General features: G+C 30.3%; 5 protein-coding genes across 7 annotated transcripts; 1 reads left to right on the top strand and 4 right to left on the bottom strand.

Annotated features, from left to right (window-relative positions):
• Positions 1-4,257: 4,257 nt before the first annotated feature.
• LOC124848849 (putative alpha,alpha-trehalose-phosphate synthase [UDP-forming] 11) lies at positions 4,258-7,669 on the bottom strand. The gene is made up of 3 exons (XM_047326662.2): positions 5,271-7,669; positions 4,902-5,175; positions 4,258-4,733 (listed from the first exon to the last, which is right to left on the bottom strand). The coding sequence occupies exons 1-3, from the start codon at positions 7,256-7,258 to the stop codon at positions 4,428-4,430; spliced, it is 2,568 nt and encodes an 855-aa protein (XP_047182618.1). The 5' UTR covers positions 7,259-7,669; the 3' UTR covers positions 4,258-4,427.
• A 12,245-nt stretch (positions 7,670-19,914) lies between these two features.
• On the bottom strand, positions 19,915-22,932 carry LOC124848857 (uncharacterized). Of its 2 annotated transcripts, none has more exons than XM_047326673.2 (5): positions 22,806-22,932; positions 22,072-22,144; positions 20,951-21,052; positions 20,656-20,757; positions 19,915-20,195 (listed from the first exon to the last, which is right to left on the bottom strand). In XM_047326673.2, the coding sequence occupies exons 1-5, from the start codon at positions 22,880-22,882 to the stop codon at positions 20,151-20,153; spliced, it is 399 nt and encodes a 132-aa protein (XP_047182629.1). In that variant the 5' UTR covers positions 22,883-22,932; the 3' UTR covers positions 19,915-20,150. The 2 variants fall into 2 exon arrangements, with proteins under 2 accessions (XP_047182629.1, XP_087961398.1); XM_088105272.1 differs by having other exon boundaries at positions 22,084-22,144.
• Positions 22,933-31,251: 8,319 nt separating this feature from the next.
• Positions 31,252-32,217, bottom strand: LOC124848852 (RING-H2 finger protein ATL56-like). Its single transcript, XM_047326667.2, has one exon. The coding sequence runs from the start codon at positions 32,044-32,046 to the stop codon at positions 31,507-31,509; it is 540 nt and encodes a 179-aa protein (XP_047182623.1). The 5' UTR covers positions 32,047-32,217; the 3' UTR covers positions 31,252-31,506.
• Positions 32,218-46,809: 14,592 nt separating this feature from the next.
• On the bottom strand, positions 46,810-49,070 carry LOC124848855 (RING/U-box superfamily protein). The gene has a single exon (XM_047326670.2). It carries the CDS (start codon positions 48,749-48,751, stop codon positions 47,231-47,233), a length of 1,521 nt encoding a protein of 506 aa, XP_047182626.1. The 5' UTR covers positions 48,752-49,070; the 3' UTR covers positions 46,810-47,230.
• An 11,282-nt stretch (positions 49,071-60,352) lies between these two features.
• Positions 60,353-66,408, top strand: LOC124848851 (E3 ubiquitin-protein ligase XBAT32). 2 transcript variants are annotated; one of them, XM_047326666.2, is made up of 11 exons: positions 60,355-61,001; positions 61,160-61,677; positions 61,763-61,822; positions 61,961-62,032; positions 62,135-62,304; positions 62,390-62,550; positions 63,264-63,322; positions 63,452-63,498; positions 64,164-64,304; positions 65,042-65,133; positions 65,638-66,408. In XM_047326666.2, exons 2-11 carry the CDS (start codon positions 61,483-61,485, stop codon positions 66,159-66,161), a joined length of 1,521 nt encoding a protein of 506 aa, XP_047182622.1. In that variant the 5' UTR covers positions 60,355-61,001; positions 61,160-61,482; the 3' UTR covers positions 66,162-66,408. The 2 variants fall into 2 exon arrangements, with proteins under 2 accessions (XP_087961397.1, XP_047182622.1); XM_088105271.1 differs by lacking the exon at positions 64,164-64,304 and having other exon boundaries at positions 60,353-61,001.
• The last annotated feature ends 5,681 nt before the right edge of the window (positions 66,409-72,089 follow it).

The raw sequence follows: 72,089 nt of genomic DNA, 5'->3' as shown, positions 1-72,089 counted from the left end.
AGAGGATTGAAAAAGAACGTGATTTAGGGTTTGAAAGGGTTTATAGAATTGAGAATTTTTCTGGATTAGAGCTCCTCTGCGTTTGATATGCAAGTGATGAAATTGATTTGGGTTTTCTATGATTAGGTCTGGTAGTGTTTCATGGAGGTTGACGCGCTGCAATGGTGCTCGCGATTTAGGTTGCGTTAACAGAGGCTTGTATGGTGGCTATCTGTGCAAAGAAGATGGCGACGACGACATGAGGGTTTAGGAACATGAAGAAGATGATGGACGAATATGGTGACACGCGTGAACAATTTCTAAAATTAATTTCCAATTTGGATGAACCCTAAAATCAAACTTTCTTTTCCCAGTTCCTAATTCGAATAAAGGATCCAGTTTAATCTTTAATTCATCTTTACAAATTTCTTTTATTTAAAAAAAAAAATCAAAAGACACATCAGAATCTGATCCATCAAATAAGGAAAATTAATTAGCATGCCACGTCATTTAAAAATGAAAATTAGCATGCCACGTCAACTACACATTAACACCGTTTGACATAATTTAACGGTAGGGGTTTAATTGTAGTAATTTTTACAAAATAAGAACCTAATTGAGACACCGAATAAGAAGGGTACCTATTTGAGATTCTGAACAAAAATAAGGATCTTAGGAGACATTAAACCAAAAAAATACTACGGAGTTTTTTAATATTTTTTTTTACTTCTCCAAACAAACATTTGTTTTAAGATTGTGCCAATAATTAGGAAAATATTAAACTGACATAAAGTAGTTAAAAATTTTGTGTGTCATTAAATTCAAGTAACTTGTTAAGCTATTTATATTGCAAAGGTGATGACAGAGAATTTTAATGTACTTTTTGTGAGCCTAATGAGTTTGTTTTATTAGCCTATACAAAATTTTTCTTAATATATACAACTTATTAAGCTCATCTTTCTTCTCAAAGACTCTCGATTGCTCAACATGTAGAAATTTTGATATACTTTCCATCATTTGTAAGCTACTACTTCAGACTTAAACTTTTCTACTTCATCATGTTTTTATAGTTTTGTTTTATAAACCTATTTGACCTCAATTTGATTTAGAGTGGAGGTAAAGTCAATAGGAAATTACATATAATTGGTGTCTTATTACCTTAATTAATACAATACTTTATAATATAAAAATTTCCAATAAGAGAAAAATATTTCCTCTAATTTGTAAACATTATTTTTTTTTCCTCTATAGTATAATATATTTTTTCACCTAATCTATTTACAGATCATTACATTTGTAACCATAACAAAGACAAATGATAAGTTTAAAATCAAATGCAAAAAACAGAAACAAATTACAAGCTATTTAATAAATCAATTAACCTATCGATTTTTAGAAAACTAAAATTTATATTTGTTAGATTTGTAGGAGCAATATATCTCAGTCAAGAGGTAGTGAATTAGTTTAAAAATAATTTTATTCATTTTGAAAAATTTCTAATGTATTAAAACAATTTTGAATGAACTTTTCAACCTTTTAAAGAATTAGGATATTATTAAACAAAAACAATAAAAAAAATCACATAAAAGTTTATATTGGTTCAACTCAAGAGTTTACATTTTTTTTTTTTAACAATTAGAGCATAAAGGAAATCTATTATAAGAGAGTGTTAAGATTATAAACTTATAAGATTCTCCTATATAATTTAAATCTCTAACCAAAACCATAATTAACTCTTAAATGTGAGCTATACACACTCATTCTAGGAATAATGCAAGTGGGAGAATGATGAAACAATAAGACTGCTTGTGGTTTTTTTAGAGAAAGTAATATATAATATTTTTTATTGTATAGATCTCCTAGTTAATGAAGTATTAATTATTTTTCAAAAATTTAATTTTATTTCTTTATGAAAGATTTGTAAATACATTTTATATAATTATATGTTAGTTTATGTTTTTTTATCAATTATATAATATTTTTAATTAATAGGTAAATCCTAACAAATTAGGATGTTACACAAATCATAATAACATATATTCAATATATATAATTTATAACGAATGTTACAACTTACAAATATAATACTAAGTCAATAAACTTTAACAAATAAAAATTTCATATTATTCTACTTTTCAAAATTGAAAGACATGATTGAATTCTGAAAATTTCATATTATCACATTTTAAAATTGAATACTTTTTATCAATATTTTTTATTAATAGGAGGAGTAAAATTAACAAAAATAAAAAAATAATAGAGAAAAATGTAATTAAGCTTTAAAAAAATTGTACACACTGCATGATTGAATTCAGATGAATTCGAATTAAATCCATTCATACCGTTTGAGATATAAATTAAAATTTGAGTGAAACTCATCTAATCAGTCTAAACCACAAATTTCCACAGTTCTAAATGCCGTGGCAGATAATGCTAGATTAATCAATGATACGTGACACATGAAGGACAGGATGAGTCACCATTCTGATCTAGTATGTGTTGGAAAAATTGAAACCTTCCGGCTAACGGTTCCTTAACACATGTCATCGTTTGAAACAGTTCTATCTTTGACACGCAGCTCGCGTATCTCATTGACATATGTAACATCAACGTCGACTACTCCTAGATTGATTGATCATATTCCAAATTTATGAACGAAAAGAAGCATAAGAAGTTTCAGGACAAAAAGTTATCGCACATGTTTCACTGACTTTGACCTCCTTTTTGTATTGAATTGGGATATCCAAGGGAACCATCATTTGTGGTTGAATTTTGTTCAAATATAAGATAACTTCATCTACTACTTCAGGTACATTGTTTTCACAGCTCATCAGCTCCTTGTGAAGAAACAAGTGATGCCCAAGAATGGGTCACATGACATGAGTAAGATAATTCCATTTGGTTTCTTGCCAAGTGTCAACATAACATAGGATTCTTAGGATATAACTTTTATGTGATTGATCAATTTCATGATACTTAGGTACATGAATTGAATATGCTAGCTAAGTCTTTGTCTCCATGGCTCAGAATGTTAGTTGACTTGGACAAATCTTATTGGATCATTAGGCTTCAAGATAACTCATCATCTACTGAACTTTCAAGTCAATCAATAAAATTAGTTTTAGGTACGAAAATTGTTCATTTACATGGAAAAGTTTGAGCAAGTAGTTGGATATTGTATAAGAAACTTCTGTCGACACGTTGAAATTTCAAAACAAAAATTATCAGCATGTACTACCACTCAAGGTGTTCTAAAATAAGTGGTTCTTCCATCGGAGCAAGGACTTACAAAATAAAGTAATACATATAAAGTTTTAGGTATGAAGAATAAGAACATACTTCATTCACACTGCATCTTATCTTCCTCTTAACTAACAATTGTTACCGTTATTCATATAATTCTTATAGGAGTACTATTTTACTATAATTATCTGCTTAGGAGTTTGATAGTATATCTAGATATCAATTGAGAGACTTCAAAAATACTCTAACTTCCCAAACAATACACTTTTCTTTATTTATTTTGTGTTTTATAGTTCAATATGTGCATTAGAATTTTTAAAAGGACGTTCCTAACTTTTATCCAATTACGATCTTAACAGTACGTGAGTACCTAAAAAAGTTAGTAATTTCTGGCTCGACAAGATAAGGCAGAGAGGTTTGAAAATCTGGTGATTTTATTCTGATAATGGTTGGTGATAATTTCATTTATCAAAATTTACTGTTAACATTGATTCCTGGTTCTTATTATGCTGTACATTGGTAAAAAGATTCAAGTAGATGGTTCACAATTAACTCTTCCGCACACCACCGTAACATCTATGACAAGTTCTTTGCAAGGTAAAACAAGTTTGCCAGCCTGTTACGAATTAATAGTACTTCTAATCTGACAACAGCTGCAAGATCTGAGCCCTCATCATATGAAACTCGTGCCTAAATTTAATTAAACTCCAAAAGCTGTACCTTTTTCCTTACAATTTGCAACATCAAAGCAACTACCACCCAACCATTAAAAAAAAAGAAGGAAGTTCAGTATTGCAAGTTCCGGTTTTCGTTCAGAAACCAAGGAAACTTCCGCAGCCAGTCAACGAAAATAATAGGGTAATGGTAAAATTTTACTTCGTAAAATGGACATCCACTGCCCAAGACCTAATCAACCTACCCATTTTGGTCATTGTCAAGAAAATTAGTTGTCTCCTCAAAACTTTATCTTATTGTTGAACAAAACCTTATTTTATTGTTGAAAGAGTGCTGTTAGGCATGTTTTTTATTGAACCGTGAAGAAACTCAATCCTTGTTTCATACAAAAACGAAAAAAATTTACTGCGAGTTATAAGAACATGAATCAGCTAAACTGTGAATTTCTAAGTATTGACCTTTTAAAATCATCCTATGAAAGTATCATTCTGTACAAAGATTGTTTTCTGTATCACTTTCTATAATGTTCCTCACAATGCCTGAGAAGTTATTGTGGATGAGGATGTTGTTGATGGGCACGCAAGTCCTTCAAGCAAATTGATTACTTCGTTAGTATCATCCAAATAGTATTTTGCCATACTTGGTTTTTGTCCAACAGTGCATGCAAACACTTTGGCTATGGTTGGCAGAGCTGGATTAGACACTGAACGAGCAATACTTTCGAACATATCTTCATCTGAGCGATCATCTCCTATGCATAATAGAAAATCAGGTGACTTTCCCTTACTTCTCATGGTTGAAATAATGTCTTCCACCACTTTACCCTTGCTCACACCCTGCATTTCATACAACAAATAATTCAACGAATCACCATCACAAACATCACCTCGATAAACAACTTTCATCCCAAATAAAGAAGGAAAACCTTTTCTCCGTCTTTCCTAACAAAACAAACTATTGTGTAAGCAAACATATACGCATTTAGGCCCTAAGTTAAGTACTACCTGAGGTTTAACTTCAACTATATGTTGTCCCCTTGTAACCACCACTGACTCATTGGCCAGCACACTCTCCAAGTGATCAAGAAGCTCTTTTGCTTGGCATGATCCAAAATAAGGATCTGCTTCTTGATGATGCCACACCATTGCGCTTTCCTTGTGTTCAATGAAGGAACCATCCGTTGCTTCTGTATAAAGCGCCATCACAGGTTCTGCAATCATTTTCCATTCACAATCGATTGCCAATCCGCAAGTCTCCCAAGGAGAATTCATACTCCACCTGCAAACAAATGAAAAACGAAAAGATGATATCACATCAAGAAACATCAAAACCGAACATTTACCAATCTTCGACAACATGAAAATTCAATGTACCTAGTGAAGTAACCGTGCTCAGCAGAGAGACCCAATTTCTCACAGGGAGAAAACCATTTGCTCAAGCAATCCTTATCCCTGCCGCTCACAATGAACACCATATTTTCGGGGTCACTGCATAAGTAATTCAAGACAGAAATAACTTCCACGCTTGGAGTCTTGTTTATTGAGGCCTGTGGCATCATGGTGCCATCGTAGTCCAAAAGGATCAACCGACTGTGTGTACCTCTATACGCAGAGGCAATGTGATCTACAGAGAGCTTCCTAAAGGTAGGATCCAGAGCAACAATTCTAAACCCCAATCCGAACCCAACACCCCAGTACCTCTTGGAATAATGCTCCCTACATGCTCTATCTAAATCTTGATCAAAACTCCTTGCCCAGTAAGCCACGTCATGAGAGCTAATGTACTTGTAATGCTTCTCATGGCGCAAATGCTTCTCTGCCTCCGACATTGTTACAGCTGAATTCATTGCCTCAGCGACTTCATCAATGTTCCACGGATTAACCCTGATGGCTCCACTGAGAGAAGGGGAACACCCTATGAACTCAGACACAATTATAACGCTCTGTTTAAGGGATTTTTTATCCTCGCCTTCAACCCCAAGAGCTTTATCCAAAGCAACAGTCCCCTGCCTACACACAGTGTACTCGTAAGGCACCAAATTCATCCCATCCCTCACAGCATTCACGACGCAACACTCGGCAATGGAGTAATACGCTGCCTTCTCCTGCGTGGAAATTGGTCCATTCACAAAAACAATAGGCTTGTACCCCGGTTGCGAATACTTCTCATTGATATCCCTCGCAATAGCCTCGCTCTCGCTCTTCACGTCCTGAATATCCTTCCCTCTGCTCCTGGCAGCGTTCAGAATCTGAACCAACACAACACGACCCCGCAATCCTTCGTCCACTTCCAAAAGCTTCCCCAAAGCCAGGAACTTCAAACTAATCCCCTTGAACAAGTCCATGTCATCCACCCCCAATATCACAACCTTCCCCTCGTACTCCTTCTTCAATTCTTTCACCCTTTTTGCGGTCTGCGGCAACGACAACACCGACTCCAAGAGGCCCATGTGGATCCCCGCGGGGAGGATCTTAATCGTCACGGTCCTACCATAGTAATCCAAACCAATGTAACCCCTCTTGGACTCGTAATCCAGCCCCAACATTCTGCTGCAACACGACAAAAAATGCCGCGCGTAGTCGAAGGTGTGGAAGCCGACCAAATCGCAGTTGAGAAACGCCCGGAGAATGTCCTCGCGCACCGGCAAAGTCCTGTATATCTCCGAGGACGGAAACGTGTTGTGCAAGAAGAACCCCAGCTTCACGCGGTGGAACCGCTTCCGGAGAAAAGTGGGGAGGATCATGAGGTGGTAATCGTGGACCCAGACATAATCCTCGTCTGGGTTGATAACCTCGGTGACCTTGTCGGCGAAGATCTTGTTGGCCAGGACGTAGGCCTTCCACTGGTCGCGGTCGAAGTGCGCGCCCTGACTCGGCGACATGGGTAGCATGTAGTGGAAGAGAGGCCACAGGTAATGCTTGCAGAAACCATGGTAGAATTTGTTGTGAACCTCTGGGGGTATAAACGTTGGGACGCAGCGGAACCTTTCGAGGAGCAACTGAGCCACTTCTTCTTGTTCGCTCGCTTCGATCTCTGCTTTCAATGAACCAACGTACAACACTTCCACATCCGAAGGGAACCCATCTTTAAGCTGAAGGACCAGGCTGTCTCTGTCCCACTCGAACCTCCATTTCTTCCCCTCACGAAATGCGCGTATCGGTAACTGATTCGCCACCACGACCCGCCTCTCGCGCGGCACCGGCGAAACTACCTCGTCCAATCCAGAATTCTCCATGCCGTTCATGTCCAACTCCGCCACGTCTCCAGCAACCGTGGTCACCACCCGCGGAACCCGAGCCAGCGCTTGGTAATCATCCACCGATACCAAATTTAACAGCCCCAAGCAAGATCTTGACAGCATTGTCCGGAAAGAAACGAATATAGCAACAAAAAGAAAAGAGGATTTTTGTTGAGGGGGGGGTGACGCTTCTTCTGTTGTTGTGATTGAGATGATGGTGTTATTAGAGAAAGATGGATCTTTGAGTGATGGAAATCCCAGATACTGATGCACCTGCCATGGTGGAAGAGCGTGGGTGGCGTTTTTGTCTGCAAGAAGACTATGAAACCAGCGAGGATAAGAACCAAGTGAAGGAAAACTCAACCGGTTTTTTTTGTGTAAACACCTTCATCCAACGGTTCGCGTTTCTTGTTCTCTCATCTCAGTTTCCTAATTCACGATTCTTCTCTCTGCTCATTGCTGACTGTAACCGACTACTCTCTCTCTCTTCCCTATGATGGCGTTATCCTTCATTTATTACCTTACTGTGCTATAGTTTTGTTTACGGGGGTGGGAAGTTTACGGGTTATAGCCGGTAGAAGCGGATAAGGATGTAGCTGTATTAAAAGATGAAAAAAGGGAAATATGAATTGAATGCCAATTCATAGGATCACGTGGTCTTTACGGCAACGTAAGAGAAACAACGTCTCCATTCTTATTACCATATACAGATTTTATTCAATAATTATTTTTATTGATTTTGAATATAATTGTCGACAGCACGTTCCAAAAGTTAATTAATATAAGACCAATGTTAGAATTAGAGATGAAAGACTTTTTTAATGTGGCGGTTTCTCAGTCAGAACTAAGGATAGATCAATATGAAATACTACTAAAGATTATTTTTTTACTAATATAAACTTTCCTACACACATGAATATGAAATCATGCATATCTGCACATTAGTAAAGAGATTACTACACATGAGAGGATAACGTTATTTATGGCATTGACTATTTTACCTACTACCACTACTATTTAAATTGCAATAACGTACAGGTCAGTTAAAAATGGTTTCATAAATTGTAGAGATAGAATTGTATAATATAATTAATTAATTTAATAATTAAAAGTGATGAGAATAATTGTAGATAAGTGTGGTTGAATGCAGGAGTCGGAAAGTGGATAGAAATGAGGGATATGATGGACAGGTGGGAAAAATGGAAACGTTTAAAAGAGAAAAAGCAAAATCGATTCCTGGGTCGCCAACAACATCCTAATCCATGTTCACACGGATGCTTTCTACTTTTATCACTTCTCTTTCGTTTCAACGCAACAACTTTGCTCCATGTTTATTTTTTATAGTTATTCAAAAATTACATCCATAAATAATTATGATGTCTCTTTAAAACATATTTATTTTTTCTTAATTCATTATTATTTTTCATGTTTTTGTATAAAAAATCCAATTTTATCTTATCTTTTTTCTTTTTCTCTACATATCTAGTAATTAAATAAAACCCATCTTCCATTTCTATATAATACCTGTTTTCATTAGCTGTTACAAATGAAGCGTTAGTTGGGAAGATTTTTTTTTTTTGCAATTTTTGTTTTGGGTGTGGGTGGCGAGAAATGACGTTGATATTTGGTGCGATGGAAAGGTAAAAGGAGTTCCTAGAAGTGGCCACGTGGATGTGTGCTCAAAGAACGTGGCGTGTGGGTGTCGTCTTTCGTTCACGGACAACTTTTGACTGCTGACTTGGCACCCACGCCTTTTTTTTATATTAAGACTAATCTTTTAATTCCACATTAACCCTTCACTCCCTCGAAACCAAACATCGCACGTTCTTATTCACATACTCCTTCATCATAACACCTCTTTTTACAAATAAATAGCATTTTCAAAATACAAGTCCATCGTAACCACCACATAAATTAAAATTATAAATACAAAGTTAGACTCGAAATTTAGGTACGTTTTCACCTAAGTATTATACATTCTCTCATACTCTACAAATATTTAAAGAGTGTCAATCAAGCACTGATTGTCTTATTAAGAGTAAATACTCTTCAACTACATGCCTAACTTGAGTGTCAGAGTGTCTTTTGCAGGTACATCCTCCCTCGTCAAGAAGAAGACTGATCGATCGGTGCCAATATCGATCGACCAATAGCAGGAGTTTGGAAGCAAGCAAGCGGTCCAGACACGTCAGCAGGTCAGTATCTCGGTCCCGGAAATATTTGCAAAAAACATTTGGCGCCCACAGTGGGGCCGGGAGGCATCCTACTGAAACCGCAAGGAACCAGACAAGGACGCAGCCTCAACATCAACGTCAACAAGCTTCTACGGCTTTACAGATAATTATTTCGATATAAATTCACTTTATTATATGATTTAATTCAATATTATAATATTGTTCAAAGATTTAATGACACACTTACCACCTAGCCAGCATCAAGTGTTCAACCGTGCAACAGCTCGGCCATTCGGCCTCATTAGTATTCAGCCATTCGGCTTCACAATGCAGGTGTCAGGACCATACAAACCACTCGTCTAAGAGGAGGGCAAGAACCGCGAGGTAAATCCCTCTCGTCCATTAGGAAATTCTCCAGCGATTCCTAGGTCAAAGACCGAGAGGTAAATCCCTCTTGTCAACAATCTGAAGTCGAAAACCGAGAGGTAAATCCCTCTCGGTCGAGAGGTAAATCCCGCTCGCCAACAATCTGAAGCTCAAAGAAGAGAGGTAAAGCGCTCTCAAAGCCGAACGCTAAAGCCCGTTCACTAGAAAGCACTCCTAGATCAAAGTAGAGAGGTAAAGCCCTCTTAAAGTCGAACAGTAAAGCCCGTTCACTAGGAAGCACTCCTAGATCAAAGCAGAGAGGTAAAGCCCTCTCAAAGTCGAACGGTAAAGTATGTTCACTAGGAAGCACTCCTAGCTCAAACTAGGAAGAACTCCTAGCTCAAAGCAGAGAGGTAAAGCCCTTTCAAAGCCGAACGGTAAAGCCCGTTCCCTAGGATGAACTCCTAGGTCAAAATCAAGGACCGAGAGGTAAATCCCTCTCATCTGAAAGTAAATCCCTCTCGTCAACAATCTGAAGTCAAAGACCAAGAGGTAAATCGATCCCTCTCGGCCGAGAGGTAAATCCCTCTCGTCAACAATCTGAAGTCAAAGACCGAGAGGTAAATCCCTCTCGACCGAGAGGTAAATCCCTCTCGACCGAGAGGTAAAACCCTTTCGCCAACAAACTAAATTTATAAATCGAACGGTGTAGACAGTCCCCCGTGTACTATAAATCGAACGGTAAAACCCACTCCCTTAGAGGAACTCCTAGGTCAAAGTCAAAGACCGAGAGGTAAATCCCTCTCGGTTCATATTGAAGGTCGAGAGGTAAATCCCTCTCGATTCATGTTGAAGGTCGAGAGGTAAATCCCTCTCGGTTCATGTTGAAGGCCGAGAGGTAAATTCCTCTCGGTTCATGTTGAAGGCCGAGAGGTAAATCCTTCTCGTTTCATGTTTACATGGAAAGCAAGTTCCTCACTACAGGAAAAACAGTCTCCCTCAAACTCATAAGTCCTATAGTTAACCATGACTAAAACGAAACGCTTAACTCGGACTTGGGGGGCATAATGTATCGTACCCATGGAGACCGAATGGTTAACATTCAGCACCGTTCGGTCCATCCACTCAGGTCAAAGATTGGACCGTAATTGGGCCAACACTTAAGCTATCGTTGGGCTAACAGTCCAGCAGATGATAAAATAATCAAAGAATATCTAATTAAAGATATTGATAAGCAGGTTATAAACAACCAACCACATTTTCAGGTAATCTGTTTATATCTTATTTTGTTTATATTTTATTGGGCTTGTATTAGCTCAGGATCCATGAGGTAAATTATAAATACAAAGTCAGGGCCGAAATCCAGGTACGTTTTCACTTAAGCATTATACACTCTCCCATACTCTCCAAATATTCAAACAGTGTCAATCAAGCACTCATTGTCTTATTAAGAGTAAATACTCTTCAACCACACGCCTAACTTGAGCGTTGAAGTGCCTTTTTCAGGTACATCCTCCCTCGTCAAAAAGAAAATCGATCGATCGATGCCAATACCGATCGACTAATAACAGGAATTTGGAAACAAGCGAGCGATCCAGACACGACACAAGCGAGCGATCCAGACACGTCAGCATGTCAGTCTCTCAATCCCGGAAATATTTACAAAAACAACATATAAAACATGAAATTTAAAAAAAAAAACAATAGTGAACCTAAAATAAAATAAGCCAGTCCTAAATCCTTAATTAATCTGGATGTTCATAATTTTCTCTTTCACCAATCCCTTCGACTCACGCTTACCTTCATAAATGATAAAGTAAAAGCACCGACAAATACACCTTTTAATCATTATTTATTCATAAAGACTGTATAACCGTTTATTAAAACTCTTTTAAACGTTCTAAAAAATAATCATTTCTATGGAAGCTTTTCAAAATATCCAATAGACGTGGTAATAGGAGAGTATTGTAAAAATATTTATTGGTTTTTAAAAACCTCCTTTTCTAAATATGGAAAAAAAAGTAGATTTTGATTTTATGGGCAAAGACTTATATAACTAAAAAAAGAGTTTGTTGTGTAGTGGATGAGTTGACTTGGGGAGAGGGTTATCCTGAGAGGAGAGAGGTGAAAAGAAGGTGCGACACGTGTGAGAATAGGGGCGTTACTGTTGATGATTTCAGAGCGAAGATGTCAGTGGGCCCGCGCCTGTGACTTGTGAGAATTAGTAAAAAGGATAGAGATGCAACTTTGAACATATGGATAGAGTGGGCCCCACCTCTCCCTCACATTGTACGTGGCTCTGTGGACCCCACTTTATCTACAACCTCTTTTATTATTTTTTTTCTTTTTTTAGTTTACCCATTCACGTGGCCGGCATCTTCTGCTGTAACTTCAATTTTTTGCCTCCGAACTTCGGACCCACCATTCCCCGCTTTTTCATCTTTTCCTTCTTTTCTTATTAAATCCTTATCGTTTTATTTTTTTATTTTTCATAGATCTTTTCGTTAGGCACAGACCACCCATGATTCAACAACATTCTCACCCTCCACCTTCTGTAACCTTTCATATAATCTTATTTTAAACTCATTAATAATGTAAACAATTAATACACCCTAACTAATAAGGAATTAATTAAACGTACAAATCTTTTATTAGGAATGCACCAAGTAACTTGATTAGTGAAATATTAAACTAAATTTCAAAGTCCAGGTAAAAAGAGACAGACTTTCAAATTACGAGTCTGTAGTTAAATGATGATTCTGAGGTTACAAGAAACCGCATATCACTTTTTAACATGACATACTATAGATAAAAAAAATGTTCTAATTTTATATAAAATATGATTTTCTTATAAGTCGTTCCAAACATATTGAGAGCTACAAAATATTTCATATGGGTTTAGTAGATATACTTTTTAAAATTATTTTAAGGAAATTTTGGTTAAATATACGTTTGTTATATTTTTCACTTTAGTGGCATAATTACCCCTTCACTTATTTTGTATGAAAATTGATAACAATCTGAAATATTTTAATAAACTTTAAAATAAATATTTTAATAATAGATTTTAAAATAAATAAGAAATAAATTTTATTATATAAAAGTTAGATGTTTATTTCTTAGTTTATATTAAAATTTTCAGTTTTATAAACTTTTTCTCTTTTAACATATTCTTTCTTTAATATGAAAAAACAAATTAAATATGTTTGTAGTTTCTAAAATTGGATTTCGTTTTTTCTTAAATTTAAATAGATTTTAATTTTTGAACTTTAAAAGTAAATAACTATAATATTTTTAATTCAAATTTGACGTGTTATATATATATATATATATATATATATATATATAAGTACGTAAAGAACTTTCTTTTGTGTTTATTTTGTTTTTGCTTTTAACCTTCGAGCTGTTTTATTTAAATTTAACTAATTTTTTAAATCTAGCCTTTTTTTAATTAACTATTTTTCTTAATTAAATAATTAAAAATCATATAGTAAGTAAATAAAAATCATCTACAAAATGTATAATTAATTTGTAAAAATTATTTATATTTATTTCTATAATTATAATTTTATTATTTTTTGTTTTGTTTTTAAATAAAATTATTTATTACTTTATTATATAAAGATGATACACTTCTGTAATGCCTATTTTGTTTTTTTAGATTTTATTCTCTTAATTATTACTTTTTAAATTTAAATAATTATTCATAATAAAAATTTATGTTTCAGTTTTATCATTGTATAACTACTTCGAATAATTATTTGTTGTAAAAAAATGATTTACTTTTGTATTATGATAACTACTTTTTTAAACTTAAATTATTATTCACAATAAAAAAATTTACACAATATTACTTGTAATATTTTTTTCAATAACTAAATTTTATTTTATTATATTAATGAGGAATAAAAGATCCTAAAAATTAATGTGCAAAAGGAGAAAGTAAAGTTAAAATGAACTTTGCATCAGAATTTGTTTTAGTCCGTCACCTAAATTAGAAAGATTTAATAAATGGCAATAACGACCAGGTTGGATGCCCACTAAAAATTAGGTAATAGAAATCGTCAAAAGGGGATTTAAACAATGAATATGGGAAAATGAGAAAGTTTGAGTAAAGATTTGGACAAAACCAACTTTCAAACGTTTTCTTTGACTCCATCAATTAAATCAGAAATTTCAATAAATGAAAATAACAACGAAGTTGGATGTTGAATCAAGATTTCGACAAATCACTTAACCAGTTGCCCATTCAAAGATCACGTTTCATGTTTAAAAAAAAATATAATGATATTTTGATAACATTTTCTTGATAATAATTTTTTGACAATATTTATGTATTATTTTGTAATTGGTCCATGTTAGTGTTTAAGATTATTGTTATTGATTATGAAGTAGTTTTGGATCAATCACAAAATAACAAATATAAATGATATTAAAATGTTGTCAAACAAAATGTTGTCAAAATATTATTATCTAATGAAAATTAGCTCATGGAACAACCAATTTAAAAATTAATCCTCGAACCAATATGTAAAAACAATAAAAAAAAATTAGGTCATTAACTCCCATTTTCAAGATAAAAAAAAATTCTCCCTCATATAAGTTTAGACCTTGAAAAGCATCTTAAAATATCAAGTTTTTAATAAAAATTAAACTTGCAACAAAATTATTATTATATTAATGGCTATACAAAAATAAAGTTGACATAAAGTATTTTATCAATTATGATAATGTTATTCATTGTTTAGAATATTAATTTATTGAAAAATATGAAATAAAAATAATCATAAAACCTGATTGATGATTACAATTTTGAAATTTTTAATATAATAGTATAGTATAACTTTTAACATTTGTATATGGAACTCTTATGGGTTCTACAAAGTTAAGATCCATTAGTGTAAAGAGTTATTTAAGACGCATTTTTTTAAAATTTGAAGTTTGAACTGTTTAAAACAAGAATATAGTTGCAATTAAAAGGAATTCATTCATAACTAAATTAAAAATATCAAACACAAAAATGTACTCACATAAATTCTAAAGCAAAATACAAATAAATTTTATTTTAAAATATCGTTAATACAATAATATTTTATATTTGTATAAAACTTTAACGGTATTTCCACACATGGATAAAATGCTAATAATAAAAATATGTCAAATAAAAAACTTTGGTTTAAGATTATTTAATACTTACACAAAAAGTTGAATGACTAGTATATAGTTATCAGCACCAAGGAGTGACACAAATCTTGTTTTGAGCTAACAAATACAAACATTCGTTTCACAATCTCAATCTTTTTATGTTTTAAAATAAACCAACTTAGTCAAGAGATATTACTTTAGTGACAAGTTTAAATTAATTAAACAAAAATATATAAAAAATGAATTTATGAGAATTATAGAGTAATTGATTTAAAAAAAAAACTTTTAATACGTGTAAACTGAACGAAAGGATCTTGTATGGCAGCCAGCTTGATTGATACATTAAATTAATAATCCAACCTAATATAGGTTGTTGGTGACTGCTAATGTGAGAAATAACAATAGATGTTAAATTGAAAATATCTGATTATATAAGTTAGAGTAGTTACCTATGAAGCTAATTGGTAAGTTTTCAAATGTTATTAGGTAGACCAGCTAATTAAGTTCAGAATTATTCTTTTTTAACTTTTTCTTTTCAATCGGTCTGTCATAGGCATTTTTTATCTATAATAAAATAAAGGTGATTATTTTACTTTAGGTATATAATTTTCTTTTTCCAAAAGTAATCTTAAGATATAATTTTTTTTTTATTAATGCAAATTTTTTCATTATAATATTTTATGAAGAGAGGTATCTGGTTGAAAAAATATAATCATAAGCTATTACATCAGTTATAACCCATAAAAAAATATAATGTGTATTTTTTTTAATGCAAAATCTTCATAAAATTGAAGGTAACAAATACAACAATATAAAAGGTATGAAAAAAAATTATGAAAACAAATATTTACCTCACTATTACTAACCAACTCCACAAGCTGTGATGTTTTCTTTAAGTTCAGATTCGTCAATTGTATTTAATTTAGCAACCACCATTAAAAATATTAATCAAAATGATCAAATAAATTGAAGTGTCAAATATGTTTTAGTGATAAACAATCTCATCAATTATTTTGTATTATGTGTTGCATATAAGTAATGTGTGGATTAAAGTTAAAAAAAGGCAAAACTTATACGACATGATTATGAAAATATTTTAACAAATTTTACAAATTATTTTAAGAATATTTTAATAATTTGTTTTTTAACCATTAATTAAATATCTTTAGTATTAATCAATTATTAACAAGACAATACATTATTTTTAAAAGTTCTTGATTGTTGATTTACTCTTGTTTATTACTTAACATGATTTGTTATCCTCATAATATTTTTTTATGTTTTTTTGCAAATAATTGATTAAGTGAAGCATTAATTAATTATATTGTTTTTAGTTCTGTTTCCAAAAATAACTAAGAACAAGATAATTTATCATCACTTAAATTAATGAATTAAATCAAATCTTTTTGTCAACAATTTTCATGATCTTTTTTAAACCAAAAATAGTTTTACAAAGTTGATACACTTTAAGATGTTAATAAACATTGTCAAGAAAATTTTTAAGAACATCATATTTCATGAGAAATCATTGAAAAATACTAGAAAAGGATGTAGACTTAATATTATGCTTGGTCTTGGCTAATTTAATCCTTAGTATTCATCATAAAAACATGACATTTTCTTTTCTTGATTTGTATTTCATCTTGTATTGATGTGCTTGTAAAAATGTTTGTATATCTTTAGAGGTTGTTCAATAGATTGTAAGTGCGTTATTTAAAAGTGTGATTGCCCTTTTTATAAGTTTGCTGTGGCTATAATATCAATATTTTCAAGTGATTAACATTGGATGTGAAATAGGAAAGATTTGAATCAATATAAAATATTTAGTACAATCTTTCTATCTTTTATCTTTCTTGTTTCTTTAATTTGCAAAAAAAGCATACTCTCTCATCAAATATTTAAAGAAAGATATTCAAAATAATATGTTAATAACTAAAAAGATATCCAAATAGTTTTTCACTTTATATATGAATAAATCTTTGATATTTTGCAACAATTATCCATGACACGCTTATTTGATAAAGAAAATAGTATTATTACACATAAGGAAAGACATCAATATTTTTTACAATTATAACATATCAGAGCATTAATTTACCATAAACATTCTAATTTATAGTTTTAAAAAAATCGTTCATTTTATAATTAATATTCTAGACTGATTCACCAATTGACTCAACCTTTTAAGTCACCTTCTTGAAGTCCTTATGTTGAAGCCAATAATAAAATATTTGAAAATATTTTTTTTTTTTTGAAATTTATTTTTAAGCAGGACAAAATTAGGTGAGAAAGTGATGAATGTGATTTATAACAATCTTGTTTGGACTAAAACATGAGATATGCTTTCCAACTCCACATTGACCTCATCATCTCCTCTACTCTCACCACATTGAACTCACCATCACCTGTACTTAAAAAATATATTGGGAATATAAAAAAAATAGCATGATTTAAAATTCACATAAATGAGAATGTAACTTACTATTAACATGTCATCTATAGCTGCAAAGATAACATGATGAATAACTTTGAACATTATCTTCCAATCATTTACATAAATGGGAAATTGAGATTAATTTATATTTATATAGGACACCTAACAAACTGGTTTTAAATACTGCCAAATAAAAAATTCCATGAAATTAATTTGTGGGAGTAGGCCAGCCAGCAAAGAAGGTCTCTTTCCACCTTATACACAAAAGTTCACGATCTGTACTAACAAATATCGGACTTTAACTAATACAATGCATAGATAATTGAGACGAAACTTTTGAATATTAGGAAGAGTGGAATATTCAAAGTATAAGGCATTCTCTAATTTCTTATGCTTTGTATACCAAAGAATATTATTTCTAATAACTAATCTATATTAAGATTCTTTGTCTTTTAGGCCTTAGTGTTCCCCTTGGACAGGCTAGAATGCAACTTTTTGGTCTTTGAGCAAGAAAAGAAAAAAAATTGAGAGATAAGGCGAGTGACAAAGACTTTGATATCTTATTTCCACGCTAACACTAACAAAGGCCTTATCTATACTAAGCAATTTCAAAAGCACAAGACACAAATTGACAACCTTCATCATTTGTAGTTATCGTTAACTTCAACAAACCATTAAAATAAGCAGCGTGATCAAGTGCATCATCTGCTTCGCTTTTTATTTCAAATATAAGTGAACAACTAATATTCTAAAACCCAATATTCCAATTCATCTTTCTTTCTACCGTCCTTTCTGTCCAACCAAAAATAAAACATCTCAATCATTATCGTAATGTGTATCATACATTTATTGCCCTTTCCTTCCAAGGAATTTTTGCACTAACTAACTTTGAACTTTTTCATCATATTATAAAATTACTAAATAATTCCGTGTGTGAAATTTTGATTGCACCAGATTTTATCATCAAGAAAGCTTGAGCCAGGGACTGGCCTTTTCTATCAATCTACTACTGTGTTTTATTTTTTAATTTTTTATTTGTTTGGTTTCTTTGACGAGTACATAGATCACTTCTTTTTAAATTGTCGTCTGGTATAATGCTGAGACTCGCATGGTACCTATAATGATATTATATTACTTGTGACCCTTTTAATATTAGGTGGTTGATAATTTCATTCTAAACATTTGTGAAATTTATCAAATATTAATAAATAATACGTGTTATAAGACTAACTTGAGTATATGATGTTTTGAATTAGGAAAATTTAGGGGAGTAATAGAATAGTACCACATCGGAACTCAAAAAATGTGTTGCTTATTTTGACTAACTTTCTTGAGCAAAACTAGCAACTTTCTATGGCATTGGCGGACAGTTTCCTCGTTATTTCCGGTTGTGAGAACAAAAGTTAATGAGTATAGGGTCTTCAGATTATCATGCTGACATTACATTCTTATCCAAGACACACATTTTTGTCTGAAAGGGACCCAACTATGTTTAAAATTTAAAAACTGAATAATTGGTCTTAGTGGAGGAAACCTTTTGAGGTTTGCAACAAATCAAACTAGAAGGAACAAAATTTTGTATTTTTGGTGATTTTCTTCTTCTCTAAAAACAGCATTATTTGGTGTAAAAGTTTTTGCAATAAAGCTGTTACAAATTTAATAATCAATTATGAATAAATTTTACCAGACATCTTTTGTTCTTTCCCATTATTAAGAATCATATATCTCCAACAATAATTAAACCGTATCATTAAAGTACGAACACAGGATCGAATTAAAGTACCAACACAGGATCAAATGGGCTTTTCTATCTTTGAAAAGATGATATTTGGATTGTTTTAGGTCCATTGGCGATGACACGAAAAAAAAAATGGAATTTACCTCACTACACTGTGTAGTTTTCCACAATTAATTTTAACTCAATTTTTTGTGGTTTTTAGAGGTTTATATCCAATTGCAGCCCGTTCCAATTTGTGCTTTTTAATTATTAATTCAGAAATTTCTTTTTTGAACAGCTTTAATTTTTTTGGGACAGAATACTTTGACTGATGTCAACTTGAACTGGTTAGAATTAATCGATTGCTTTGAACACAATCTTACAACTTTGATGAAATACGATGCTCTAACCTATTTTTTGATAATCATAACTGAACAGTGATTGAGAATAAAAACAGTTATGTTCTAAAGTCTTTCCCAAAGCAGTATTGGATACGGATAAAAAAAAGGATGGTAATTGGCATTTTAATAAGATGAAATGTTTTATTCACTGAAAACCCCTCGTTCAAGCTTGTTCAAAGAATAACATGTTCTCGTTCACCTTATATGAGTAAAAGTAGTATAAAAGTTCAGCGGTACTACATAGCCTTTTTGTAGTATAAAATATCACAGGCATAACTACATAGCCTTTTTGTGCAGCAGACAGAATAGGGGATTCATCCTAATATCTTGATTATTCTTGTATAAACTAATAACCACTCGTAGAGTTTTGGTAGTTATGAGGTATCAAACTGACTTAACTAAAACTGGATGTACCTGACTTTCTTCTATTTTAATTAATTTTGGGATCAGATAAAGGAGCTGTGTCCGTGTGGTATTATAAGTAAGCAAAGGAAAATGTGCCAAGAATTTAACAATAAATAGAAATCCAGGGAAAAACAATCAGTACACAAGTTGCTTAGCAGTTTAATTCTTCTGTATAGAAGACCTGGGAAAAACAATTGTATGTTACATACCCTTACCAGGTAACAACGAAAATTGAATAGTGAAAGTGTGAAGAAAAAACATCCTTGGCATACTTTTAAGTTTAATGATATGAAGTCAAAAGATATAATTACAAAGAATGTGAGAAAGAATTCTGGAGTTCTCCATTTGTATCCTCGAACATCTTGGAAAAAGTCTATCTTACAAAGAAACTAACAATTGCACCTAAGTAGTCTTGCAGCTGAAAAGAGAAATTTAAAAAAAAAAAAAAACAGTAAATAATAATTGTTCAGTCAAATGAATTTAATAAAATTCATATATCAAATATCTAACATTTGAAAAGTATAAAACTTTGATCAAGCAAAACATTGACAAGATGCATCTTCTAAAAATATAAAACACTTTTTTAATAGGGCTATTTTTGTTGGAAAAACAGTCTAAATGTTATTTGTTTGATTTGAGAACTTTATGGTGGAGATATATCAAATTTGAACCAATTCTTGTCTTTAAATTTAGTAGGTTAAAAATGCACGAAAACTGAATTAGGTAGAATACACCCTTACTAGCTCATATTAGAGACAAATTCACTTTAAAAGGAATGTCCTTGGGTGTCTGTGACGGGTATGTGCATGTGTTTATTTGAACTCATGTTTTTTTCTTGGACATGAAGCACATGTTAAAGAAACATTTCCAAATTTCACCTGAGTCAGAATACTTTTTCCAGTTTGACCTTCAATAACTAGGCCAGCCGTGAGACCGATCATTGCCCATGCTCCATTAATTGCCTCAATTTGGCGTCTTCTCTACAATCAGAGAACATTAAGTTGACCAATTTTTTAGTGAATTGAGAAACAGAGTTTCATCAGAGCATAATCAGTTGCCTTCTGCCCAAACTGACAATTATATGGAAGAAAAATGACTTTCAAACTTTTCATATGCTTCTATACTAATTGACAACAACCCCGAATAGGTGATTCAAATTCAACCATAGTTCACCTTGAGTTTCTCTTTTGCTTTGATTCTTTCCATTTGTTTGGCAGCCAATCGCTTGGCTTCAACAGGATCAACCATGACTGTATCACCCTTTCCTGAAGCTACCTGTATAATTATAAAACTTGCAGACCTTATTACACTGATACAAATTGAAATGTCAAATATAGAAGGGATACAGAAGTAGAAAAAAGAAATCTAACTGGAAACATATGACTCATGAACGTAAGCTAAATATTCAAAAGAAGTAAGAGTTTAGCAAAAAGTGGACGTGACTAATAATAATTGGTTTATTGCATTAAAAGGACAAAAGAACCATAAAAGTGTACTGAAAATCATAAATCTCCAATGAATAATCACTAGTTTAGACAATGAAGAATTTCCACAATAAACAGTTCAGGATAAAGTTCAAGATATCGTGTCACAAGAAGATTCCATCCCTTGTTTTCTCCCAGAGACAAAAGATAGCAATGAAGCAAAATTTCGATTATACACATACAACTGGTAATGATTTTTTCAATTAAACCACATTCAAATTCAAACACAGGTAAACAAATAAGAACATCAGATATTGTCAAGTGAAGTAAATAAACATCATATTAAGATTTAGCAATGTCTTCTATATAAGAATAATGTTTTGTTATGTATTCTTGAACATGAACTGATTATATGTGGAATAAAACAGGTATACTAAGAAGTCATCATGCATTATTTTGTATATCTAATGTAGGTTTTCCCTCACTATTTAGATTTGTCCTACCTATAACTCCAGCAAATTTTCCAAATGTGTCATTCCTCAAAAGTGATTTGACTTTCTACCTGTTATATACCTAGACATCCCTGTCGAGTTTTAAAATTTCTATCAATTTTCTATCTCCGCAATTGTATTTTTACATCAGTACATGTCTAGACTATAAGATAGATTCATTGAAAAAAGAATATATATGGAATGCGCAAAAAGCAACACAAATTAATAGCAATTTGAGAAGACCATACCAATAACTTAAAAGCTCCAACTAACAGTATTATTTAAACTCAAAACTAAAAAAACAAGCATCCCATTTTACAAGTCATTTTCAATCAACAATGAACAAGGACTCTTCACTTAATGCATAATTAGAGTTTACCAGGACTCTAACCGCTTGACCTCGGGTTCTATTGGCAACTATGCTTACATCTTGCTCTTTGATCTGTCCCCACCTAAAACAAGGAGTATAATCTCGTTAAGCAGCAATAAAAAAACAAGGTTCTTATTCCATATGTTCTGTAGAATCTCTTTCAATATGGCAAAAGTTCAACAATTACATGTTAGAATAGGTCAATCTCAGCCTACATGAAGATAAATCTCTCTTCCTATGCACAATTTGTTAACTATATCACATCATTGCTATGTTACTTTACTCATAAAGATAACTTAATATTTAAATCAACTTTATGCCAATTCTCCAAATCCTTTACAGTGTTCTTTTAATGTCAAAAAATTCCAGTGGATTCTTGTTATGAAACATGGGGAAATACATCATAGATAAAAATTTATCTATGAAAATTGAAGTTTAATGAGATGAAAATACAATTCTTAATTCTTAATAGAGCACAAAACCAAAAGCATCTATGAAGTATGATCTAAGTTTTGTCCATAAATCAACTGTTGGTAAACAAAACATTTGGAAATTCGTAATTCCTAATACTTTCCATCAGTTCAAACAATTTTTTTTATAACATCGTCGGCATAACCTAGAAGCAAGTAAGATGGTTCTAGCAAGCAAGTAAGATGGATATCTGATGTCCAAGCAAGCAAGTAATCAGCGTGAGTAATCAGGAAATCTGCTGGAAAGAAAGTGAGGAAAAGAAGTGAACTTACTTGAGAAAAGTGGAAGAGTTGCGGGGAACGGTGAAGGAGAGAAAGTGAGAGTTAGATGAAGGTAGAATGGTGGCCATTGCCCTTCAGTACCCCTGACTACACATTCTCTTTATCCACATTTTCTCGCTCATTCTAATTCTTATAATAAGATTAAAAATAATAAAAGATTAAACTTAACAATCATTAAAATAAAATTACCGGCATTTCTTCTACTTGTTACTAGTACAAAAACATCCACATCCACATCTGTATCTATTTTTCTCTAAAAAGGAAATAACTTTTATAATCATTCTTTTTAAAATTAGATACAAAATAATAACTTTTTGTAATTTTATTATGGATAATTTTTTTACTAGAAGTAATTTTTTATTATTAAAAATAATTATACAATTTAAAATATGGAGTAAACCCGGTTGTAGAGAAAAATATTATAAAACACGTTAAAACTAATCACTCTTATTAATAGATATAACTACATCTCTCTCTTTTTTATAATTATAAATATTCTCATACTTCTCATATTTCATTTTTATATATTATAGTTTTTATATTATTAAGGCGTTTTAAGAGAATCTTTTAAAATTAATATAAGAGGAAAATGGACAAAAATATTCTTTTGTATAGATATTTTATACACAAAAACAACTTTGATTCTAAGACTTATTTACCAAATCCAGTTTAACTTGAAGTAATCACTTGCTAGTAGCATAGAATAAAAGTTATAAAAAATTCTAATAATACTTTGGTGCAAATAAAAATTTATTGTTCGAACTCAAGGTTAATTTTAAGTAAATTTTTAAAAATATTTTAAAGAGATCTAAAAATGTGAATATAATTCAAAAACAGGTTTCAATAGAATAAATTTAATTACTTTTTAGGATACACACACAATAAATTATTATGAACTTGTAAACTCCTGTATCCAGTTATAAAATTATCTATTTATAACAAAAAAAAAATTATTTATTGTGATTGAAAACATAGTTAATAAAATAATAGTGACATTTTTCTCATTTTTAAATATATATTTAGCTTCACTACCAATAAATAACTTTTTTAGTCACTCTCTCTTTTATTATGATTAAAAATATTATATTAATTAAACATAAGTTAAAATTTAAAAGTTTTAAATATATAAAAGTTAAGTATTTTTAAAAAGTTGAAAGATCTAATCAATTTAACAATTGTACTAATAGTTTTTATGTCCTTTTGTAAGTCAACATTATACATGGGTATAAATATTATAGATGGGTATAATTATCCTCACTCTTTGGGCAAACTTGTAAGCCCAATATCATAGTATGTAGGCAGGATTAACTTTCATGATAAAATATAAGATAAAAGCACACGACATGCTCTAATTCTAAAATTGATATTTACCCTTACTTTTGTATTATTAAAACAACACATATATTACTTGTTTTTATTTATACTTAAGTTAAGATCATATATTTTATATGAACATGATAATAAGTTAAAATATTTAATTATATATTTTATTATTGTTTATTTATTTTACATTAAAATATTATTTTATCAAAAACATAATTTTTTTTATAATTTTATAAGATAATTGTAACTTAGTGACAAAACATTTTATTATGTTTTAATATAATAATCATATTAAATTTTGATATAAAGTTCTTAAAATTTGAATTTTTAAGTTAAATGTTGGTCAATGTAATATTCGTAAACAGAGGAAAAATAAGTACAACTTTATTAGAAATACAATAAATGTAAATGTCATTTATAAAATAAAAAATGAACAACGTTTATTTTAAGAATTAAATAATATAGGATTATCATTTTATTATGGAAATGAGCATCAATTTTTTTAAAAAATGTAATATAAATGTCATTCAACATAATTTTCAAAGAGATTGTTGTAATTTTTTCTTATAATTATTAAAAAAAGATAAAATTTATTAATTTCTTTATAACACTATCAATTTTCATGATCGTGGATCAGCTGTAAACTGATACAAACCATCTCCTCCATTACTTTTGAAAAAATAAAATTAATTATTCTTTTATTATTTGTATTCTCATATTTCGTCTAATTTTTAATTAATTTACAATGTATTTATCTATTGCAATATGGAAATAAAAGAGTGAAAAAAAAATCCTCTCAAAAAACTAAAAGAACTATATTCATTAATTTATTTACAAAACTTGAGCCAAAAAAAGAAGAAGATAGTACTAAATTAAGAAGTTATAAGGAAAAGATTTGGATTTTATAAAAGTTAAACTTTTAAATATATTGACATGATATAAAATTTAGTTTTGAATTTTTTAAAGGTAAACAATTTATTAGTAATTTATTGTTCATATTTAAGTATTTGATTTGTTTGAATTTTTATATTTAATTTTAATTTACTTTAATATAATATTTGATAAGAATAAATAGAATTAATTTCATATTTTTTTATTAAATTATGATAAACATGATAGTCTAATAAAAAGCTTAATTAGTAACTTAGTTTCTTTATGATCAATTTTTATATCAATATTTGTTTTTTTACTTAATAGAGTTCAATATTATTTAAACAGAATCAACTTAGTCTCTTTCATGAATGAACATTAACATTATTATAAATTATCACTTCAAACTCTTTTTTTTTCTCTCCGATCCCTTCTTCTTTAATGACTTTCTTTTTTTTCTCTTCAATCCCTTCTTCTTTTGGGATGTTTTCACTTGAGGAGTGAATTTGAAGAGGTGTGTAAATGGATTTAAGAGAATTGTGAGTAAATTGTGGGTTGTTTTTTTTGTTTGAAGAGATTTGTAGGTGATTAAGAGTGAATTTGAAAGTAAAATTTGTAAAAATTTGTGTAGGATTTGAGTTATGTGATAATTAAAAAAATTAATAAATAGAAAATAAAGATTATCAAATTATTCTTAATGGTAATAGTAATATAAAATTATATTTTTGAGTAAAAAAATTTTGGTTAAAATTATTTCAAATATTATATTTTAATATTATTATTATGTATTATTTATTATAATTATTATTATTATTATTATGTGTTATTTATAATTATTATTATTTAATATCATTGTTATGTGTTGCTTTTATTTTTTGAAAACATGAATACTCTTCAAACCATCTTCTCCTTGCTAATCCATGCTTACTTCACCAGATCCACTAACCATCCACCACACAAAAATATCTGCATTACACATAATGGTTTAGGACAACCCATTTAGACAGATGCAAAGCATTTTGGGGCTAGGAGATGTCATGTCCCCTCCAACTTTTAATTTATAAACATTGTAACAATGGACATGAAAGAGTGTTAAATTAAATGGATTTTTTTTAATAAAACAAGTCATTTAATATTAATAAATAAAATAGTAAAAAATAAAAAAGTTGATTAAGATATATTTTTTAATTTTCTCTCTTCTTGCTTTTTAAATTTCACATTGTTTCTATTCATCTTTCATTTTCATCTCTCTTTTAAAAAAAAGGATAATTAAATACAAATTTATTATTTATGTTCTCATTTCTCATTTTTTTTCATTTTTAAAGAAAATAAAATTTTCACAATTGATATATTATTTATGTTCTCCTTTCTATTTTTTTTCATTTTTAAAGAAAAAAAAATTTCACAACTGATATTGTTTTATCACATGAATCCTTTTGTAATATTGTTATATAAACATAAAAGGGGAAATGACTCGTAGGTATGTTTTAATGATTTGTGTTTAATTGTAGCTTATTATTTATTAGAACTGTCAAAATAGATCACAACCTGCGGGCCAATCCGGTTCACTACGGGTTTGAGCCGGATTGGGTTTGAAAAAATTGTTTTTTTTTATGTGGGTCAGATTTCAACCCGACTCATTTAAAATCGGTTCATTCAGGTTGAATATGTGGTAGACCACGTTAGCCCACCAATCCACTTGCATAATTTTAATCCTGTGCCTTTTCTGTATAAAACTGTTTTATAGGTATATTGTATTTTTTTTTTCAAAACATCAAAATAAAATGAAATTAAAGTAACAAATAATTATAAAAAGAACATTTTATTAAAAAAATGGTAAAATAATAAAAGGTTATTGTTAATAGATTAATAATAAATTCAACTTTAATTTGCCTAATTTTTTCAAACATAATACAACATGAACTGATGATAAATTCAAGTTGGCTCACGCATTTAAATTTATTTTGACATCACTATAAATAATGAGAAAACTTTTCTTAGTCAAAATAATTAGAATTTTTTTCATTTTGAGTATGAATTATAATTTGACTTAAGATTAAGTTTTCTGTGAATCAAATAGTATACAAATACTAAGGGGCAATTCTTAAAGAGCGTTAAAGATGTATTATATCTTTTAGTATTACAGAAAATACAAAGTGAGAAGGAAAGGTGGTGGACGTTTATGAAGTTGTACCTCTTATTTAGACTTTTTTGCGAACATTTAATTTTATTATCATGATGCTCCTCCGTTTTTGTAATAGAAAGATTTAGGTTATTTTTAACATTTTATTTTATTCATTTATTTTTCTTATCTTTAGTTAATATAAACCTTAAAACTTTATTTGGATTCCTTTTTTTTTAGTTATGTAAATACTAAGATTGTTACACTCTACCTCTTATTATTGGATGTTATTTATTAGGATGTTGGCAATTACACTTCTATGTGAATATTGCCTTCTTTTTCTCTTATAATGTTCCACATCTTCTGTAACCTAACAAGGATTGTATTGTATGATCATTCAAGTCAAACCTTTTTTCTTTATAAAATATATGTCTTTTCTTTCCTGTGAAAAACAAATCTTCAATCAGTCTTTTCTTATATACTCTAAGGTCTGAGTTGCTATAAGAAAAACAAAACAAAAAAAAGTTATGATTTTTTATAAGACTCAATCCAATAAAAAAGTTTTATTCATATTATAGCAGAATATCATAGCATATATGAGTGTATGAGTTGTATACAAATACAACTAATGTGTATAGATATAGATTACCATTATAATATGAAACAGTAAATTGATATTTTATTGCAATATGTTATTTTATTAACAAAAGTAATTACATATATAATTAATGTTGTTGATGAACAATAATCTATAATTTTTCTAATATGAAATGCAATGGAAAAAAATACATGAGCATGGTCGGTAAATTTACTCAATTAGACTTTGTTTAATACTGTTTTCCTTCTCTTTTTTTCTTTCTAGAATGATTATTTAACACAATTCTCTTGACAATTAATAAAAAAAAAATATTTTATAACCACTTCAAACTAATTTTCCTTTTGAGAAAAAAAAGAAAAACTATTTTTCTTTTTGTGGATTCTATAATTAATGTTGTTGAGAACAATAATCTATAATTTTTCTAATATGAAATGCAATGGAAAAAAGAACATGAGCATGGTCTGTAAATTTACTCAATTAAACTTTGTTTAATACTGTTTTCCTTCTCTCTCTTTTTTCTAGAATGATTATTTAACACAATTCTCTTGACAATGAATAAAAAAATTATTTTATAACCACTTCAAACTAATTTTCCTTTTGACAAAAAAAAAACTATTTTTCTTTTTGTGGATTCTACACTTGCTTTCTTTAATACCGTCCAGTGCTTTAAATTTATTATTTTTTATGTATAAATTAAATTTCATTACTAGTAACAAATTATCAGTAGTTTAAAATAATATCATATTTAAATTTAAAATTTTGTTATAAATATAAAATCATATACACACTTTAAACACATATCTTCAGCACATCTTATACTTATAGAATTATTTAAATGGTAAAAAATATTTATGTTTTTTAAGTTTTGGTTGTAAAAATGTTAATTAATATACGGAGAGAAACAGATTGGCAATAAATATTCTCCGTGCCAAAACTTTGGACATAAAAAGCTATCACTTCCTATAAGTTTAATTTAAAAAATATTATAGTAATTTAATTTTACTTATAAAAAATATACCCCCTCTAAGTTCCATCTCTCAGATTAGTCTAACCCAAAGCTTACAAACTTTGCATTCATCTTCATGTAACCACCACCATAGACTGATAGAACCATGTCAACAAAGTAACCACCTCTGTATTTTGCAAAATAAAGCACAACAAGCCTAACCTACAAATTGAAATCGTCACAGTTCATTTGACACTGAATTTTTAAGCCAACATCGGATGCCATTGTTCATTAACTAAAAATACGAGTACACCTTTATTTTGTTAATACAATGGAAATTTACATCCTTCACACACACACACACAAAATTATAATGTCTTGAGTAACTCTTTTTTTTTTTTTTTAAAAGGCAAAAAAACATTTTTCCCCCAAAAATCAGGCATAGTTCAAACAATGTTATAACCACTAAAATTTGAATAAAAAAATAAATCAAGTCCTTAATTTTTTTTTTCTTATTTTGGTCATACAAATTAAAATTTGGTTTCTTAACTACAAAAGTGATGCCAACAAACTCAACATAACTAATTCTCTGGCTCTATTTGTTACACGTGAAAACGAGAAAACAAAATCTCGTTAATTTAGAAGAGATGGGGAAAAATGGCAAAACAAGTATATGCTCTTTGTTAAAACAAAGAAAGCATATTCCTGTTGTTTTTCAATATGCATGTGAAGAGTAATAAAGTGTCGGAATTTAGTGGACTTCAAATAAATAAAGATTAAAAACTAACAGTACGAATAAAAAAATAAAAAATACAATTAAAGCATTTAACAATTTTCTTCCGCTACATCATTCTATTAATTTTCTGTGTTTTTGTTAACAATAATAAATGGAGGCCAGGTTTTAAAGGTATGTAGAAATAGTTTTAAAGAATAACATCACATTTACTACTCGAATGCAGCGAGGCTGAGGCATCCGTATAAGTTTATCTGTGTCGAAGATTAGTTGGTTGGAAACATAATCTTTATGAGCGTTTATAGTTTATTATATGAGAGCCCTACCCCCAATATATACCTCCGAAGACAATCAAAACATAATACTAATTTTACATGCACTAATTTATCTTCTCAATCCAATCAAAGAACTATAAAAAATTATTTCTTCATAATTTTTCAATTATTTTACTTCAATCAAACATAGATTTAAGGAGCCAACCATCTAGAAAGATCAACAATGTCTTGTGCGAGTTCTCTGGTGCTCCCCTGAGCTATCTATCAGCAACTTCTTGTGCTTGTGTCAAAGACCACACAGCCAATAAAACAGCCCAACTGGATGTACCGCTCCACCATTACTAATTAATACTACTCCGATGAAAAATGTTTTATGAATGCAGAGTATTTAAGGAATCAAACTACAGAAAATAAAATAAAACCTATTACTGTTATACGGTGAAACGAAAACTACATACACGGGATGTTATATGTAAAAGCTTCAAAAACAAACCACTGATAATTTATAAAAAATGCAGCAAAAACACAGAAGGATTTGATCAACTTCACATTTTTTTCAAATATTCATACACACCCCCACCCAATCGAAGCCAACCAGCCAGCCAGCCAGAATAACGAAGCAAGAAAGACCTTCAATCACCCTCCCCAAGCCAGCAATGTATGTCATCTTCCAATCAACCACCCATTCAGAGACCAGGGGATGTTTTATTAACTCCATCATGCCATACCCATAATTGCATGATCTTTTGTTGTAGTCGTGTAAACAAACTATCCATTGTCAGCAAAATCACGATTTCATCATACACCCCATCCATCCAGCACAAAAATTCCAGGACAAAATCCAATTAACCCTTGTAGTTCTTTAAAATTTCACACTAAACCCTTGTTTTATCAAAGCCCGTGATAATGTTCCCTTAAATATATGGAACACTATACAAATTTCAAGAAAACGTAAGAAAAGTCTGTAAATTGCCCAATATTTAAGCACACATAAGTTCGCTGTTCTTCGGTCATTGGACTATGGAGCTAGGCTCACTCAACCCTAAATACTAGCAGAAAAGAATGCAGCTAGTGACACGACAATGTTGCAGACACCTTCACAAAAATTAACAAACGGCAATTTCAACCATTCGTCGATGACAATCCACTTTTGTGGAGCGATAACATGTAAAACACCGTCACGTTTCCTGCACACCATTAATACTTATTCTATCTCTATTTCAATCACGTTATATCACCATTCATACACACACTTGTCTCTCTATCCCACATAAAGTAGTCTGGAACTCCTTATTTTTCAGAAATCAATGGCCACAATAACTTTGTAAAAATAACGAATACTTAAAATGTACCAACACTAGAGGCAACCATGAAAAAGTAATCTACTTCGGTATATGGGCATCAATCTATACACTATAAAAATTCTCTAAGCATCAATCTGTCAAGAACAAGAAAATTTACTTCCCGAATTTTATCGAAGATGAAATTGCGACCACACGGTTGAAAAAACAAGGAACGCGATCAACTATCAAATTCAAATTCACAAGTAAAAATATGAAGACATATCCAGGATCATGAATTTATAACTGTGAAACATTCAGTGGAAAAATCATTTGGCAAATAGGTGATGATGATCAGAGCAACAGAGTTAGATTTTAAGGCAATTTCCTATTTTTCTTCACTTCTTTCCAATACTTTCAAAATGACAAAACTAAATAAAACTATTGCTACTGTTCATATACGATAAGGAAACTATACATGTGGTAAAGACAATAAAAATAACCTTATATGTTCTTCAAACGGCATAAAACCGATAACTTACAAGCTATAAAAGGGTGACAGCATTGGAGTCAGTTTCGCAGGCTCGAAACTGGGCAAAAGTAGAACCTAGTGCTGAGTCTTGTACTGGAGGCCCGGCATTAAATCGCACGGATGTACGGCACGTGGGGCATGCGGCGACTTTGAGGAGCCACGTGTCGACGCACCTGCGGTGAAAGACGTGACCGCAGGCGGCGAGTTTCCGGCACCACTGGCCGCTGCGAAAGGCGTCTAAACAGACAACGCAGTGGGTGTCGGCTAGCATTTGGGATCCATGGGAGAGGCGGAAGCGAGGTAGCTTGTTGATTTCGCGAGGAAGGAGGGCGTTGGAAGCGGAGGCAGTGGCGGCGGAGGGGCGGAAGCGAAGACGGTGGAAGGCGCCGCCAAGGAGGAAGAGGTGGAGGAGGAGAAAGGCGGCGAAGCCAATGAAGAGGAAGAAAAGGGAGGTGAGAAGAAGCATAATGATGGGTTTGAGGAAGAGAGAGAGAAGGTTGGGATTAGGTTTTGGTTGGGGTTGGGGTTGGGGGTGGTGCGTGGGATGAGGCATGGCTATTGGAATTGAGGCCTCGGAGGTAAGAAGATGAAGAAGAAGAAGAAGAAAGATTGTAAGAGAGACGGAGCGTGAATGATGGTGTGTTACAGAATAAAATGGATTTTATGGGATCCAATCCCACATCGAAAACGGGAGAGGGAGCAAGACCGTGTGCGCGTACCATACCATAATATAATCTGTGTGGCCTGGCCACTCAGTTTTCAACTAAGAACCTTTGAAATTTTAAATAAATCAAATAAAGTATGGAAAACAAGTTTTCCTAAATTTAAATTATTCCAAGAAATATATATTAAATAGATAAATTATTTTTTCTAATTAATTAAAATTTTAAAATTTGTAAATTAATATGATTAAACAATATATTATTCAATTTCTTTTGCATGCAAAATCTAATATATTATATCATGTAACTATTTTGAAAATATCACTATGTTCTAATAAACAATACAAAACTATATATATATATATCCTACACAATCATATATTTGTATTGAATGTATCAATAACTAGTAATTATTTTCTTATATTGTTTCTTATATAATCTGATTGATTTTATGGTATAATACATTATTTTAAATATATTTTATATTATACCAAATAAATATAAAAATCAAGAAAAATAAACAAATAGATTATTTGTTAAAAGTATATTTATATCTGTGAAATTATAAGAAGTCTAATAATATCTTAATTTTTTTTCTTTACACAATTTGATTCTTTTGAATATTTTATTTTATGAAATGTTTATTTACTAAGAGCAATTAATAAAATGTAAAAAACGAATCAGTAAAAACTATTAAATAAATTTTATAAAATATTTTATATTACATGATGCAAATAGAAAAAAAAATAAGTCACGTAAAAAATAAACGAATTATCATTTGATTTACAGTATATATATATATATATATATATATATATATATATATATATATATATATATATATATATATATATTAGTCAGGTTCTAATTAATCTAAAAATTATCTTGAAGGAATATATTTTATTTATCCTTCTTTCAAAATCTATTATCCATGCTAATTTTTATATAGAAAAATAACAAAATTCTTAACTCTTTTAATATAGTTGAAACAAAATAATGTACTGAATATTTTATTTTAAGTGGTTTCTAATACGGTATTTAATATTTTGAATGAAAAATATTATCTTAACTTTTATTAACTGGTATATCATTAACTGACAATTTAATAATAGAATGATAATTTTTATGTATTCGTATAGTTTTAAACAGAGGCTTATGCAGGAATCTTTTAAATATCAATAATTTTTTTAAATTTTAAAAGTCTTAATGAAAAGGATAAAATTAAAAAACCAAAAAAGTGTATGTAGTTATAAATATAATTATAGATAAAATAAATTTAAGTTATTGAAATAAAAAAATGTAGTAATATTGTGTAAATAAGAATAGTTACTAAAATAATAAAAGAATATATAATTCTTTCATGATGAGTGATGATTTGAATTACAAAATTACTAAAATGATAAAATTAAAAATTATATTTTTATTATAAATAATTATTTAAATTAAAAATTTAATTATTAAGAAAGTAAAATTGAAAAAACATAAAAAGACATAAGAAAAATGTATCCTCTTTATATATATATATATATATATATATATATATATATATATATATATATATATATATATATATATATATATATTGTAAACTCAAAAGTTATTACGCTGTATATGTACACATTTTTAAATATTTATAATTATTTAAATTTTAAAAGTTGCAATTCAAATGATAAAATTAAAAAAACTAAACGTATAAATAAATATAGATATAGTTATAGATAAAATAAATTTTATTTATTGAAATAAAAATATTATAAGTAATATTATGTAAATAATTTTGTATTATGAATAATTATTTAAATTTGAATAAGTGGTTACTAAAATGACAAAAGAGGAGATAATTTTTTTACAATGAGTAATTATTTGAATTCAAAAAAGTAATTTTCTAATTATAAATTATTATTTAAATTTTAAAAATAGTAATTAAGAAGATAAAATCAAATAAAATAAAAGAAAAAAAGTTTATAATCTTTACACATAATTATAAATATCTTTATACTCATAACAGGATGTTATTTTATAAATACATTTAATTTGTTTTATTAAATCGTGGTATACTAAATAGAATTTTGATAACAAGATATTCTATTATATCCCGTCTTATTTTTCCTTTTTATATTAAATGATAATTTGATAATAAACTATGTATTAAATGATAATTTAATAACACGGGGGTGCTGCCTTCTGCTGGAGTAGATGAATCTCGAAACAAATCTTGTAATTGGAGAAACCTGGACATAAATCCATAAACCTAATTTTTTTAGACCCTTGGTGCTTAGTGACATATCTTTATACATACATAATGTCAAACTACTCAACTCAATCAGATCATATCACCAGCATCTTGGACGGTGGAGATGTTCTCAACTCCACCTTCTGCAATAGAAATGTCAAACTTTTCTTCCAAAGCCATCATGATTTTAACTTGTTTAAATTTAGGCTTATAAGAACATATATAAGATTAATACTTATTTATCTTCTATAGTGTAAGATACAACTAAAAACAGTGATAGAATTTGAGGCTGTAGTGTTAAAGCCAGCAGAGCGTGTAAATGTTATATTACAAAATATAACATTTACAAAATGATTTTTCCAAAGCAGGCTGTAGTGAAATAACTTTTGAAACACCTATTATAAAATTTCTTTTATATTACAAAATGAATTTTCCAAAGGTGTTTATAGATTTGGAAATAAATTTTGAACTCATAAATATAATCCAAAATACAAAAGAAAATCTGAAATAAGTATTCTAGAATATATTTTTTCAGATTCAAAAATGACTTCTAAAATATCCATTTTTGATCTTTTTTTGTATTTTAGAAAAAATATTTTCAGGTTTAGAAATACTTTACAGAATATTTAATTTGAAATGTGTTTTTTTATATTTTCCAGATTGAATGTTCCTAAAACCATTTTCTAAATTTTAAAATACCTTTCCGAATATCCAATGCATGTAAAATTAAGTAGGTGTATAGATTTTAATTATAATTTTAATAAGATGTGTTTTGGAGATTACGTTTTTTATGAGGGGTACAGGAAGAAGAAAAAGGGTTGTGGAGGAAGACATACCCTAACTTATTATTGAATTTCTCAGCAGCGTGACCTTGAAAAGTCTAAAAGCCCAATAATTGAATTGGATCACTGAGAATTAATAATCTACTATTCACAGCTATACTCTGAAAGATCAACAATTTCTTCATAACAAAAGTTTGAAATGGTGTTTATATAAATAAGATTTAATAGCCTATTTTATCCTCAATTTTGCTGAATAATATCAATTCAGTTCTTCGTTTTAAAAATATGTGAAATTGGTTCTCACTTAATAAATTTTACGTCAACATCATTTCTTCTGTTAAGTACGCATAAACGGCGTTAACTTTTCTTTTTCTCTCTCATCTCTTATGTTTTTCTGAATTTTTCTGAACACAACAACTTTTTCTATTTGTTAAACACATTTTAAATTTAAAAATCAAATTGTATTGGTTCATCATACTGTTATCAGTTTAATATGAAAAACTATTTTTTTTATAAGTACTATTGTTTTGACAACCCGTTGGTGGTGTAAAAAAATATTTTTCTTTTTTAAATATGAAAAAAGTTAAAAACTAAAATATAAGAAAAATATATTATGTTTTTCAACTATTAAATCATTAACGGCAAAAATCTTAAACTTTTCCGGTTGTGTAACATGAAATAAAATTAAAAAGTATATATATATATATATATATATATATATATATATATATATATATATATATATTAATTAGCCATAAATATTCAAATACTTATTTATGTAAACATTTTTTATTATTTTAAATTCTTTTAGGTTATGTATAAACTAGTTTTATTTAATAAAAGCTATTTTTATTTTCTCCTTTACTAAGTTCTCGTTTGTAAGAACTAAGCTTAAATATAAGTTTTACTCTAAAAACAGTATAACTTTAAGGTAGGTCATTAATTTGACTTAAAATTAAGTCAAACACAATTTCATGATGTTAAAATCAATTTAAATTATTTATATTTTTCATATATGAAATGTAAACTATACTTAAATCATTAAACACATATATATAAATAATTTTTGTTAGAATAATATACCATTAAATACATCAATTATTTACTTAAGGCTGTTTTAACTTAACCATGTCATCTAATTTCAAGACTGCTTTATAGAATTGTGTTAAATATTGAAGAAAAAAAAGTTATTCTTGACAATAGTGTTAAGTATTAAATAGGTTTAATGTCTCAATGGTCCCTATTTTTGTTCAGAATTTGAAATAGGTCCCTTTATTTTTTGACGTCTCAATTGGGTCCTTATTTTTGTTAATTTGATGCAAATAAATCCTTTCCGCCAATTTCATCAAACGGCGTTAATGAATGTGTGACGTGGCCTGAGGACAGTATTGACACGTGTAAGGCCACGTCACACATTCATTAACGCCGTTTGATGAAATTGACGGAAATGATTTATTTGCATCAAATTAACAAAAATAAGGACCCAATTGAGACGCCAAAAAATAAAGGGACCTATTTCAAATTCTGAAGAAAAATAGGAATCTATTGAGACATTAAACCTATTAAATATTCAAATCTAATGTTACTCAGCAAAGAATATTTATGTTCTATAAGAAAAAACAAATATGATTATGATTTTGAAAAGACTAAATTAAGTTTTAAGTAAATTATAAATTTGATAATTTTAATTGAGTTGTTATTGAATAACAGAATATTTTAGACAAAACAAATCTTTAAACATTTAATAAAATTAAAAACTAAACTAAAAATATTTTAAATTTGTGATACTTAAAACTTAATTAAATATTTTTAAAAAGTCAAATTAAGTTTAATATAAAATTAAGAAAGATACAATATTTTTCTAACAAAAACTCTACTATTAAATAACTCTCGAGAATAATTTGATTTTTAAATTTAAAATGTGTTTAACAAATAGAAAAAACTGTTGTGTTCAGAGGAGCAGAAGAGAGAGAAAGAAAAAGCTAACGCCGTTTGTGTGTATGTAATGAAAAAAACGATATTAACACAAAATTTTTTAAATGAGGACCAATTTCATAAAATGATGGACTGAATTGACATTATTCAGCAAAACTGGAGACAAAATAGGATATTAAACCTATAAATAATTAACTTTAAATTTTCTAAGTATGTTTAAAATGGGTTTTATTATGGTCCATCACATTTAAACATTATATTCGTGCACTTGTTTTCGTTTTAATATCAAAACATTATATTTGTTTAATCTAAATTTCTAAATTAGGGCACTTGTTTCCGTTTTAATATCAAAACATGTATTAATGTAATGACAGATTATAATTTTGAAATTTTTAAAATAATTTTGTATTTTTAAAATATCAAATCATTTGTGAGCACCATTGACAGACATGCAAATAACAAAATTACAAAACCTATAATACTCATGTGCTTTACATGAATGATTAGGTTTTTGAAGTTTGAACAAACTTTCTTTAACTATAAACCTCAATCTTTATAGTTAACAAGACTTTTTTTTTTATAAACGCTGTGTTTAGGCCTTTTAATAAGTATTTTTAACTAACAACTATAGGTTTAATGTTTTACAATTGTCCATTCGTTTTGACAAATTGACTTTTACATAATAATATTAATAAGATTTAATCATTTAGATAGTTCTTATTTTCGGTGATTTTTCTAGGTTATTCACTCTTTTTTTTTGTTTCAATTAGATTCATATTTCTGAAAAATTGAAACAATTAAATTTTTGTTGTTAGTTCTGTACTAATACCGTTAAAGATATATCACGTGTTATTATGATTTTTTTAAAATTTTTAAATATTTTTAAATATTTTTTATTTTTTAAAATAAAAAAATTGTCATGTATCAAGTTAACATTGTCTCACATGTGTTCTGACAATATAGGGACCAAATTGAGACAAATGAAATGACACATGGCCTGACAGTGCCACGTCACACTTTAATTTTCAATTTCAGCCTCACACATGACAAAAAATTTATTTTTAAAAAATTTAAAATAAAAATAATTAAAAAATATTTATTAAAACATAAGATAACATGTGACACCCTAGTACCGAACTAACGACAAAGACCTAATTACTTCAATTTTTCAAAAATAAAAACTTAATTGGGACAAAAAAAATGAAGGACCCACTTAAAAAAATCATTGAAAATATGAACTATCTTAATGATTAAACCTATTAATAATAATTATAAATTTTAGTAACACGTTTAATGATAAAAGCAATGTAATTTTTAACTTTCTAAAAGTATTTCACACATTAATTCAAACAAGAACAAAAATAATGTAAAAATAAATAATATAAGTTGAATAAATATCATAGTTTTACATAATGATTTAATTATAATTAAAAGTAATAGATATTATGTGTGACATCCCCATAATATACGACATGCATACATAATAAAGATGTCATTCGGTTATAATATTGGAAAGCAATTAGAGACATATAACAGACTATATTGGTTACAGTCATCCAAAATAAAATCAGAGTTGGTCTGTTAAACATAAAGGACCACTGTGAATTATCATCAGAATAATACTACTAATCAAGATCCTAGACATACTAAGCTGCAACATTACCTTCTTCCAGCGCTTGCTCCATTAGGATGATCATTGCAACAGGAAACATACCCAAACAAAGCACGAACACACAAGCAAGGGTGAGCTAGTTTCACAAGCAAGCATACTATATTAAAGTAAACAATTAATCAAATAAATACTTTAAGCCAAGCAAGTTAAACCATACAAAAGAACATGTCATAAACTAGACTTGACTAGTCCGGACTTAGAATGATAGTCGAGCTATAGAGGGTCCTGCACTCATGGTGACTTATGAAACTTGGGTTCCCTACCCTGCCACACTCACGAGGTTAGCCTGTTCCGGGCCTTGAGGCATACTGAAAGCCCCCAAGACTAAGACCTCCTGCTACTCCTCACCACATGGATTAATCCCTCTACTTGAGTATGATTAGCCATTGGAGTTTCAGAATGACCCCCAAGACTGAACTCCTACTTTCATTCTAAAACACTAAAGATCTCACCAAGAGATCCTACACAGATGGAACTTGATTTACAACTTGGATCATACTTTCATCACATACTTTCTGTCGCAATCAACATATACACAATCTCAACAATATACATTACTCACCACTCACAAATTATAAAAGTAACATCTTCACAATTGAATCTAAGTTAATCAATACCAAGAACCAAACAGCTCCAACTAACCCATAAGAGCTCATAAAATGCATCAATTTATACATACCTACAAGTAATATAATTATTGATTAACACTCACGTTTCAATATAAGAAACAATTATCCTTATTTTATATATATGTCTGAACGCATCAAACTCACCTTCGACGCCAGCACATATGACTAGTCACAACTGACTGGACCAGGCCAGGGCTGCTCTATGATCAGGGATGTGCCAACTCAGGTTTTTAAGGTTCCTCTATCCTACCAACAAAGAAAGGCTTTCAACAATTAATAATTAATTTATTTAAATTATCTACCCTGTTCTCTTATGCTCTAAATCTGAAATGCCTAATTTCAATATTTTCACTTCCTCTCAAAACAACCTCAAACAGTACCTGTACATCTATTTAATACCCATATACATGCTATTATAGAACCCTTACTCTAGACCTTCCAACAAGATCAATTTCAGCCAACAAACTCATTCAAAACAGATTAAATTCATCACATCACAACATGCACAATTTCACAGTTTCAGTTATAACACCCAATACAATAAAAGTCATAAAATAGTTTCACCAGAGCACACCAGTTCAACATTCATATGCATATATTTTTATAAAATAAATTCATACAAAAATAATTAGCTCCCCTTACCTTAGTGGTTACAAGTACAACACTCTTTAGAGGAAACCCCAAAACAGTATTCTTGCACAGAAGCAAGTTCAACATGATCTACAAAATGTCAAATTGGGTACAGAGACATCTCTTAGAGTTAGAATAGGTAGAGAATCTAGAGGGGAAATCCATTGATTTCATGCAACTAGAAAATTGCATGCCCCAGGTTCAAAGGAAAGGGAGGAACAGAGAAAGATAACTTACCCGTCCAAAGCAGAATTTTAATCGGATGAATGGAAAGCTCTCAACTCCGTGAACGAAAGCACACTACCTAGTTGAAATTTCAACGGTGGGAAGTGGTGGAAAAGTAGAGAGAAATCAGAGTAAGAAGAGGAAAATGGAACTGAGTTTAGAGAGAGAAAGAGTAACTGGATGAAGAACTCAGAGCTGGAAAATGAGGTCTCTTCTGAGGTCCTAGTGTCCTTAGCTTCTTGGGTCAGGCTGCAGGACCCAATAGCATTTCATTTTCAGGCTCTTACATTATGTATGTATTAAAATAATAGATAGTACCTAAAAACTTGATCAAATGGATATTTTTTAAAAGTTTATTTTTAATCTTTAAATTTTGACAAAATTAAAATTCATGTTTATTTTAATTTTTTGACAGTTTAATTATCAAACTTTAAAATTAAATAAATATACTTTATTTTAACCAATTGTATTCAATATATTTTGTGTCAAACATGTTTTACGTTGATGTTTAAATTATTTGCGTATATCATAGTTTAAATATCAATTTGAAAGATAGTTTAATATGTAAATTGATTTAAAATAATTATATTTAATTATTTTTAAAAGTTAGAAAACAAAAATACATTAAAATTTTAAACTAAAACAAATACCAATTTTATGTTTAAAACCTACAAATATATTTAATAAAAATTTTAATAGATTTATTTTCAGTCCATCGTAAACAGATCTAAAATAATTGAATATGGATCATACTCTCATTAAAATGTGTAAAATTTAATAAGTCAAAATACAGTAAGTCAACAAACATTATTATGTATAAAAATAAAATAAAAAATGTACTTTTATTTATTAAACTATAATAATGACGCAACTTTTAAAATTGGAATTGAGAGTTTTAGTGTCGTGGCTGTTAAGTGTAAAAGATACAAAAAGTAATATATTTTTTAATTTTTGAAAATCTTAGTTGAAGATGACTACATGTTGTAGTGTTAAAAAATGTTGATTGGATACAACCTTGCATTAAATATGTCATCAATAATCATCCATAACAATGCATTTAAGCAAGGATTAAAGCCAACTCAAACTTTATGCTTCAGTAAATGTGTAATTATTTTATGTTGCATTTAATTAATTTCTTGGACCGCCTCTCTCATTTTGAAATAGACTTGTGGGAATGTAAAGTATACGATCCAAAAAGTAATTTCGAAATAAAAGAAAAAATTTGGTACATTAGAAAAAGAAGAGTTAAAGCCTGAATATATGTCGGGAGAGAGTCCAAGATTGGACCATGTTTCATTACATAAAGAAGACAAATAGAAGAAGTATAAAATAGAGAACCAACTTAGCTTTCACCCAAACTAAAGTGAAAATACTTTGTAAGTTGTTTTACTTTATACAGTGACAGATTTATTAGTTTTATACTTTTATTATGTCCATCTGAATAATTAGAGATTTGAAGTTGATAGTCTCACTTGAGCAAGGAATAAAGGTTGTAAAATTATCAAATTTTGAGTTACGAATATAACTTATTTGGTGTAATGTGAAATTAATTCTTGATTTCAAAATAAATTTATATATATATATATATATATATTGACATCTTAATTAGACTAATATTTTAAAATACATAAATTATTTATCATCATATAATTTTTTTATTAAAATATAAAAGATATAATAAATATAAATTATGGAAAGAACACACCAAATTTATAATAAAGAAATACGTCATAAAATTGTAAAAAAAAAATTAAACTAATAATTATATGCATGACATGTGATACAGGTCTTATTATTCGTACCAGGATTAGTAAACTTTTCCATACAAGTTGAAACTTTAAACAGAACTTTACTGCAAATATATAAACACATACTCCATTTGTCTTTAAGAGTTCAAGACAGTATCCATTGAATAGGAAAAACTTAACAAACTAAAGAATAGTTAAATTTCAATTAAAGCCTCATAAAGTCCAAGGGTTAAATATGTTCAAATAGAATTTTGATAATAAAAAGTGAAAAAAAAACTTCTAATATATTCACTTTTATTACCTCTTGAAACTCATAGTATAATTCAACAGTAAATTATTAAGAAACTTATTTGCTTATGTTTTCGTTTATAACAGAATTTGTTTTCAAATATCAAATACAATTATTTCAATTAATATATATAAGAAAACATTAAAAAATGAAGTATTGAAAACGAAATATAAAACCATCATCATGTATATACAATTTTACTTATCATTATTAAATACATCATTAATCATATAATTTATTTGTCATGTATATGAATGCGAATGAACATATATTTAGTCACATATATTATGTGAAACATCCTAGGACTCTAAATCATTACAATATGTACACATTAACACATACGTCATCTTACACCACATTTAAGTTCAAAATCATGATAAGTCGTATCTTTGAAGTATCCCATGAAACACTTGAACAACATATTTTGAAGAAGAAAGAATTGTTTTATTCTTTCTTTCACTCACCTTATAAGTCAATATCTGAGTTATACATATTGTTGTTTGAATAATATAAGTAAGACAATGTGCATTATTTAAGTCTTGCATAAGCAACACATGTCATTTTGAGAAATGCATAACCTAACTCAACTTTTTCAAAGAAAAACACAACAATGCCACCCATCCATCCTTATCGGGTTCAACATAAATGAATCTAATATATATATATATATATATATATATATATATATATATATATATATATATATATATATATATATATATATATATATATATTACCACAAAAATCTCTTACTACATCACTACCTCAACATTTGATTAACACATATCAAAATTCATAGAACTAATACAAGCATCACTATGCAAAGATTTGTCATTGAACCTCCTTAATTGAAGTGTATTGTTTATCTTTGAATCTTGTAAGGACGGACAAAAGCTTGATTGAAACTTTTAAGACAACAAAAAATTTGAAATATTTCAAGTAAGGGTATAAATTAATGTGTGTATATACACACTTAAAAAATTTAAAGAGAAAGGTTTAAAAAATCATTATCTTTTTTTTTTAACTCTTATAAGATTTGTCATTGTTTATAATAATTCTTTTCAACAGTTCTAGAATCAAGTAAACTTTTTAAAAACTAATTATACACTGATAACATCTCCTTTCAACCTCTCTTCAGAAAATGAGGAAACAAGTGTATTAAAACATTAGTATTAATCCATCTGAATTAATATAACTTTTAAAAACTTTAATCTAATATAAATTTAATGGTAAGAAACTCGTCCATGAAAATAAAAGAAATTAAAAAATTAATCAAAAAATTTAGAATGAATTGAAAAATAAGTATCTAATTTCTATTTATAAATGTTATTTTCAATTTATTTTTATTATAATATCATGAGCCAAATTATTCTATTAGCATCTTAAAACAATATGATTCTAACTGGATGAAGTATTTATTTATTTTCATCAATACTAAATGTTTTCTGAAAGACAATTAAAAAAGGTTAGAGTATGGAATTTAATTAAAGATACACGTTTGGAAAAAAAAACCCGCAATTTAAGATTAACTAATGGGGAGAGAATATCCCCATAACTAAAAATTTACCTAAAATGTTATATTGTGTTTTTATGACTGTATAAAAGTTGTATAATTTTGCTCTTTGTCAGAGCAAGAAATAACTTCTCATATAATAAGTTGACCCACTAGCAAAGTTTTATGAATTTCAATTAATGAAACATTTTATACCTAATAATTTTGTCATATGTTAAAACAATTAGCCAAAATTTCAAAAGTACTTTTCATTAATTTACATATAAACATATCATCCGATATAACATATCCACATATAGAAAATAGTCCAAAAAAATCTATTATATAAAATACACGTTGAACATTTTTGTATAAACAGAATAAAGATAGTCTAACTAAAAATCACATGTTTGAACACTTCTATGTAGAACCATATGTTGGATGTCTAACTTGACAACTCTTATTTCAAAGCAATTTTTTAAAACTCTAAATCTTTTTATCATTGTATATCTACATAGATGAATGAATATGGAACGTGCTAATATCATTATAACATTACAAAAGTGATGTTTTTTTAACATGCTTTGACAGTAAAATTAATATGTTTGGAATTGTGGGAGAATTTTTTTTTCTTTTAAATAAACACGTAAGTAATGGGAAACTTATACTAATTTAAACATCACAATATTTTTATATAATTTTATATGTACATAATTGGAACAATAAAAGAACTTTTGTAATTAAGAGAAAGAAAGATTCAAACGGATCATGTAAAACAGTTAATTATTAAAGTTTTAGAACTTAACACAGTTTAATTTAGATATTCATTTCCCAACAAAAAAAATTAAATACTTCTGTGGTTTTTATCCACCCTCCTCGCTCTTACATCAAATTGGAATACTAAAAAAACAACAAAGTATATTCAAATTCTTTAACATTCAAAGTTATTATTTTGGATTGACCTGATAGGGAAGTAGATTAAAATAAATAGATGCTATTTGATTTCAAGATCAGAACGTCACAAAAACACATTAAAAAAACATATAGATTCAAAAATTAATTAACACCGGTGTTGGACATGGATTACTATATGCTAATGTCACCTTAAATCTGAAGTTGGTAAAATGACCCATTTGTTTACAAGTTTTTTAGAACAGTTTTGTACAACATTCTCTTTTCAAATTGTAAATAGATATTTTCAACTTTAATTTGTTACAATAACATATTGTTTAAAAATAATGTATGTTTTTAAATCACATCATTATTATATTATTTGTTAATTTTTTTAAAAAAAATATTAATAAAAGAATCCTGAGCGTGTGGCGCGGATCTCATTTAATCAAAATAATAGTGTTCTAGGGTTTAAATATTGTGCTAGATCACAACAATTCACGGTCGAAAAGAAAACCAATTATGTTTTGAGTTTATATAACTGAAGCATAAAATAAAACAAGAAATGACAAAAACATGATTATGTGTACGACACCACCATTTGTGACTCATCAAGTGCTGGTCCAATCCAACTTATTGACACCATATGCTTATGTTTCTCGTTTCTGTTAGGTAATCTCTCCATCCTTTCAATGTTTGTGGTTGCGGATAATGTTTTTGCTCTTTCGTATAATATCCCTATATCTACCAAAACTAAAGTTAAACTAATCATGCACCATTACAGTGCAAAGATAAGTATCATGGCTCCTTTCATTATCCTAAACATGCATCACAATCAATGAAAGGAAGAGACAAGTTATAAATATTTAAGAGAGTCAAAGTTGCCGTTTTTGTGGATTTAAACATAAATTTATTCTTATAATTTACTTTGATTTGGATAGCAGTATTTTGAAAGTTCAACTTATGGTTTCAATATATTTAAAATTAAAAAACAAGCTTTCACCTATAACAAGATGCCAAAAGAGTATGATGTACACTGTGTAACAATTTGATGAATGTCCACAAAGAGTAAAACTTAAATAAAATAGAATCATAGATTAAATTATATCAAAATTATGCATTTATATTTTAGTTTTTTCATTGCATCTTTACCATTTTATGTTTTGTACTTAAGTGCTTTAATTAAGAGTTGTTTGAACTCTTGTTTCCCTTATGGCTTGTCTCTTTCTGTCTATAATTTTAATTCTACCTTCCCCAATCTCTTTATATATATTTAAGTTCAAACCAAATTCAAAAGCAAGTAGTTAATATTAAAGTTGCTTGTGAAACTTAAATTTTAAAAATAAAATTCATTAACATTTAGAATCTCCGTAGGCTCTAATCCAAAATACAGTACAACTACCTTTGCAATTCAGAACTCCGTCTTCCTGCATAGAAGTTTTTTCTTCCCCAGAGGAAAATATAACTGTATGAATTTGTTTGTTTTGTTACCTATGATCTGGGAATTTGAAGTTTGAATTAAAGAGGATGGTACGTGAGGAGAAGAGTTAGGTGGAAAAATTACAGCAGATAGCGGCATCCAACCGTTATCGTGACCTTATTAACACCACCCATCAATGAATTGCAATTAGACCAGTCACTGACCCTTTTTCATTCAATACTCACTTCTTCTATTTAATGCAAACACTTTTATGCATCCACGAGTCTCTTGCCTCCCAAATTTCCCTATCTTTTCCAAATCAATACCTCCAAGAAAGGAAGAACCATTCCGATTTGAATTTGAATTTTCATTTCACCCATTATGAAGGTTACATAAATAAGGTCCCAGATATGCATTCAATACAGGACCTAAACAACTGTTCACTGCTTTTCCATAAAGATACATTCATGGCCTTTTTAAAAGTTCACATTATTTCCCCACGTCATCTTCTTCCCAAGACTGTCCTCGGGGTTAAGTCACATACACTTTCCTACTTCTTAACAATTAATTGCTAACATTTTCTAGGCTCAACATGTGAAAACATAGACTGGGTTTTCAGTCAGTAATTTTGGTATCAACTCAGAAGGAAGGACCTAATATTTTCAAAGAAATTATATTATGTTTGACCTTCCAATTGCTCATGTCATGTATCACTAAAAATGGTTCCATCCTTACATTAGAATTCAACAACAAAAAGCGGTTCTGGTCTGCAACAACACTACAGGTGCTAGTATGAATAAGAGAATCGCAGAAAATTTACAAAATATTACAAGATTGCAGTATCAAGTGAAAGCTGAAATGTAAGATGTTTGACTGAGACATCACCGAAGGGGAAAGCCAAAGAATCTTTCTTCTACATTGTTTACTCTCAACGGAGGTGAACTAATAATCAATGGAACAGCAACAAACTCAAAGCGTGTATTCGGATCTCCCGACTCATTTCACTTTTTCCATTTTTCTTGCACCTTTCTACCACTAACATTCTATTTTAAACAAATTTAGATTCCAGAACTATAAGATCCAAGCAAAAAAATGGTTCTCAAATAAGGAGATAAACGGATGAGAGAAATTAGAGGTTGGAAGCTGAGTGAACAACCTTGTTCTGTCTTCCTCCTGAGAGCCAAAGCAAAGTCCTTCTAGCAAAAGATGGCGCCCTAGCTTGAGAAGAATCCATACTATAACAACTCTGGTTTTCCTCATCGAAATCGAACTCGCTTCCTCCTCCATTTTCCCACTTCCCAATATCCATCTCAGAAATGGTACTCCTTGTATCAAACTTAGGATTTCTTCCTTTCAAATCATCATCAGCACTGACCGAAGCAGCGACAACACTGGACTTAGCCGGAAAACGAAATGAAACAGCCCTTCTAGACGAATCCGCCACAGCATTTGGCTTATCCTTCTTCCCCCTGAGCCAAATCTTTGATATGGAAAAACTTTCCTTTCTATTTCTTCCAATTGCAGCACTATTCCCATTACAAGTTGTCCTTTCAGTTGCAGCCCCACCACTAGCAGCATCATCCTCAACTATAGTTGCATCAAAGACTGCAAACTTGAAATCCCTTCTGGATTCACAGTCACATTCTGACATTGCAGGCCTGTGTCCTGGAGTCAAAGGCAAACCAGACTTCTTCTTACTCGATTGCTTCTTGATTGGGGTTCGTATGGGCACTTGGAGTGAGGAACTTTCGTCCATAACATACGCAAATGACCCCATGGAAAAACACCTTCTAGAATCCACATTGTTGGTAGTACTACTCCCTTCCCCACCATCACCTCCACCATCCACACTTTTAAACTTTCCCAGCTTAACAGTAACCACTTTTTCCACACCATTTGGTACTGTTGGATCAGGAGCTTCACTTAATAACTCACCTGATTTCAAATCCACACGGGTTGATCCAAATTCACTATCTCCATGGCATCCAAGACGGGAATTTGAAGTCATAACCGAACTAGACCTTCCCACGACAGCCTCTCTTTCAGGAACAATCTCCCTGGAACTCTCACTCCCAGATTCAAGGACAAGAACATAGGGAGAACACGAGTTGCCCACAGAGAATTCGGGGAGTAAGCTGGCTCTACAAAGAGGACAAGTAGAGTGAGACAAGAGCCAGGTGTCAATACACTCCATGTGAAAAGCGTGGCTACATTTTGGAAGCAACCTGAGCTTGTCCTCAGGCTCAAACTCGCACAAACAAACGGCACAGTCAAAGGGGTTCTTGAGTCCTATGATGGCCTTGTAGAGGAAGACAGGGAGGGTGTCAATGAATGACTGGTCGACCCCAGCATCATGCAGGTGGAAGAGTTGCTGTAATTGGCCTTGAAGAGCAGTGGCATTGTCTAAATCATCGGGCTCTCTAGTTTGGGGTCTCCACAGAAATCTAACCAGCAGGTGTAGCAGACCGGAAATGAAGAAAACAATAGCCAGAATTATAATGATCAGAAGGATGCTCGGACTGACCTTCAACGCCCTATCGTTCAAACTGAAACTATCAGATCGAGCAGTGGGAGAAAAAGGTGAGTTTGGCTGTGAGAGAAAATATGGTGGCTGTTCTGGTTGAGACACAAAGGCGTCACCCCCACCCATTTTGTGGAGTCAGAGAAAACTCACAAAAAAGGTTGCAACTTTTTTCAAGTGCAAACAGGACCGAACAGTTTTATGACACCATTTGGTGCCATGGATAAAGGGGAAGTGAGAGTACTGTTTTTCCGGTTGGATGAAAAAGAAGAAGTAGCAGGGCAAGGCACTCTGTAAGAGCAGTGCTTTTGCTGGAGACAAATGTTTTGCTCACTTTTGTTTTTTTGTTTTGCTTTAGATTTATGCTGGAAGTCAAAAGAGAAGAAGTGGGAGCAGGAGTTCCATCCTTTAGCCGGGATTTTAAAGGGGTTCTCAACAAAGAATCTCATAATGATTTGAAAGTCTTGATGAACAATTTTTTAATGATAATGACACACAAATCTGTCAACGTGTGTAATTTATTGAGATTAGGTTGGACCATTGAACAAAACTCACTTTCCTGCACAACTAGCGCTTGCTTCCTGTTCTAAAATTTTCAAATCAATAGATTTGCAAACTACTTGTAAAACAGCAATTAATAAACTTTTACTATCATAAATAAAACTATTAAATTTAAAGAGTTAAAACATGATAATACATTTAATTAAACATTTAATAGAGATGTTAGCAAATAAAAATGTTAGACAAACACAATTAATATTTTATATTCTATTTTTTCAATCACTGTGAACCAAAAATCTGCAATAGTAAACGCTCCCTGCAACTTGACTTATAGGAAGAGCCTTCCCCGGCATCAACCCCAATGTCCAATTAATGCCCCCAAATTAAGATACTACTACTCATTAAATTAATGGATGTCAGAAGAAAATGATACTTTTATTTATTTGTTTTGTTTTGGAAATGTGAACCGACTAATATATTTTTTTCCTTATTTCTGTGTAACTCAAGGTTTGTAATGACTGATTCACATTCTCTTGGGGTTCTTCTATTCCTTTTCCATTCTGAAATCCAAGGGGGAAGTCAAAACAAAAGCATATGAGAGAGAGAGAGGCAGGAGACATGTGGAAAGAAAGGTAGGAGACATAAGATATGGTAAAGTAAATAAAACAAATAAATAGATAAGGGGAGAGCTTTCTGGAATCCATAATCTGGGAAAGTGCCTTCTTTTTATTTTATGGTTTCGATTTGTCTTTATGGGGATTTCTTACCCAGTTTCCCTGCTGCATAAAGCGGAACCAAACACCAAAGCTCCTTCCTTTTTTCACATTTCTATTTTCTTTTCAGAACACGGTAAACGACTCAACCCAGTATAACAAAATGAACCCACTGCATTTGGGGATGAAAATGGGTGTCACCACAAGTACTTTTCTTTCCTATGTTTTTATTTTCTTCCCTTTGTATTCTTTTCGTCTTTACTCTCCGTTATTCTTACACTGGGTACAAGTTTATTAAATCGCCACCTGCATTGGTCAAAGTTTACAGTAAAACTAGTAAATAACCAATTAATAGAGGAACGCAAGCAGTAGATGAAATCATTAGTTACATTTTTATTGACCAATAATTGAACTTTTTTTGTCAACTATTAACTTCTAAATAAACCAATGGAACACTTCAATTCTCATCACTTTTTTTTTTCATTCCATTTGCTATAAATGGCTCGTTTCAAAATTAAATTCTTTTGATAAGTTATTTTATTTAAGTTATTCGTATTTTTTAAAATATATTTTTAAAATTAAAATTCATCTCTATTTTAAGATAGCTTGATCCTCAAATTTTAAAAAATAAATTAGATACAGTTTTTCAATTTAATTTTGTTAAAGAAATATGTGTTTCAATCTAGTGTTTGAAGTTGATACCTTAGTTTAAAACATTATTTGATATATAAAAAAAACATATGAAGTTTGATTAAAAAATTATATGTTTTTTAAAGTTTAGAAATCAAAATAAATTAAAATTTGAGACAGAAAAAAATTAATTTAATTCAGTTTTTTTTTAATAAACTCGTTATTAAAATATTATTTTTTTAATAATAATAGTTTATAATCATGTTTCAGTAAAGGAAAAAATATTCTTAAATGAGATTTAAGAATATTTATTCCTCTGTCTTATAACGTTTTGTAGGTGCTTGAATTTATAATTTATATTTACTATTATTATTTAATATGTCATAAACTAATTAATAAAACTCTCAATTCGTATACCTCCTCTTTAATGCGGTATCATTTTTTCAAACACTGTTTGTTTTAATTATTTTTAACAAAACATTTCTCCACCAACAATTTTTTTATTCTCTTTATTATTACCAAAAATTATATTTATATATAAAGTCATAAATACATATTTCACTACGTCTTTTAATATTTTTTTAGTGGATGAGGTAACAATTTACAACTTACTTCTATTAAAGTTAAGTGAATATAAACTTGTGGTTAAAATTTAGTTTTGTATTTTGCGGTTACTTAATTACTATTATTTTGTATTATACTAAAAAAACTCAATTAATATGCTTCATTAAATATTTATATATTAAACTTTATAATATGTTTTTATTTATTTGTAAACTTTCTTCAAGGAGAATAGTTTTTAAATATTTAGTCTTACCTTGATAAAAGTGTATATAAAAGAAATAACATGAGTTAAAACAAACTGATCGGATGCATCAAGGGAATAATATCTTCCTTATAATGCATCAGTAATGTATAAGTTAGATGCATTTGATAAGATTCGTGGTGAATGGAAAGAAAAATTCTTATAATATTAATTTAATCTGAATTAATTATCTTCCTTTGTTGTTGGACAAAGACTGAAACAGACGGGTGAAGAATAGTTTTGTAGACTATGACACATTTCAGCCTAAGAGGGTTCATATATAAGACAATCTAAGATTATGGTCACAGGTCACTTCAGATAGTTATTTCACATTATTTATTATTACTGTACACGCAGAAACTGAGTCATACAACACAGTAGAGTATGAATCTTTTGGCTCAACGTATTTGGTTATATTTGGTTAATGACATCCCAATTTCATGAGGAAAATTGAAAATACAATATGGTGACACGTGACAGACCATGAGTGCCAGTTTTCGCTTCAATCGTTGAATTAACTAGAAACTTATATGATGTTTTTTTCAATCTATACATGTTATTATCCAACTGCTACGTATTTTTGGCTAAAAAAAGTGTGGGATCAGTGGAAGAAAAGATAAAAGTCATGATCGTAGAGAGGTTGAATAAAAAGCAACAATATTTGGGTTGAAGACAGAGATGTAAGATCCTTGAATTAACTAATTTGGTCAAGGTTGCTCCTAATTATTAACTACTTCGTTGTCCCATGTGTGTATTTGTCAAATGTTAGGAGTTGCCACATGGAAAACCAAATTAGGTCAAAAGCACCAAGTCTGTGAAAACAAATGAACACTACCATGCACGAGCTCCCATGCATGCTTTATAAAATATAATAATAATAGGCATGCTGATGATGGGGATCGTATTCATAATTCAAGTATAGGCAGAAGGAGAAAAAAATGCTGAAAATAAAAAAAATGAACTAAAATATTTAAGTTTTGCATGGAGCAAATGATTAATGTTTTTGAAATTTGGAATTAATGTTTAGAAAAAATGAATGTAGAGAAGATGAGGATAGTGTGTTTTTTAAAGTTGAAGATGAAATGGATATTGCGGGTGAGACAAGCAGATGGATCCAAGGTGTACGGGAAGTCAACTCCCTCCCATCACATCATTTTTGTTTATTTTAAAAATAGTAAAATAGATATACTCGAAGCCATGTAAAACTGTTTCTTACTATGTACACTTCCCTCACCATCATGCCATTTTTACAAATTAATTCAAAGAGAATTAATTTTTTGATATACACAGATTTTTTATATTCTATTAATAATATATATATATATATATATATATATATATATATATATATATATACAATTTAAAATGGAGTAATCATTATAAATTGATATGGATTATTATTTTATTTCTGAAAGGGATATACTAATAAAAGAAAGGAACATGCTGTATAAAAAGTGTGAGGGGAATAAAGTAAATGAGAGGATAGAAGTTTTTTTTTTAATTTGCCATAATGAATTATATTAATTATAGTTAATTTTAAAATCTTGATTTTCAGCTAAAAATATGATATCAAACTAGTTGTTAAAGGAATTAAATATATAAATGAAATAAAAAAAAATTATTTGTTATAAATAAAAATATGTTTGCTTAGGTAGCAATAATAAAGGTAATAAAATAAATAGATAGTTTTAGTAAAATCTAAAACTAAAGAAGGGTAAAAATAATACTAAAGAATAAATTGTTGCAAATAAGTAGCGCCAAATTGAAAGAGTTAATACATTAAAAAAAAAGATTATATACTTTCATTTACCAAATACTTTAATCTTCTTAGCGAACCGATTTTATTTGTTGTTCAAATACTCTCAAACGTTTTTTTTTTCTCATTTATGTACAATTACTATTAATTATTCTCCAAACTTTTCTTACCATAGCAATATAAGATTTTCGTTAGAAATTTTTTTTTATAAAATTTGAGAGTTTACTTTAAAAGGACAAAAAATATTATTCGTTATTGGATACATATGCATGCAGATGCATGCATATGTGTGCATATGTATATATATATATATATGTATCGCCTTTATTTTAAGAAAAGATTTAGTTTGTTTAAATTTAATAATTTGATTAAGTTAGTGAGATTGGGGTAAATTGATAAACAGGAAAATAAATATGCTAAAACAGAAAGCATAGGAACTGACAGTATATGGAAAAGGGATTTTGTAGGGAGAAACAGGCCCATAATCATGATTGGGTGTTTATGTTTGGGATTTTCATTTTTCAAGGGTCACACACCCTCTTTTGGGTAATCATTGTCAATCTCCAATGGGTGTTGCTCCCTCCACCCCCACACATCTCTTCCTCCACCTCCCCTTTACTATTTTGCCCCTTCCTCCACCTTTCCTTTACTATTTTGCCCCTCAGTAAAATTTTATTTTTAAAATTGTTGTTTTTTAATTTTATTCATTTATAACATATTTCACTGATAACCTACGTAGTTTCTTGTATGAGTAAAATATTTTTCTACAAAGCTTGGTGATCGTGAAAAGAATTATCAAACAATCTTCTTCTTGTTCTCGGTGCAGTACGTGGTGCAGTGCGTTTATGGTGTAGTGTCCTTGTCGTGGTTCCTCTCCAGGTACGTAGTCATAATCCTTCCAATAATCCTAAACCCTAAATCCTTCCCATACTTCCAATAATCCTTTTAATATCCAAGCCTATAATCCTTGCATGAGCCGCAAAACGTAGTAAAATAAAAACGAAACGTAAAAGGAACACTGCCTATGGACGGATGACATCCTTCAACGGATGTCAACATCCGTTTAAGGCAAAACGGATGTCGACATCCGTTTAAGGCAAAACGGATGTCGACATCCGTTTTGCCTTCAACGGATGTTGACATCCGTTGAAGGATGTCATCCGTCCAGAGGCAGTGTTCCTTTTACGTTTCGTTTTTATTTTATTTGTTTATTTTATTTACAGTAATTTATATTTAAATTTATAATTTTAAATGTTATATATGGTTAGTTTTTAAACGTAATAATTTTGTTAAAATATGAATTTGTTAAAATATGAATTTGTTATAGGTGGAGAAGGAGAAGAGAGAAAGGTAAACGAAAATGGAAGAGAGGAAGAGGTGCAGAAGGAAGTAAATCAGAAGTTTTAAATAAATTAAAATATTAAAATAATAAAAATAAAAAATTTTAACTTTTGAGGATATAATTGTCATTTTAGAAGGATATAATTGGCATTTTAGAAAATTGGGGAGGTGGAGGAAGAGACGTGTGGGGGTGGAGGGAGTAACACCCATCTCCAATTTTGGTATAATTTTAACTGAGACACTAAGGCCTGGTTTACGGGCCCTATTAATTTCTGCTTGATTTAAAAAAAAATAAATCTTTTCTTGTTCAAATTACCAATTTCACACTTTTTTTTTTTCTGTCCGTTAATATCATCCGTCATAGGATAGTTTAAGTTTAATGAAATTTTTTAAAATATAAATTAAAAATAAAATTTAAAACAGTAGAAAGGCCCATTCTCATTTAATTCGGATCAATTAAAAAGTTTTCAAATTAAAATTGTAAAGCATGTTTCTATAATTCTAAGCAATTTTTTTAGAATGTTTAAATTTCGCATGCATCCATTTTTAGTGCAGAATGAGAAAAAGTATTATATGGATGTAAAGAAAATGTTCTTTAAACTATATCTATGTATAATACTAAGGTTACCACTAGAATTCAAACAATTGCTTTTAAGTTGTTTATTCATTTTTTTTTAATTTTATATTTTACTTATTTTTACTAATTTAAATCTTTTAACTTATATTTTCTATTTAACGGGCTTATAATTTTGTTTTTCCTTCTAATAATTTTATTAATTATTTATTATTTTTAAATATTTTTAACATCTCATTTTACTGTTTATAAATCGAATTAACTTAATGTAAAAAAGTATAATAACATGATATTATAATTTTCACACGCACTCATCTAAAAGCCGAATACAACTAATGCAAACCCTCTTTCTTTCCACCAAATCTTCTTTTACAACATTATTCTTAATACATCTTTTAAACTTGGACCACACTTACTCCTCACATGCCTCCAACCGTAAATCAAACCTATGATTCTTATAGGTCACTTTCACAATATGAATGCATTTAGTAAAAATGTCAAGGTTATATAAACCTTTTTATTACAAGTAATGAGATTCAGAAAAATTTTCAATACATATTATACTCGATGATAAGTTTATGAGTCTTATACATATATAATTTTAAAAAATTACGGTGCAAGTCTTAGAAATACCTCACATAAACATTGAAGAAGGAAAATGAATTATGAAAGGAATGAAATTCTTGTTTTATGATTCAAATGTTTAGCCCTATAATATATATTGCTAACAAGAGAACATAAAAGACCAAAACACACACTTGAATTAACCATACCACTCTCTAATCAAAATTTTCAAAAGAAAATAGTTCCTCTCTCTCACTTCTCAGTTTTACTAATCTTAGTGCTTAAGTTGTGCATTAGATTACTCCAATGACTTGCATTCTTAAGAAAGAAAACATTCTCCAAAAATCATTGCTTCTTCCATGAGATACAATAATTTTTACCAAATTAATGGTTGATTTGTTGTCAAATATAATAGCTTTACAGTTATCTCAACCTTGATTTTCAATTTATGCAATAATTAATCTATCATCATTGCTTAACAAGAAGTAAAAGATCAATGTACTTTGCTTCAAGCATAGATAAAGCTACCTTGGTTCTTTTCTTTCCATCACCAAAACATTGGTGTTCTTTGAACTTCAACAAATATCCAGCAAAACTTCACATACTACTTTCCTCCATTTACCAATTGTTTCTAATCTATAATTTTAAATATACTTATAGTTAGTAATTTGAATATGTTAACACTTTATGCTTTTTCGAATTAGTATGACTTAAATATAATTAACAATTATTTTTAAATGATATATATGTATTGCTTTAAGATACATAACTTTACAATTTTGAGTTATTTACCTCGACATTTTTATAAAAAAAGGCTTAAGTGATATAATTATTTTTTGATTAACTATTTTAATTATAATTTTTAAATTCTGTTACTACATTTATCATATTACATATCGTGCTATTAATTTTCTATTATATCTTAAATTGTTTTCAATTACGAATTAAGCACAAATAATAGTTAAATATATGTGAGACATTTTCTATACTAATTATGGTGTTAGTTAAAAATAAATTGTTAAGCATAAAATTATCTAAAATAAATATATTATCATTGTCTAGAATATAGTATATAATTAATGAACAAAATTTGAATATGGTAATGATTTTTTGTGTTACACATCGGAGAACAATTTTTTTTAACATTAGAGATACGATAACAACTTTTATATGAAAACAATTTATACTTGTAAAAGAAATTAGGCTAAAAAACTTATTTCCTGTTCATTTATATAATGATTTAAAAAAAAATGGTTTATAATATGTTAATATTAAACAAACTTGTTCCTATTGTTTTTATCTAATATATAATTTTTGTCTATGCAAATATAAGTATTCTTAATGACATAAAATGTTACATGTCAACATTTCAATGACATATTTATATTGATAATATTTCATTTTCTTTTCAGTATATAAAATCTTAAAACTAAGAAAATATACTAAATTTGTTATCTGAAATTTCATTTGTGTTTTAAATTGCTCATTACATAATAAATAAGTATGAAAGAGTGAAAAACTTTAAGAAAGGGTTAAAATATAATTTTTTAAAAATTTCACAAATAAGTGTTTAAACGCTTTTATAAAAGTTAGACAGTTCGTAATTAGTGTTAAACACTTAAGTATTTTCAGAAGCTTTAGAAAAACCTTTAAAATGAAAGAAATAAGAAAAGTTTGTTTTTATAATAGTCTGCTTCAATCTGAACTACGTCCAGTTTTTCTTTAAGTACTCTTCAAGGGATACACTATTACAAATGAATTTAACCACTCCTAGTTTTACAACCAACCCAACTGGTTAAACGAGTTTTACCACTCGTAGTATAACACTAGTCCAACTAAATGTTTAACTTCACTGAGTTAAACTTAACAAGTGTTTTAATTCACTTATGAATCTAAAAACATCAAAGTGTGTTTGAAATATAAGTACAGAAGATTACTCTTATAAAGAGGATATGAAATCAATACAATGAGGTTCTAAAAACTTGTAGAGAAAACTTTTATTTTTCAAAGACAAAATCTAGATGACGTGAGCTTGGAGAGAAAACAACAATGTAAGTGTAAACAAATATACTTCTTATTCTTGTCCGTCCTCTTTATATAGACTTTTCCGAAAAAAGATTCATTACTCTGAGCATTGATTTTCGTGTAGGGATATAGTCTTTTAGTAAGAGGTTAGATGTTATATTGCCTCTTGTAGAGATAATTATGTTGTTTGTACGGAGGAGACAAACAAAAAGCATGAAAGAAACATTCATAGAATATCTTCGTATCTATATGTTCTTCTGATTTCTTGCAAACTTTCGAATAAAACTTTGTACTGAATTGATATGCATAAAAAAAAAGAGCATAACACAACAGACAAAAGAGTACCAACATGTACATGTATTAAAAGCCTTAAACGACCATTAACATTTAGACATTATATGTGAATCAATATTTAGACGTAGTTTATTCAAGTAATGTTAAGTGTTTAAGATATCTTTCAATTATTGCATTTAACGCTTTTATCTTGAATAGTTTATTTGTTAAATGCTATTTCACTATTGTTAAATTTCAAAACAAAGCTTACTTAAGCAAATTTTTTGTTAACAAAGTATTCTATAATTATTATATCCATGGAAATCTAAATAAAAAATAAAAAATACAAGACCAATTACCATCCAATCCTCATATATTTGATCACCAAAATTGCTCTCGATTTTTATATTTTTATGTTGCATATCACTAATTAAGGTTTGTTATAGGAGGATGAGATCCAAGTTAAACTCTTATTAACTTTCTTTTGATTGTTTCGAAGAGTTAACAAAAGTCAGTTTTGCTAATCAATTTGTAGAGAAAAGTCATGCAATTGACTTTTACATATGGACTTACCTAAAAGAAGACTTAATCTCTATCCTATGAATGTTAATCTATAATTATGTTGAAGGTCTAAAATATTCTAATGTTACATGAAACACTTCTATAATATATATGTAAGTGATAAAAAAATGTGCTTGTAGTCTACAAAACTATATAAGTTAGATATAAAAAACAAGTGTGATAAAAGGATGAAATCATAAAGTCACACAGAAAGATGAATATTGTTATAAAATGTCAATGTTAAAGAAGAAAGAGAGGAAAATGATAGTAAATTGTTACCTATTTGATAAATGATTATAAAAGAGAAAAAGTAAAATAGTCACATATTATAACGGATTAAATATCAAAATTGTATGCTCGATGCATTATAGGAAAAATGTAGTATTTGATGTTATAACTTTTAAGAGATGGCTATCAACAAATTTCTGAGTAACTAGATTTAGATATTTATTATAAGCACTTGAAAATAAATTTTCAATAAAACCGGCGATTTAAGAGACCGATAAAATTTGTTTTATTATTAATGTACTGACTGATTAATTACAGGTAATTTGCTAAAGACCCTTTTTAAAACATTAATCAGTTATGAAAATCCAAATAATTGATAATTTTATTAAATCGTTTGCATAATTATTGCATGCGATTCCAATTTTAACACGTGGTAGATTCCAGACACGTTTCGTAGGTAAATAATCAAAGTTAGAGGCCAGAAATAAAACTGATCTTTAGGATCTTGATGGTAATTAATGGTGTTTATGTTGTACTTAACGAGTTAAGCTACATGTATTGACACATGTCGTGGTCGGAAAGGTTTCACGCTTGAAGGGTAATGGAGGTCACAATCATTTTGTTTCTTTCATGCACCAATTTTTCTGTGGTTGAGTGTGTAAAAGTAATATGCTGTAAGTCGTAACTACTACTCAATCATTGGATGTTGTTGACCAAGTGTGTTTAAGAGAAATTTTAAAAATAATAGTAACAGTAGCTAAAATGCCCCATCCTACTTATTTAACTTAACTATAGTCAAGTGGGTTTTAAATTTTTATTAAATATCTTCAATACATTCAAGAGCCTGAAAACAACATTAATATATATCAGATTTTTTTTAGATTCTCAAGTAAGTTTTTAATGTACCATGCCCTGCTATATTATTTTTTGTTTTTTAAACTACAATGATAGCTAATAGTCTTAAGAGTTAAAGTTAATGATACTTTAAATATATTTTGCTCTTTCAATATATGCTATTTTTTTAAAGTTAAAACGGACAACACTTTAAAAAATAATTAGATTGTACATTTACTAATATTTAAAATTACATGATAAATAATAATAGTGCCACAGGAATGAATGATTGAATTAGTAGAGTGACTTTTTAATAAGAGTGATGAAAAGATTAGGCTATTTTAATGAATTTGATACTTAACATCCCTTGACATATTGGCTGGCTATAGAGATCTTTTTTTTTTTTTTTTGATGTATGCAATTGTGGTTGTGTGTTGTGATGAAAACGAAACAGCAAAGATTCCAAATGTCTAAGCACGATTGGGTTTAGACAACGCATTACAGCCCCAAGTACCATCGTTGGTAGCACAAAATTCCTTTATCCAACTCACTCTTTTCCTTCATCATTCTTCGATTTATCGTATCGTATTGTTAATGTTGTCATGCCATAATTATCATTAGAGGTCTTAATTAATCAAATAAAAATCTTTCAGAGGACCCAATGCCAATGCTAAAGTTAAGTACAATGTTATTCTCGCCGTCAACTTTTTAAAGCTTTGCATCTGTTTAATACCTCCTTCATTTAATTACCACTCCCACCTATATTTATCTAACCAGCTAAATTCTTCACTTAAAGTGGACTATTAATTTTATGTGGCAATCAATTTAGCATTACACGTGTAATTATTAAATAGAAAACATAGGTGTCGTGTTAGTTAATGTTAATATTTGATGTAATTAATTAAGATAGATATAGATGTTTGACCCCTGGGCAAGGGGACGAGTCAGGTAGTACCAAGATTGAGGACCTCGATCCGTGTGCGGTGTTTGAGAGTATGAACAGTTAGAAGGAATTCTAATTATAATTCTTGCTCCGCAAACGGAGGGGACAATGAAAGAAACGACACAACTACCAAGTTGACTCCTTAATAATATCCAATCATGGTGACACGCCTTTTGTTGTTGCCTCAAGAAGCTGCACACAAAACTTGCTTTTTCCGATAACATCTGTCACCCTTTTGGATATTCCATCTTCTTACATTATTTTTAGCAAATTGCCAGTTTAAGAAAAAACAAATATCTTTTCTGTTTTCATCGTTGCCAACGATTTTGCATCTGGTGGGGTTTCATGGAGGAGGTTTGATGCCATCATTCCTCTCCCAGTAACCACATATTCCACCTCCTGGGTTTTGATTTTGATCCTTCCGAGGTTGAGGTTGGGGTTGGGGTTGTGGATTTTCATGCTTTTTGTTAGATTGATAGATATATTCTGACGTGGGTTGTGTAATTTGGAAGGTGGGTTAATGCTCAATGGTTATCCCTCCAATCATTTTTTGAAAGGAATAGTTGGAAGTTGGTGTCAGATTCACAGTACCCGCTTCTCAAATTGAAATAGAATAGAAATTCTACCAGAGGTATAAGGATATATATATTTTTTTTTATGTATTGTAAAATAATTTTGTGTTTTTGTTCGGTTTCTCGAAGTTCACGAAGGGTTGAACCAATTTGTAAAAAAATGTTTTTTAATATTTAAATGAACAGTTTTAAAGTTGGCAATTCATTGGTTGCGCAGACTCGAAGAGTTGTGGACAAAACTACCGGAACCTGTTTTCCATATCTCTCGAGAATCATGTGGGGCTTTGACTGTTACAACCAATTCTTTCGAATGCGTGAGGAATTCTGATTGAGTTGTTGCTGTTGTTGGTTTGGTAGATGGAATGAACCTTTGACAGAGAACAAGATCTGTCCAAATCAGAATGCTGGATTGATGATCTCATGTCGGGGGTGTTTGTCCAAGAGATAAATTGGTGCCTTTTGGTGAAGCTGTGAATAGACCCTGCTTCCGATTTCCTGAATAGCTAGTTAATCGTGTTGTGGTTTTGATTTGTGAGGGATATGAAGTTTCTGAGCCTGGTGGGGAATTCTTTTGGTTGTTCTGCATCTGGTGAGCGCTTAGTTTCTGCTGCAAGAGATGGCGATGTTCAAGAGGCCAAAGCCTTGTTGGAATATAACCCCCGTCTTGCAAGGTATTCCACTTTTGGTGTTCGCAATTCCCCTTTGCATTACTCTGCCGCTCATGGCCACCATGAGGTACTTTATTCAATACACTCCATCTCCTCGTATTATGTTTTGCAATTCTTTTCAAAATATCAAATGTGTTTTTGTGTTAATGTAGATAGTGTATCTCTTGATTGAATCCGGAGTTGATATCAATCTCAGAAATTATCGCGGTCAGGTAATCCATGTTTTCTAATGTCTCTTAAATTCTATTCACAGTATTTACATGTCACATCACATGGCAAATTTTTGCTGCTTTGGATTATAGAAAGGGCCATTTCTTTTACTTACTTTTCACACTCTATAACATTAACAGACTGCATTGATGCAAGCTTGTCAACATGGTCACTGGGAGGTGGTGCAGACCTTGACTATTTTTAGAGCCAATGTATGATCGGACTTTCAACCAATTTTGTTCCATATGTTGCTGACAATCAGATAAATTCTTGAGTTGTAAGTGTAAAACGTTGGGTGTTAAATTTGATTGCAGATCCATAAAGCTGATTACCTAAATGGAGGAACTGCCCTTCATTTGGCTGCTTTGAATGGCCACACCAGATGCATTCGGCTAATCTTGGCAGACTATATACCAAGCACCCCTAACTTCTGGAATGCGTTACAGACAGGTGATCATAAATCAATCGCAGAATTTGATCACAGGTACTCTGTCTCTCACTCAAAGGTCTAATGGCTTCTTCCGCTGTAGCAATGAGTTAATTTTATCTTTAAATGGTTGCACACAAAGTGGTCTTTGCGAGGTAATTAACAGAACTTCTGATGGAGGGATCACTGCTCTGCATATGGCAGCATTGAATGCGCATGTTGAAAGTGTACAGTTACTCTTAGACTTGGGAGCTTCTGTGTCTGAGGTTACTGTGGAGGATGGAACTACCATTGATTTAATTGGTAATTGATTGGCATTTGTTTCATAGTGTGGTGTGAAATATTTGCTTTGGAAATTCACCAATATGTATAAGTAGATTAGCTTTTCCACCATTATGAAAACTGCACTTCTGCTGCTGCTTTCTCTAACTAAAAACACCAGTTGATTATTTCTCGTTAATAATTTCAACATTTCCATTTCTGTTTCCTAAATGGCTTCAGATTTGGTTGGTTGACTGAAAATTAGCCGGTGAAAACTTTACATAAAAATTGTTACAATTGTCTAGGGCAATAAAAATTGGAGAAGCTGGAGCTAAATTGCAACTCAATTACATTCTATTTCCACAATTGGTCATCTCTCCTAAAGATGGAAATGACCTTTCACCCGCTTGAAAATGAAAGTAGTTACATATCATTCCACATTATTTTCTCCATCTTTTGAGCTTTAGCAGTAGTGACTGAGTGGATTTCTCCCTCTTTCATCTCTTTTTAAGTCTCATACGTATGGTTGAGTCAGCGGTATCAAGCATAAATTTATTAAATTCTATTTGGGTTATGAGAAAGTTGATCCCCATCAAGTCATCATGTTGCCCCCCTCCCCGTTAGAGTTAGTTTAAACACTCTGTAAGTTAGTACGCAGCTTAAAAGATATTAAGAAATTTAAACGTATGATAGTAAGTTTGAGCTAATTTAATCAGTTTTACCTCTAATAATTGCTGTTTATACTTACTTTGCAGGTTCCGGAAGTACTCCACTCCATTATGCTGCATGTGGTGGAAATGCCCAATGCTGTCAAGTGTGTTTCTATTTTCCTTTAGAAGATAACTATACTTTTGCAACTGAAAATATATTATTCAACCAAATGAATCTGGTACCAGCATACTGAAGTTCCTTTCCTTTTTAACTTTTTTGTTGTTTGGTTCAGCTGCTGATTGCCAAGGGTGCCGATGTGACTGCCAAGAATGCGAACGGGTACATCTAAATGTCTCTGTTACCTTTTGATATGTGATGATTTTATCCTACTCACTCTCTACGATAGCAAGATATTAATATTTTGGTCCTATAGTCGATGGAAAAATTATCGCTTTCCTAAAGCAGCCAAACAACTCCCGGCCACCTTGTCTTCTATTTTTTAAAAATCTTATACTAATACAATCTATAGCCCCCCTTTCCTTTGAGCAGAAACTAAAGTTTATTCCTGATTATCTTGGTCATTGATATTTCTGAATTATTGTGTTTTATTTGATGAAGTTATGTCCTAAAAATTAGCCTCGTATTTTTTTTTCTTTGTTGATGATAGTAATTGAATTTTTCACTGCTTATAATGTTGAAGTTAAATGGCAGTTCATCTTGACATTCTGAATTTTAGTATTATCCGTATGACTTGGATTTGCAAGAGGCTCATCTTTTTCATTACAATCTGAATCGGATAATATTGTTTTCTGACTGCATTCTTTTGAAGAATCCTTTGGTCTCTACGGATAAAAGACAATTGAACCTACCAGAAGTGTAGTAGTGCCCGTAATCCTATGTTGCATTTGAATAAAGCAAGCAAAAAGTTATGCTGTCGAAAGAACTTGTTTGTCAATGATGGGTGTATAACTTTTTGGTTTACTTCTATGATTTTTGTTTTGAAGATGGACACCCTTGATGGTTGCTCGTTCGTGGCATAGAAACTGGCTTGAGGACATCTTAAAAACACCTCCAGAAGAACCCCTACAAGTTCTTCCATCTCCATATTTATCTCTTCCTCTTATGAGCATTGTGAGAATTGCTAGGTGTGTGTTTTAGCTCTATATTCTCTTATCCATTCTTCAACTATTTTCTTCCTACCGAAGTGTATGATATTTGGTGCTATCTCCTATTCTCCTTATTCGGAGAACCGATTGAAAACTTTTGTTTTCCTAGGAATTAGCATCAATATATTTTCATAAGCATAATTCTTTTAATCTGTCCAGTCTGCTCTGACTTCAAATCAACTAGCAGGTGATTTGTCTTATCATGCTTTGATTGCGGTGTCTGTCTGGCCTGATTCTTCAACACTATTGATGGAAATAATTTATATTTAACCGGTGATTTTATGTGATTATGTTTCTAACTACTAACGTTACGTGTTTTTTGGGTTCAATAATTTCATTTTGACATCCAGCGTCATAGACGTAACTGGGAAACGTGGTTTGGTCTGCTCATAGCTAGCGCCGAATTCGGGATATATTTGGTCAAACTGTCTTTATTTTTCTACGAAACAATTTACCCCATATTATACACGCAATGAATTGGCTTACGTTATGTAATTATTAATATTAGTTTGTTTCATGAAACTACACATATTTATTAATGAGAACATTTTTTCACAGCAAATACTACATCTTGAATTACAGAGCAAAATGAGTATACATTTTTATCAACACTTGATTTGGTTTATCCCGTTAACTCTACCCCAAATAGGGATGTTCCAACGATTTCTAATATGCTCCTCCTCTCCTTTTGCTTCTGTTGTGATCTTCCTTGACAGAGAATGTGGATGGAGGACGAATGAATTAGCACCAGCATGCTTAGATCCATGCGCTGTTTGCTTGGAAAGGAAATGTATGGTCGCTGTCGAAGGTACATTCCTCTTAAATGGGCAATCAAACATCTGTTCTTTGTCTAGTATTAATGCTGGATCCATGGTATACAATTAGATTCCTTGCAATTGGTGTCTGGAATGATTTATCCTTTTCAGGCAAAAAGGGTTGTGTTATGTTTAGAATTTTGCTGCGAAGCAATTTTATTGTTTAGGTAACATCACATTTCATTTTCTTGTAATAACTGAAGTCGTTTCGTTCTGATTAACATGGTTACACATATGAAGGGCCGGTAGCTCGCCATAAACAATATATGAAGGTTCACATGCATGTGATATTCCAATGTGCTATAGAAATTAAAATCGGATATAAGACTGCCATCGTTTCATGAATTCATCTCGTTTTGTAATAGGCCTGCCTTAACTCTTTTTCTTTATGCAGTTATTTTGTAGTTTATAGATACAATAATAGCCTCGAGATACTGTTTATATATCATGTTGTTTCATGCATAAATTCCTACATCATCATATGGTGGTGCATGCAGGTTGTGATCACGAGTTCTGCACACAATGTGCTTTATATCTTTGTTCTACGAACTCTACTTCATCAACCACAAGTTCCCCCCCAGGTTCAATTGCTTGCCCTCTCTGCAGGCACGGTATAGTCTCATTTGTGAAGCTTCCAGACGCAAGGCCCCTACAGAAGGAAATGCAAAGGCCATCAAATCTGTCACTGGCATTTTGCACTTGTTCAAGTGAAGTATTGGAAGATTCCACTGACATGACCACCCCATTTTGCAAACCAACATCACGTGGGTCCAATACTTCTTCCGTTTCAAGAACATATCGCTCCAAGAGCTGCCAAGCGATCCCCTCATTCAAAATCAACCCCAGCCTTTGCTTGGGAGCAGAAGTTAGCTCCTCTTTAGTCCCTTGTAGTGTGAGCAGGAACGTGAGGAGCCACTTGGCGAGGTGTTCCAGTTTAAGACGATCATCTTCTCAAACAGAAAGAAGGAAATCATGGTTTTGTTCCCTCAATCAATCTGTTGCCACAGGCAGTGGATGCTGATTACATTTTGGTCTTTTCATAAAGCTTTTTCTTTGTGTCACACCAACGTAAACAGTATCCAACGTTATATTCATCATTTCAAATATCATTCACTGTTCAACAACTATTTAGCTTGTATATACCTTGCCCATTTGTTCAGCTGGGGCAAGCGTTACTTTTTTGGCAACATACATAAAAAAATTCAACCAGATTCATGTTTGATGCATGTAAATGAAACTGATATAAGGAATTTCGTGGCTTATCATTACTGAATAGCAACCAGTGAACTAGCTAAAGCACAATCCAGTATTTTGTGATATATCTTACGTAGTGCAGATACCGTATGAAGTTTGGACCAACGAGTGGTCTTTGCACATGGAGAAGGCTACAGGTGATGTTAGGGGCACGTCACACTTTCATTAAAGTTTGGCTAAGGGGTCAGAAGCTCAGAACCTAAAGGACATTGACGCCTTAATTCAGTTTTCAGTAAAACAATAAATCCGTGCCAGCAGGACTTACGAATTATGAGTAATTGGACCCACAATCCCACGTGCAGATATTTATTGTCGCCTTTGAGTAGCCTCTTCTCGCAGAAATTCCAAACGAAAACAAGGTAATGCCAAACATACAAGGATATTGTTAATTAGTGTCCAGAACTCTTTCGAATGAAATCCTTTGTTAAAAACTATGAGAATATTCCACACAACTTGTTATCAAAACTATCGTTATACAATAACACATACAGTGGTTAGTATTTGCCGCTTATTAATTAGACGAAAATAATATCAAGATGTTTACCGTTTGACATTTAGGCTCTCTCCATATACGCGTTCATATCTTTTTACTAATATCTTCTCCATGTACTTACTTCCTCCCTAACTTGTTATTATTTTCTATTTCCATCACCAAGACCTATTACAGAAGAGACGCCAAACGCTCACTCTCCTTAATCAAAGGTTATAACTAATTAACTAGCAGAGATGTTTGTGTTTCAGGTCTTAACCAATTTCACTGAAATACGATTTTTACCAAATTCAAAGGACATGTTAAAGTCTGTATCGCCACTCTTCAGTAGAAGATTACTTTTCTTTGGGCTAAAGAACACAGAAATGTAATCTGCAATAAGCAGTCATCTCGAAAATTGTAAATCTAAATAGAAAAAAATGTCAGGTTATATATTTAGAGCGTGCAACTTCAGCTTAAATGTAAAACTAACACACGAGAAGGATCATACAAAACAAATCTATTTGCAAACTGTGTCTCGTCTTAGAATAACAACAATTACACTAAAACATACATTTGCAATTGCATCAAAAGCTCAGGAGGAATAGCTCAGAAATATTAAGATGGAAGGGACTGACGTGATGAAAATAAAATAAAAAAATAAAAATAAAAAAAAGAATGATCATCCTACGTAACAAAAATAAAAAAAGTCTTGCAAGGTCAAGAAAAAATAAAATAAAAAATAAAAAAGAAAAAAAAAAAAGCTCAATCAGGATATCGCCATTAAAATGGTATCTCACGCTTGGTTCTGGATAAGGTGGAGGTGTAGAGAAGGCGAAGGAATCTTGTTGCATGCAGTCCAGTGCGACAGTGGAAGGAGATGCTTGATGGCATTTGCGGGAGATTCTTGAGGGAAGAGCATATTGAGATAGAAGTGACAAGTTTGTAGAAAGGTTAAGTTAGGAAAAGGTGATATTCATAGGAGTAGGGGTGATATGATATAAATGGGCAAGTGGTGGTGCATGATGAGAAGATTGATGGAGTTTATATAGTGAAAAGAGAAGGGGAAATAAATGAAAATAAGGGAGTACTGACATTCCAAAAATGTTGTTGTTTCAGTGAAGTTTGAAGAAAAAGGAAGAGGTTAGTGGACCCAAAAACTGTGGATTAATTGATTCAAAAAACCCTTTTTCCATGTTGTAGGTCTGTGTCTCTGATCCCTCCAGCGAGAAGTCTTGATTATAAATCAGATAAAATGGCGACTGATTTGAGAGAAGAAAGGATAAAGTACAGGGCAGTGACAAGCAACGTGACTCAACCATATTTCTCTTCTGTTCTCTAATCTTTTACCTCCTCACTCACGTAAATTCAAAAGCATATATACCAAGCATGGGAATTCGGACTCAAATTTCCAATAAAGGGAAACAAGTTAAAACAGTATGGGGCCTGCATTCAATTCTCTCACAGGGTAAAAGTGAAAATCAAGCATGTATATAATTTTTAACATTTTCCTCCCTTTACTTTTTTATTTATTATATTTCCATTCCTTTTTATTCACATGTCAAATATTATTTAAACTTCTATATCAAGATAAACATAATACTACTATTTACAGTTTCACACACTATTCCCTGCAAATCACCTCACACGCTATCTTCGTTAATCAACCATCAAATCACTTTAACTACCGATTATATTCCATTTTTCAATTACCAATAATTCATTATAGTTCCTAACTTTAGTGCTAATCATACAACATATATCTTTAACTAACGTCTTTCATACTTATAGTTTATAGTCTACAACATACACCTTAATACACAAGTATACATGGGACGACCAATATTGTTGACTAAATTTATATGCCACGCATGCATGGGCACAAATCCGGAAATAAATTTGTACATCTGTTGCCGACATATGAAATATATTCAAATTTGAATGTTACTTAGGTAACCTGAATAATATTTCTTGAACATTGTGGAGGAAAATTAATCTAATGCTGATAGTCAGTAAAGAGAAGAAGAAAATCCTTATGGTCACCAAGACTTTTTTGTTCCCTTCAAATCTGTAGAAGCAAACTGCGTTGACATCTACATGCACTTTTCAACCCTCAATACTAAATTTTGTATGCAATTTAAATTCGTTGAAAATATCAGCACCATTCTTTTTAACCAGTTTTATGCTCTGATTTCTTTTTAATTAATTGAAATGAAATTGTACTTATAAACGTGAATTTAGGATATTCCAATTTATATTGAAGTCGCCTTTATAGATATGCTTTTATTTCTTATATTTTTGTTCAGGGTGATTTTTTCTAAAACTTGAAAAAAAATGTCTATACATTTCAAATAAGCGAAATAAAAATGTTTATCAAGCCAAAATAAAAGTTATTATCCCGGTAACTTTCCATTAAGATAACGAAGGTGGAACACTATAACATTTTAATTCCAACCAATTCTGGTTCACCATTTATTTTTAATTTTGTTCATCTTTATTTTAAACAAAAACAAAATTTAAATTATCGAAATTTAAATAAAAATCACCGTATAAATAAAATAACATTAAATCGAGCTTACCACGATTTTATTTTAATTCTTTGAACAAAATTAAAAATCGTATATGCATATAGGATTTATATATATATGTTTATTAAAAAAATCATAAAAAGGGTTACATATGCATATATGAGTTCTTAATGAAAAGAATCCCTTGTATATGGTTTTGTCAATAAATATGTGAAGTGGCTGATATTATATTTTAGTTCCACTGCTTTTACTTACCACAATGACTTTACATAACCTCACTCTCGAAAAGGATTTGCAAGCATGAACTTGGAGTTTTCACCCAGACACTGCATCTAAATCAAAATACAGTGAAATCTCATTACGATACTTTAGAGCAAGAATAGTTAGTATTTATCCTTCACTTCTTATATCTACAAAGTCTTATTAGCATGTTATATTAGCCCTTCATCTGATACAGTATTGGGAGTCCTACTTACAACTTTCTATTACCAAATTCCCTTATTTTGCAGTTTATGAGAGGACCTCTTTTATTGCAAAAATAGTTTCCACCATTGTATGCGTAAAAATTGATCTGTGATTTCTACTGAAATTATGATTCTAGAATTTTCAAGTAAAACTAAAAAACAGCAAAATAAAATGAAGGTTGTGGTACGTATATAGTTGGGAAAAGCTATGGGATGGGGAGTTAGGGTGACGAAAAAACATGACACAGCTTTGCACGCAAAGCTGGTTACCTCTGCATTGGGCCTTTCTCTTCTTTTCTTGTTGATTTTTAATTTCTATTTTCATCTTTTCACTTTGTTCTTTCCCATCAAATGCCACGTTTCATGCCTGTTAGGGTTGCAGCCGTGTGAGGTACAGGGTTTCCAAGTACCGATTTTAGGATTTTTGTTGCTATATTTTTTTCCTTACACCAATATATTAGGTATATATAAGTTTTCATACTGATAAATCAATTTTTATTTTAAGTATTTTACATCTTTTAAAATTAATATTTTAGTTTATTCGAATTTCTTTTTATATTTTTTACTTTGTCAATGTCTTTTTAGCCACAATCACCTACCTATTCATTTTGCATCCTATGACATCATATATAGATGTTTTAATACTAATTATTATTCAACACCTGAAATTATGTGTTACGGAGAACAATTTAACAAACATGTTACTGATAATAGAACTAACACAAATAGTATAAAGACTAAGAAAAATTATTGGATAACTAAAACAAGTTATGTATGTAAGAAATCTGCACAAAGAGTTAATCCAATAACTTGTGGCGGTTTTTTTTTTTTTAATTTGTGAGATGTTATACCATGTATACAAGTTTGTAAATAATTATTTTTTACTTGAACTTACAACATTTGGAATACTTGAATAAATGATTTCTAATTTCTTATTAGTTTAACAGTTTCGTGTGAGGGAAAAATATGAGTGAAAGAAAATGTATCAATATATCTATAAAATAAGAGCAAGTAGCCATAGCATTTAATTATAGACCGTCGTATGATGAATTGGTGAGATTAACAGTTATTTTAACCGATTGATATCGAACTCTTTTCTATTCAGATAATACATAGCAACACTATTTTCTTCTGAATTCCTGTATTAAAATGTGTAATTTTCTATTGCATATGTAAAAAAGTAGTTACTTTCAAGGGTTTAACAGTGAAGTTGGTAAATCTGAGTTTTTTGAAGTTATTATATTTTCGAAATGATAAAATGAAGTGAGTGAGACATTATGAAGTGTAACGAATATGGTTAAAGATGAGGAAGATTTGTGGAGGGAGAAGGAGGAATTATTGGAAGGGTGACAGCATGCATGTGATTTTATGTGAAAAGCTCAGCTTGAATTGAATGGAATTGTGGTAACAGTCCATTGAAGAGAGTGACCACTCCCACGTACAAAGGCCTAACCTACCCATCGGATAAATGCTCATCTTCTCATTATTATGGTGGCATTGTAGCAGTAGAGCATAGCATATCAACTAGTAGTTTGAAGAGAGTGTGAAAGAAGTGGGTTTATTATTCTTATTATAGGGTAGGGATGTTACTTAATTAATGAACCCTTTTGAATATCTTAGATGTAATGATAACAATTGGCAAAGTGTGATAGTGATGGGACAAGACGTGGTCAATCCATCAGTCTCTTCAACTCTGTCTCAGAGTCCTTTCCTTTTCTCCTTCCATGGTTACAGCTCCTACGTAAGACAAACATATCAACAACATGCAATGCAAGCCCGTTTCCAACGCCCCCCTTTTTCATGTAACACTGCCCCTACTCCCCCACCTTACACTAATTCTAACATTTTTCACTTTCACTTCAAATATATCATTTTTTTAATCACCCATCTACGCTCACTTCTTTCACTGCTCTATCCTCTATCCTGAACCTCTATTTCTGTCAACCTAAAAAAATGGAAAAACTTATACTCGAGTCAACATTTTCAACACTTTTTTCCTTACACGGTACAAGTTAGTAGCAAAGAAGATGATATTGTGGGATTAAACCAAAAAAGAAGGAGCACTAATGCTACAGCGGTGGTGATGCGCTGTGTCGGTGGTGGACGCATATGTGTGTGAGAAGCTTGACCCTTTTCTTCAGACTCTGCAATTCTCACGTTACCAATAAATGCTTTCTGCATCTTTTTCCATATTTCCCCCCGAAATGTTGCTATTCACCGCTATGGTTACGTAA

The sequence above is a fragment of the Vigna umbellata genome, chromosome 1 (assembly GCF_029865625.1).
Source record: "Vigna umbellata cultivar VRB3 chromosome 1, Vumbellata_1.0, whole genome shotgun sequence".
Taxonomy (NCBI): domain Eukaryota; kingdom Viridiplantae; phylum Streptophyta; class Magnoliopsida; order Fabales; family Fabaceae; genus Vigna; species Vigna umbellata.
The sequence above is the reverse complement of the archived record's forward strand: the minus strand, read 5'-3'. Positions and strand labels throughout refer to the sequence as shown.

Excerpts from the sequence above, each read along its gene's own strand:
- LOC124848849 (XM_047326662.2), bottom strand. The coding sequence starts at position 7,258 with ATGCTGTCAAGATCTTGCTTGGGGCTGTTAAATTTGGTATCGGTGGAT. Across the intron at positions 5,176-5,270 it reads GAGCACGGTTACTTCACTAG|GTGGAGTATGAATTCTCCTT; the intron begins GTACATTGAATT and ends ATTTGTTTGCAG. Across the intron at positions 4,734-4,901 it reads TAGTTGAAGTTAAACCTCAG|GGTGTGAGCAAGGGTAAAGT; the intron begins GTAGTACTTAAC and ends TATGAAATGCAG.
- LOC124848857 (XM_047326673.2), bottom strand. The coding sequence starts at position 22,882 with ATGGCCACCATTCTACCTTCATCTAACTCTCACTTTCTCTCCTTCACC. Across the intron at positions 22,145-22,805 it reads AACTCTTCCACTTTTCTCAA|GTGGGGACAGATCAAAGAGC; the intron begins GTAAGTTCACTT and ends TCCTTGTTTTAG. Across the intron at positions 20,196-20,655 it reads GAAAAAGTATTCTGACTCAG|CTGCAAGACTACTTAGGTGC; the intron begins GTGAAATTTGGA and ends TTCTCTTTTCAG.
- LOC124848852 (XM_047326667.2), bottom strand. The coding sequence starts at position 32,046 with ATGCCTCATCCCACGCACCACCCCCAACCCCAACCCCAACCAAAACCT.
- LOC124848855 (XM_047326670.2), bottom strand. The coding sequence starts at position 48,751 with ATGGGTGGGGGTGACGCCTTTGTGTCTCAACCAGAACAGCCACCATAT.
- LOC124848851 (XM_047326666.2), top strand. The coding sequence starts at position 61,483 with ATGAAGTTTCTGAGCCTGGTGGGGAATTCTTTTGGTTGTTCTGCATCT. Across the intron at positions 63,323-63,451 it reads GAAATGCCCAATGCTGTCAA|CTGCTGATTGCCAAGGGTGC; the intron begins GTGTGTTTCTAT and ends TGTTTGGTTCAG. Across the intron at positions 64,305-65,041 it reads AGCATTGTGAGAATTGCTAG|AGAATGTGGATGGAGGACGA; the intron begins GTGTGTGTTTTA and ends CTTCCTTGACAG.